This window comes from Macaca thibetana, chromosome 3 (assembly GCF_024542745.1).
Source record: "Macaca thibetana thibetana isolate TM-01 chromosome 3, ASM2454274v1, whole genome shotgun sequence".
Lineage (NCBI taxonomy): Eukaryota > Metazoa > Chordata > Mammalia > Primates > Cercopithecidae > Macaca > Macaca thibetana.
Genome location: NC_065580.1, coordinates 166,779,770 through 166,851,858, shown reverse-complemented (window position 1 = coordinate 166,851,858; position 72,089 = coordinate 166,779,770). Strand labels below are relative to the sequence as shown.

General features: G+C 37.7%; 2 protein-coding genes and 1 pseudogene across 3 annotated transcripts in view; all 3 read right to left on the bottom strand.

Annotated features, from left to right (window-relative positions):
• Positions 1-2,463, bottom strand: part of CLDN8 (claudin 8) — a 5,984-nt gene extending 3,521 nt beyond the window's left edge. Inside the window, exon 1 of one of the 2 annotated variants that reach the window (XM_050786134.1) lies at positions 1,576-2,463. In XM_050786134.1, coding sequence (XP_050642091.1) covers positions 1,576-2,243 — 668 coding nt within the window. In that variant the 5' untranslated portion in view covers positions 2,244-2,463. Of the gene's footprint in view, positions 1-314 lie in introns of those variants that run through there. The other variant, XM_050786135.1, reaches the window with a different exon arrangement.
• Positions 2,464-49,609: 47,146 nt separating this feature from the next.
• On the bottom strand, positions 49,610-50,091 carry LOC126951008 (60S ribosomal protein L8-like; annotated as a pseudogene).
• A 17,723-nt stretch (positions 50,092-67,814) lies between these two features.
• Positions 67,815-69,452, bottom strand: LOC126951246 (keratin-associated protein 24-1). Its single transcript, XM_050785238.1, has one exon. It carries the CDS (start codon positions 69,432-69,434, stop codon positions 68,676-68,678), a length of 759 nt encoding a protein of 252 aa, XP_050641195.1. The 5' UTR covers positions 69,435-69,452; the 3' UTR covers positions 67,815-68,675.
• Between the last annotated feature and the right edge of the window lie 2,637 nt (positions 69,453-72,089).

Here is a 72,089-nt window from a genome sequence, read left to right as displayed (position 1 = left end):
AATTTTTCAAATGTGGCTGTTATATACATAATATTTATAACATATAGATTTGTTTGAATTTATAGTACTATCTTAAATTATAAATATGTTATCTGCATTGAATATTGGTATAGGAATCCAATGATTATAAGGTATATTGTTGTTAAATAACATAGAGTAATTTATATTTTCAAAAATTAGTGCTCTGTTTAATCTTTACAAGGCAACCTTGACATTCTTTCTCAATTTGGAGAATAAAAAATATCAGGTTTTTCAAAACTCTTCTACAAGTTAACAAAACAGAAATAAAAGGAGACTAGTGAAAGAATGTCAAATAATTAGAAAAAAGTACAATTTATTAATATAAAAGTATAAAGCAAATAGAACACATTCATTTAAGCTAGACAGACATTGACACAAACTTTCAAACTGGATTGTCAGTTTCATCAAATTTGGAATAAACAGAAAAATACAGTATTTACAGATTTTAGTAAAACTAAACAGAAATGGTACAAGAAGGAAATTTATTTTTCACAGAACAAAAATGTCAATTTTGACTTAGGTACCCGCATAGGAGCAGGTGAAGTTCTCAAAGGACAACTTTATTTTTTGCTGTTGTTGTTTTTTTGGTAAGTAAATGAAAACCAAGACATATTTTTCTGCTCTTTTATTTATATTGATGAAACCTCAAAGTCTGTACTCAAATACTTATTAAAATACACCCATACATAAATGATTTCTTGTCAAAATGCATCATTCTTCTTCAAATACAAAAACATAATAAGAAAAAATATTTTCACTTTTCTAAAACCATCACTTTTTCTTAGATCACACTTTTATCTTTCCTCTGAGTGTAGCCCTGGAAAAGCAGTTTGAATGCAAAGCCTCTTGACAAAATATCTGCTTTTTAAAAATGTTAATTTAATATACAAGAAAAAAAAAAGCCTCTGGGAGAAGAGGATAAAGAAGTTAGGATTTCCAACTCCTAGGCTAAAAAACAGCATATCAGAAAGCCATTCAATTTCCTTTACAATGCTGATTAAAGCCTTCATTTTAACCTTCATTATAAACGGAGGACATTAATCCCTAAGCTGTTTTTAAACAATTAATAGAAACCTTCTTCAATCCTATCCATGATTTCCCTGAAAAGCAATAGTTGAGTTCTATTTATTCAGTGTAATGGATCGGCATTTCATTTCAAATAAAACCATATAAGCATGTCTCTATGTAAGATATAAATGTTACACTCATCTATGTACATAATGCTATGTCATGGAGAAATTACAGTGGTAAAATAATGCAGTCTTTAGCAATGTCATTTTGAAGTAAATGATAAAAATAGTGGGCGCTTGAATCATCTTAGAAAACAAATTACTGTACTTTAGAACAATAAAAGCATTGGGTTTAATATCTCATTCTGCTGAAATAGCTTATAGAATCATAAATAGCTGATGCACAGTTCCTGTAATTAAGATTAAGCAGTTAAGAACAGTAAATCAAAGTTTCTTTGGGGTCCATTTTGAGAAAATAATAGAGATTTTAATCATTTGCATGGCTTTATAGTAAAGTTATAAAAACATACACAACTACACATACTGAGATCTGGAGTAGACGCTCGGTGACTTCTTTTCCATGTGATAACTTCTTTGGGTTGTGCGATGGGAGGGTATCGAGTATCTGTAGCTACTGCTCTTTTCGTTGCAACAAAAAATACAACAGAACAGGGCTCCTCCAACAATGAGCACGAGTGCAGTGGTCCATCCTAAGTAGAGGGCTTCTCCAAGCTCACGTTTTTGGGCAACATTCACTATCGGGTTATAGAAATCTCTGATGATGGCATTGGCAACCCAGCTCACAGGGATGAGCACCACCATGCCCGTGATGATGAAGATGATTCCAGCTGTCAGCAGAATGTGAGCCTTCACCTTCTCATTGTCCCCCGTGCACCTGGTGCATTTCATGCCAAGGATGGCCATCATGAAAGCCAAGAAGGACATTACGGAAGCAGCACACATCAGTCCTCTGGCTGCCTGTAGGTCCGGAGAAAGAGCCAACAGGGAATCATAGATTTTGCACTGCATCCTGATGTTAGCCTGCCTCACGCAATTCATCCACAGTCCTTCCCAGAAGTTTTCAAACACCACGATGTTGTTTTCAATGAAGGCCGACACTCTCCACTGAGGCATGACGGTGACAGCCACTGTGCCCACCATTCCAACACCACCAAGAAACAGCCCAGCAATTTCTAAGGCATGGGTTGCCATTATCCCCTGGGATGGGTTTTAGTCAGCTGGACTCCCGAGCTGCTAGTTCTGCTTTGAAGCAAGGTTCTCTGTGCCACAGAAGAGAACAGTTTTTGCTGTAGTAATGAACTCAGAACCCAGTGGCTTTTCAAATAAGAGCTGCTTTGCTACTTCTGGCCAGATAGTATCCAGTGCTGGCTGGCTGAGATGGCCCTGTTATTGGCTGCAACAGGTAAACTTACAAATCAGGTGTGGCAACTTTCTCAGCCAATAAAAGGTGGATGGTAACCCAGGTGTGTCTAAACCAACACTTGGGTACTTGTAACGGCTAGACCTGCACATAAACATTCTTTATACTTCTCGGTCTTCCGAGAAGACAGCAGTATGTTAACCTGTAGGCATAGTTATAAATGGTTGCATAAGCATCAAGAAATGAGCCAATCCCTTGTAATGTGAAAGGTGCACCTTGTACAGGCAATTCTGAAACTCTTAGTAAAAGCTGCTGGGACCAAGGGATAAAATAAAATATCTGCCGAAGAATTTTGCAATGCTGTTGAAATGCCAAAGTGAAACGAGAGCAGGGGATTGAAAGATTGCTTTTACCTGAGAAACCACATTCTTTGGGACACATGTGATCCAAGTGATTGATTTAATTTTTCTACAACTTCAAAGCAAGCTCTACTTTGGTGAAATCAGGGAACAGATCACGCCAGAGGACAAAACAAACTAAAGTAATTAAATACACAAGGCTGTCCTTCTCCTTGGCACTTAAAACATATCGGGGTTCTTTAAGGCAGAAAAATTACTCATTGGCACTTTTCTGATAATCTTCATTTATTAAAAAAAAACATTGCCAAAATAAAAGTCACCAGATAATTATCTTATGTAGCCAGGACTATAGCATTTAAGCAAGCTTATGAGCTTATTTTGTGGTGCTATTCTTGCTGCTTTGTCTTCCTGGGCTGAAGGAACGAGAATTCTGAAGATGTCTCAAGACCCTTGGGTCTATGCAAATGGACAATATTTCAAAATAAAATATTTACAGGACAAGGGAACTATATTTACTAAACTGTATTATATTAGGTATTAACCAAATATGTTTTCCAACCTTTTAATATTATGTCTGCAGTAGGACATAGAAATCCCTAAATGCAAGACAATGTGAACTTTCTTCTCAAAATAATGATGATCTAACAGTGGTGCTATACTAAGCATAAATGTTTATCTGAGAAAATTCCACCAGCAATTTTCTTCTGGAGATCACCTTGAGCTCTCTGTCTGATCTTTCCTAACTTTAAGCTGCGCTTTATTTTCTTTTCTTCTTAACATCATAAAAAATGATCTTTTCTTTACAGTTTTACTTTCTCTCTGCTTCATCGGACTACCTTAAATCCAAATATGGGAGAAAATCTTTTCTGCTCACTAATTAAACTTTGTGAGTTTCATGTTTCAAAAAATCTGAGTCATTTATGGATATTATTAAAACAAAAACTATATGGTAGAAAGGGCAAAAGGAGGATAAAGTAGACCGTCTTCTAAAAAAGAAGTAGGATGCATAGTAGTCTGAGTTGTTATAATTTTGTTAAACAGACATAATAAATGTAATAAAAAGTTAAAACTTAATATTTACAGAAATTTTCTCACTTCTTGACCTGCTAGGTGCTAAATTTCAGGGTGTCCCTTAGGCTGACGTAGAACATATGCGGCATTTTCTTCATCAAGTTTTTATCCATTACAGATTTGTGGTGGAGGGGGACTTAGATTAATCTTGGGAAAATAAGATTTAAGAAGTGAGCAGAAAACATTTTCTCCCATATTTGGATTTAAGGTAGTCCGATGAAGCAGAGAGAAAGTAAAACTTCAAAGAAAAGATCATTTTTATGATGTGAAGAAGAAAAGAAAATGAAGTAAAGCTTGAAGATTTTTCCTTTTGTGCAATCCACAAAAGGAAAAATGACATCTAAACAGAAGATATTTTTAATCTTTAATTGTCAGACTGGGAAAAAGGAGTCATTGACAGAACTGAAAAATGAAAAAGAAATAATACAACTGGTTGAGATAATGACTAAATGAAGCCACATTTTAAGGGATGTCAAGGCATATATTGATTCATTGAAATTTCTTTTCGAATTTCTGTGTGGCGTGTTTCTTAGGAGCTCTGTTTAAATATTGCTGACTATCCACATCAACACAGGAACGCATGAGACAGAAGCAGAAAGCTCTGCCTCTGAGGGCCTCAGCCGTTGTGAGAGCTGCGTCCCAGGTATGCATTCATATTTCTTGGCTTTGTGTATTACCAAACCTCTCTTCCCTTAAGGCTTGAACTTTACCAGGAACTTGTTTTACATAAAAATATTTTCCTTATTTTGAAATTATTAGATACTTTACTATTGAAATTTTTCTAGCCAAAAGATGAGGATCTGAGTGGGAAATTAACACTAGGTTCACATTAGAATTATTGTAGAGGTAATTCCCTACTAGGAAGTGGCCCAGGGCATCCAAATAGGTTCCTTATCAGACAATGATACAGTTAACTCCATAATATTTATACATAACCATGTCCTAAAAGACGCTGGAATAAAAAGACAGAAAAAAATGGTAATATTGAGTTTGCTAAAGACAGAAGGGGCCTAAATTCAAAGATGAAAGGCAACTGTTTATCTACTTTTCTGTCCTGCTGCAATGATTAACTTGGCTACAAAATTCAGATAATGGTAATAGAGATATAACAGATTAATAACATTTTCACTCTAATTTAGAACTACAGAGCAAAATACATCGATTATTCAGTAGTTTGTACTTCCATTTCCATGAAGAACCACAATACCACCAAGAACCCAAGAGAGAAATGAGAGCTCATGTCAACCCCCTCTCCACCCTCCCTCAGGCTTTTCTTTCTGTCAGCACCATCATAAGGCATGATTTAAGTTTAGCAATTAAATTTGCTAAGCTGCATTCAGCCCTGATAATAGCATAACACAGACAAATGCTTTTTCTTCCTAAATGATACATACAAATCACCATCAGATTGTCTTATGCCCATTAATCCTTAACCTAACTCAACTCCACAGTCTTGGATTATCTATTAATACTTATCACTGTTTGAAATAATTTTTGCTTCTGCCTATCAAGCAAAGGTCAATTTCTTTTGTTTTCTGGATTTGCTTTGTAGTTTTCTGTTGTGATGACAGTTTTTCAGGTGTGTTTATTTTTAACTACGTTTCACTGTTAATTAACCATACTTGGCCAACCATCTTGTCCTGAGAGAGTAAGTGAACATATCAATAGATCTCCGTGTTGTTTTGAAAATACTGTTGTGCATTGCTGTATGTTCTCTTGAACCACCATCTTGTTTGTCTTCCATGATGACTAGCTATGCTTCCAGTTCTCTATCCTCTAAGTGTTCTGTATTCATTAGCAGCCCTCTCTTTTTGCCAGTTCTCTCTCTCTTTTTTTTTTTTCAGACGGAGTCTCACTCTGTCACCCAGGCTGGAGTCCAGTGGCTTGATCTCAGCTCACTGAAACCTCTGCCTTCCAGGTTCAAGCGACTGCCCTGCCTCAGCCTCCCGAGTAGCTGGGATTACAGGTGCACGCCACCACACTTGGCTAATTTTTGTATTTTTAGTAGAGGCGTGGTTTCACCATGTCAGCCAGGCTGGTCTCGGACTCCTGACCTCAAGTGATCCACCCACCTCAGCCTCCCAAAATGCTGGGATTACAGGCGTGAACCATCGTGCCTGACCGCTCTTTTCACCACCTCTGTGTGATCTATTTTCAATTGCTCTGCTTAAAAACGAACTCCTTCCTGTATGGAAATTGTCTAGTATCTTAGCCAATTCAAGCTGCTTTAACAGAATACCACAGACTGAGTGGCTTGAACAACAGAAATTTATTTCTCATTCTTCTGAAGTCCCAGATCAGGGTGCCAGTGTCACTGGGTTCTGGTAAGGACCCGTTTCCCATTTTACAGAAGGCTGTCTTTATGAGGTGACTTCACATAGCAGGGAGAAAGTGTGAGCGCTAGTCCCATTCTCTTCTTACAAAGACACTAATACCATCATGAAGATTTCACTTTCATGACCTCATCTACCACTCCCAAAGGTTCGCTCTCAAACACCTCACTTCCAAATCCCATCACACTGGGGCTTAACATTTCAACATATGAATTTAGTGGGGACACAAATATATAGTCCGTAACATCTAGCTACTAACAAATTCAAGCAATCAAATTTGCATAATTCTGAAGATCTATTTGTGCTTAAGAACTTCACCCATATTATATCACCCATAACAATATTTCATTTTTCCAAGATGAAAAAAGACTGAACATGAATAGAAAAAATCAATGATAGAAATAGTGTTATGGACATGTTTTTACCTTTCTTCTGCTTTACATTGCATTTTAAAAAATTAAAACCTGAGTGTAGGATGAATTCTGATATATTTTGAAAGACAGATCTGTGTACTTCATGTGATATATTTGATGTCTCTACTAAAGTACTGGAAATCCAGGGAGAAAACTGCAAAAAAAAAACAAAAGTGTATACTGTGGAAATTTTCCTATAAATTAATGAGTAATTTATATGTGGAGAATTGATGTTAAATACCCTAATTCTAATGATTTCAAGAAAAATTTTAAAAAAGGAAGAAATTGCTAGTAATAGCAGCTACTGAGTATTAAATGTTCTCTACACAATAGGTTCTTTATATCACTCTACCTTATATTTAAAACATTTTTAGAAAGCAGGGGTCATTACTCTCTTTTTATAATCGAATAAATTAAAATTCAAGAGAGACTGCCTTTTTTAAGGCCACACAGACTTTGCTGGTTGAACCTACGGAAATATAATTCAGAGGCAGACCCAAAGCCCACGTTCTTTTCTGTATTGCCTACCGTCTCCTTAAAGAGAACTAGAGAAACAGAATTTCTTATTTTGGCATATATGGTGAGAGTTAATTAAGATATAAAATATGTTCAAAACATTTTTCTTCTTTGCTTAGCACATTGTTGAAAACATTTTGCATGGCCAACCTTTGCAGTTTTTAAAACATACCTGCTTCACTGAAATGTGAAACCTACTTCTTTAGAGACTCTATTCAAAGGAGTTTCTACTGGGGAAATACTGGCAATTTCAATAAAATTATTCCTTATTTAGAATTTAAGAGAGTTCCCGTGCTGAAGTTACCACTGGCACCCCTTTCTCCTCCACCTCCTATGATTGTCCACATCTTCATGGTTCCTTAATTACAGACTAGGTCGTGATACTGAATGACCTAACTAACCAACACTGAACAAGTATTTGGCTAAAGTAAGCATTAAACAATTTCAGTGCAATGACGTGAACAGTTTCATATGCCTATGCCCTCAGCTAATTATAATACAGAGAAATTTTCCTTTGTATTTTATAGAGACTTCTTAGTGACCAACAGAGGGATGATTCTATGGTTACCTTTATTAGTCCATTAAAATTGCTTTTTCAGGTGACTCACTAACAACTTTTCTTTTTAGCTTTTCCAAAGGCAAAAAAAAAAAAAAATCAAAAGTTGTATAATACTGTTTACCACATGGTTATTTTTGGAATTGCTTGAAAAACAAATTTTTAAAAAAGCTCTCAATCTCCCGTAATAATCCTTTCTACTGAAATGTAAAACGTAATATGCAGCCTTGAATGAGGAGAACAAAGGGTCCATGACAAAAGTTTCTGGCCAGGCAGAGACTGTAATTAGTACTAAAAATGATAACATCAGATAATGAATAGGACCAAAACAGAGCACTTTTCATAATTTTATTTTGAATCCACAGCAATTCATAACAAGTTTAAGTCATGTTAATGATAAAAAGGAAGAAAAGAGGCACATAGGATAATAGATAATATATTTAATATGACTATGCTTATAATAATCTATTTTAATAAACAATACTTAATACTAGTCATAAGAACTACTTAATAATTACCAAGTTATATGAACAATTAAGATTATTAAGTGATATCATGATTAATTAGCTGTATAATTTGAACCTCCCAAACACCTTATTAGAAAGGTCCTATTATTATGTCAGTTTTACTAGGAAACTGGAATTTACAAAGTTTAAATAACTGACCCAAATCCTCACAACAAACTAGTAAAAAGGCCAATATGGGAACTCTATTCTGTCCGACACTTTAGGCTACACTCTTGACCCATTATGTGCTACACGTCATTATAGACCTACCTAGACCTACCTGTAAACCTAACTGAAAGCTTGCATTACTGTGTAGTTTTATCTCGTATAAAGCATGTAAGTTTTGGTAGAGCAGAAGTGGTTCTCTGAAACAACGTCCTTCACATTGTGAGTTTTCTTTTTTTTTTTTTTGAGACGGAGTCTCGCTCTGTCGCCCAGGCTGGAGTGCAGTGGCCGGATCTCAGCTCACTGCAAGCTCCGCCTCCCGGGTTTACGCCATTCTCCTGCCTCAGCCTCCGGAGTAGCTGGGACTACAGGCGCCGCCACCTCGCCCGGCTAGTTTTTTTTTTTTTTGTATTTTTAGTAGAGATGGGGTTTCGCCGTGTTAGCCAGGATGGTCTCGATCTCCTGACCTCGTGATCCGCCCGTCTCGGCCTCCCAAAGTGCTGGGATTACAGGCGTGAGCCACCGCGCCCCGCCACATTGTGAGTTTTCAACAGGATTTTGAGCAGTATAAAGAGAAAGGAAGAGTGTCCATTTTCTGCAGCAAAATGCATTAATATGAGAAATCATAAGATACGAGGGAAATCATAAGATATGAGGGAAAAGTCTACACAAATGGAAAACACATACCAGTGCACACACACAGACACACACACACACACACACACACACGCGTGCATACGCAATGTCCTTATAAGCAAACAATGAATATAGGAGCACAAGAAATGTTTTCCCTCGTAAAGTCGAAGTTAACAGGACAGGGAAAAGTAATTAACCAGACAAATAGAGCTAAGCCACATTACTGATTAATTTACAAAACAATTAACTTTCCACTTAAAATTCAAATTAAGATTCTGTCTGCCTTAGGCAACCAGTGTTTGCAAATTTTAATAGGGCTGGACATTAAGTGCCTTACTTAAAACCAACTTTACATGGCACTGGGTGAGAATGTTATTGCAACAAGCAGTGCATGGCATTCTTGGGTTTCAGTTATTTTTTTAAGAGAAAATATCACAATATATAATAATATGCCGGATGCACTAATATTTTTTTCAATGATAATATAAGTAAAACTAAAAGTTGTTCAAATCCTCATCTCAAATATTTATAGAGATTTTGTACTTTCTGTAAAATTTTCAAGATGATGTCTCAAAAACATCTTCTGAACACTTCTTTTCCAACCGTTCAACAAGTATAGTATGTACCAGGCCCTGTGATAGACTCTAGAAACCAAGAAATATGAGACATAGTTTCTTTTCTTTGTAATTTTACATCCACAAAACTGAGGGGCTAGTGGAAGAAAGAACTGCTGAGTCAATTAACTTTGCCATTGGTTAAACTTGTTAACCAACTATTCTTTTCACCTTGAAAAAGCATACAAGTAACCACACAGAAAGGTGAGAACAGCCACCCTTCATTCCATTGAAAAAAAGCAGCTTCCAGGGTTTTGATGCTTTTTAAACAAGATCAAACAATCGATGAAAAGCACTGCCAGGAGTCTAGAAACATTCAGCAGAGGTAAGGTGGCTGTCTCACGTTTTCACACAACCTCCTGGTTCATGCAGCTGCTATTTCTTGTTCTTATCTTCCTTTTTCTCTGACTTTTGCTCCAGATATCTTTAGAATTGCTGCTATGGCGAGCTGTATGTGATTATCTGACTGGCTTCTGGGCATCTCTCTCATAGTTTCAACCGGACTTTTGTTGTCTCACACTGGACAACATTCTATCTCATTCCTATGTCACTAAACTGGTTGATTCCACCCCACAAGGCCTCCTTCCAGGTCACGGGCTTGGAACAGGGAAGCACATGTTACTTTTGTACATGGCAACAGGAGGGAATATTAGACCCAGAACAGATCTAAAAGAACATCTGATGTACCCTTCATTCTGTACACGAGGAGCTCAAAAGCTCCAGGAAAGCAGGAACCATCTCTGTTCTATTCATCTTCTTGTCAAAGTACTTGTGTAGTGCCTGGCACATAGAGAGCACTCAGCATTTATCTAATACCACGCAAATCACGCTGAAATCTCTGTGCCCAGTTCTTGATACTTCCTTGGTAACTCTGGGAATTGCTTATTTATGTATTTGTCTTTTTAAAACTCTCCTAAAATAGAATATAAATGTCATGGGCCGCATGATTTTGTCTTGTTCATAAATGTATCTCCAACTACTAAAACATCACCTGGTTCACAGTAAGAGCTCAGGAAATATTTGATAAATAAAATAAGAATGTAATTTAAGAAAAATAACCTATGCACCCAGTATTGTTAAAAAAAAACTCTCCTATATATAAGTTATATAATATTTTCAGTTTATGTTTTCATGTCGATACCTAAGCAGAGAAGAACCTAAAATAATACTCACCCCTTTGGCTATATCAGCCCATCACTAAGCCTTTGAATATGACTTCTTAAAAAAGGATGAGTTCATGTCCTTTGTAGGGACATAGATGAAGCTGGAAACCATCACTCTCAGCAAACTATCGCAAGGACAAAAAACCAAACATCACATGTTTTCACTCGTAGGTGGGAAGTGAACAACGGGAACACTTAGACACAGGAAGGGGAACATCACACACCGGGGCCTGTTGTGGGGTGGAGGGACGAGGGAGGGATAGCATTAGGAGATATACCTAATGTAAATGACAAGTTAATGGGTGCAGCACATGTATACATGTATACATATGTAACAAACCTGCACGTTGTGCACATGTACCCTAGAACTTAAAATATAATAATAAAAAGAGAGGTAAACTTATGTCCCAGTGGGTTCATAAATTTTACTTCAGCTTTCTATAAGTTTCCTAAGTATACCCTGTAAACTAACCTTCATTTTCTCATTTATTCTATTTCATTTCTCTCTTCTCAGTATGCAAATCCCATTTTTCCACTGCTTACTATTATTAATCCAATATCCTTCCAATTACCATGGCAGATATTGATGGCCTAAGAGCCTAGGCTACCATTTTTGTTTAATAGATAATTTTACTATACCAAGGGATCATTAATTATAATTATTTTTCTCTAAGTATATTAACACAAATACAGAAAAATACAATTTAGAATAATACATAATAAAAATTAATACACATATATAAATTTTAGAAAGAACTTATAGGTATATTTTATGCAAATAACTTATATGTATGTTTTATGTACTTTCTCACTAAAGTAAGATTTATTTTGCTGTTACTTTTTAGGAGATGTTTGATGTCTTAGGGAATTTTAGTGTTTTTTTGACCATCGCTAAATTAGAATTCTTATTAGTTAATGATGTTGCTAGGAATGGGATTTCATTTGGAAGAAGCATTAAGCTACTTAAATAGCAATCTCAACTGTATCAGCCTACCTTTCTCAATTTGCCTTGTGATTTAACGTAAACTCGGAAAAGGAGAGAACTTCGACTGCACATAAGTGAACGGTAAGTTCATCAGCTAGCCACTATTGGTGGCTTCTTTGGCTTCCAAAGAAGCAGCTAACTTAAGTATAAAACTTGAATCTGTGACTTTATGTGGAAATACTTAGAAATTTGAATGGATTACCATTTGTTCTTGTGTTTCCCTTACTTTTCAATCAAATATTGTTTCAAATTTCATGCTAGCTTGAACAACTATTATTATAATAAGCAAAACAGAAAAAGCTTACTTAAATACATGATTATTATATCAAATTTTTGATAATAGCTATTCCCTGGATAGTAACCCAAATGTGTCTATGTGTATGTGAAAAGAGGCCTACTGGGTATGATGTCATGAAAAATTGCTTTCGGATTTTGCTGCGTATTCTGCTATGTTGGTAGAATTCAGTACATGAGACTATGTTCACATAGTACAAAAATAAATAACATATAGTACAATTTTGCATATAACATCTATCTAAATTCAAATATAGTTCTTATCATTCGAGATCCAGATTCCATTTAAATAATATTTATTAATTTTCTATCACATGCAAGAACTGTTACATTATATTACTGTAATTAAATTAGGTTACTCCTCAACTTGGGGATGGAAAAGTCCCCTTTGGCATAGACTCTGCCATTAAAAAAGAAGTTGATGCAAGTTTTACAAAAGAAGGGAAATTTTCCTTGGGGCCATTCATAGTTGACACTCAGAAATTATAGTGGAGGAACACCTAGAATAGAACAGATTAGAAGAACAAGCAGCTGTATTTCCATACCTCCAAGCTCTGTTCTCACAGTCTATAATCTAACTACATTGAACTTCACTCATCTACATGTTTGTTATTTTCTATGGCCACACTTTACCATCTTGACTCTAGGGTTGAAATCCCAATTACTATGAGCCTTTTCTGCCAGACACTGGTCATTTTAGAAAATGTAAAATCAATTAACCAAGTTCAATTCTGAAAACCTCTTGAGTCCATTTTCCATGCAGAGAGAGAGTTCACTGGTATAAATAGTTTCAGTAATTAACAGCTTGACTCAAATGTCATTTTGAAGGATTCATTAATTCATCTCTTCTTTAATTCATCAGATGTTGATTACTTAGTAACTATAGGACAGACACTGTTCAAAGTACTGGAGACCAGGGCCGGGCACTGGCTCATACCTGTAGTCCAGCACTTTAGGAGGCTGAGGTGGGCGGATCACTGAGGTCAGGAATTTGAGTTGAGACCAACCTGACCAACATGGTGAAACCCCCGTCTTTACTAAAAATACAAAAATTAGCCGGGTGTGGTGGTGTGTGCCTGTAGTCCCAGCTACTCAGGATGCTGAGGCAGGATAATCACTTGAACCTGGGAGATGGAGGTTGCAGTGAGTCCAGATCGCACCATTGCACTCCAGCCTGGGCTACAGAGTGAAACTCTGCCCCCCTCCCCCGCCAAAAAAAAAACACACACTGGAGACCAAACCATGAAGAAGGCACAGTACCTCCCTTGAGGAGCTTGCAGGCTAATCAGGGGAGAACTGTGGCTGCAGGCCTGACTGCCATTTAGAACCAGCCTTTCAGTTGATTATTAAATCACAAGATTTGTGACAAGCTGTCGCAAACACAAATGCCTGCAGGGACTAGGGAGGAAAGAAAAAAGCGTAAAGCAGGACAGGTAAAAATTGTGTTTGTTCCTCTAATGAAGCAAAAGCTAAAGAAATGCAGTTGATTTTGGTCTCATGGGAGGGGACTCTAGTGTTACTGGATCTTTCCATTCTTAACAAGTCAGAAATCTGGATTAAAAAAAAAAAAAAAACTTTCACGTTTAATGTTGTTGCCACTAGTATGGGGTTTGAACAAAACATGTGTGACAAATTTGGCTCAAGATTGGCCAGTTTCCACTTGTCAAAAACCAGTGACCTCTAGATATCAATTGCCATTAGGAAAGCTCCTTATTTGAATGGGCACTGAACCCACCCATGTTTCAGATCCTCAGTCTTAACAGCAGGAGAGCAGAACCTGCTGCTTCCATGGAATGTTATAAGAATTAATGGCCCTGTGAAGGACTTAGATCTCCTTGGATAAGGGAACTGTGCAAGTAAACATTGTAATCAGTAATATTATGTTGCACTAGTTGACCCAAACCATGGCAGGTCAGTTCTCCATGTTACACACACTGGTGGAGAAATCAGAGCTATTCACTATCAACTTCTAGAACTTTCCTAACACACCGGTAATTTATCTGTAAATTACCTAGAAGAGTTTGTAAGTCTCTTAAAAAATGCAAATCTGATTTCTAAAACAGTCTTAATTTTAAAAAGGTAATCTTAATTATTTACCAACTGCTCATAAAATTTTTGTGGGGACTTGAAGTGCAGTTAAGTATGAGAAAAGGAGATTAGCTGATACATGCACAAGTTCTCTAACAGAACACAGCATGTCTGGTGGAGAGATGACAGTGAATGAGTCCCCCATCCTGATTTTCCCACTGCTTAATAACCCCCCAAAACAAGGAAGTGGACATAGCAAAACTGGTCTCCATAGATTCACTTTTCCCATAACAGAGATTCTATTTTAATAAGGCTGTTTGCCAGACAAAACCCCTATTGACCTGTGGCAGCACATTGCATGCTTTCTCTTGTTTCCCCGGTTTTACCAGTGCTTAGGAAGCAAGCCAGTATCAAGTGTGGGTCAGGCTAGTAGCTGGAGCTATGCCCTGTTACTCATCTTTAGCTTCAGTGTGCTTCTCTGAATATTGCACAACTGCCCGTGACAGAGACATATTTTAAAGAGATGAAGACTACTCAGGCTTGAACAGAAAAGAAAACCTAGCATATGTTGAACGAATAATACAATCCAAACCAGTGATTTTTTAAAAGTGTTCGCTCAAATATTATGTATAAGGGATGTAAATTAATCAAAACTGCTTTTCCCCCAGTAAAGGCCTCTGAACAAGTTGGGGATAAATGTGAATAACTACATACGTAGTTATGATGGATTTCTGGGAACTATGCCCTGATTGGAAACAGTTTTGTCTGTGTCCCAAGTTATAATATAAATGTAAATAGAAGGTGTTGGCCCTTGAATCAAACACAGGATTCTAGAGCATTTCAATTACGAGCACTTTGCAGCATTGCTCCTTTGTATATAACAACCTGAGAAACAATGGCTCTGCCCTAAGTTTAAAAAATATCAAGCCCTGGGAAGAAACTGGTCCTATAAGAACATATATATGGCTACTTTCACCTTATGATAACAGGATGGTGTCAGTCACCTATTAAAAATAAGCAAGTAGGGTGGACGCAATGGCTCCCACCCATAATCCCAGCCCTTTGGGAGACCAACGCAGGAGAACTGCTTGGGCCCAGGAGTCTGAGACCAGCCTGGGCAACATGGTACAACCCTATCTCTGCAAAAGAGAGCAAACTTAGCAGGGTATGGGGTTGTGCACCTATGGTCCCAGCTACTCAGGAGGCTGAAGTGGGAGGATCACTTGAGCCCAGGGAAGTTGATGCTGCAGTAAGCTGTGGTTGCACCACTGCACTCCAGCCTGGATGACAAAGAAAGACCCTGTCTCTAAAAAAATAAAAAAGTAAATAAACTCGGCTAGATACCAAACAAGCAAACAAACAAAAACGCCCAAACCTCATAAGCTCTTTTGCCAGAATTTGTCCTGTAGCTCGAGATAAAAAGTACCCAGTCTTGGAAAAGATTTAAGAACTATGCTTAAGCTTGCCATCAGTGTACGAACATTAAAGTAATTCAAAATTCACATGGCAAATCTGAAACAAAACTAATAAAAAGAAATCTCTGCTATTTTCTCCTACAATTACATTTTAAAATATGATAAGATTGCTATGCATAATACTCTGGCTTAGTATCTGGTCTATTCCAAATAGAATTATTCTAACAATAGCAATGTATTTTATAGTGGTCAACCAGTCATGATGATCATCAAAGGGACAATAAGAATACATGGATAAAAACAGGACAATGGGATTAAACAGGTTGTGTTTCATAGATTCATTTCCGACTTTCTTACTAGTAATGGAAAAGTAATGCAGACTCATTTCATTTCCAAAACAGAGGCTTAGCATGTTTGAGTTCCTTGGTTACAAGTTCATTAAAATACCAGATTTACTATCATGATTTTTATATATATATATTTTTATATATATAGTATATATGTATATATAATTATATATAATATGTATAAATATGTAATTATATATACATATGTATACACAGGATGATTATTAAAGTGATTGACAATTAATATTTGAATTATGTCTCTATGTAAAACTGAAGTTTGAATAACACCTTGATTTGTATCCAGTAATTTGACTTGTAGAATTTATTCATCTAAGCTCTAGAGAAAAGGCTGCTACCTACTGAAAAATTAGGGTGTCTCGTTGGACTCCAAGGATAGTCCTGAGAAAACTCTACTACCATTGTGGCCATTACTGTTTCTAAAAGCTACAAAATGAAAAGCGAGGTGCCATGATTATTCCCTTGGCATTTAAACAAATAAGGAGAGGGATGTATGTGAGATGGAGGGGCAAAATGTGTTTTGTATATGGAGAGTTCACTGTAAAGTGGAGTGGGGGTTGGGGGAATCAGTCAATAACAGTACTTAGAATGACTGAGACCTACAATCTGGGAAAAAATTGGTTGGTGGACTAAAATATAAACAAGATAGAAACATTGAGATAAATGGGGGGGGGAAATTAAAAGCTCTGATAATAGAAACCACAGAAATATAGATGGGAGAGAGAAAGTGAGATAGAGATAGAGGCTAAAAATAGGGAGGCATTAGTAGTTCTGAAGAATGAAGGTATAGAGTTTATCTGACACCTTCCAGCCCTGTCTAGCATGTCTTTCTGTACTGCAGAGGCTCGTGAGTGACATATTTCACACGCTGCCTTTCAGGTTATTCTGGATACTATTTTGAATTCAAATATTAGTTAAACTTGCAAGAAATGTGTTTTGGCCCTGAGTTACATAGAAAGAAGATGGTTTCAGCACATTCATTTTGTTGGCCTGGATGGTGACAGAGGAGCCATGTTCCTGGAGCCAGCAGCTTTGTTAATGGTTCTCTGACATGGAAAGAAGCTTCCAGATACTTCAATATTTACATGATGGCAGAAGCAATATCTTCTGGGTTGACCAGTTTTGCTTGTGGTTTTGGGGATTATTCCTGAAGGCTGAAGCTAGTCTGTTCACTTTCCCCAATAATTCTATGAACTGTATACTTGTTTGGAAATACTTTTCTGCAGACACTAACTAGAATGGATTCATAGATCTCAGTAAAAAAAGTACAGAATGAAATACACTATGAACTGTACATTTGTTTTGAAATACTTTTCTGTGAACACTACAGTGGATTCATAGGTCTCAGTAAAAACATTGACTAGTACAGAAGGAAATTATTGAGTTGGTTGTGATAAAAAGAGGAGAGATCTTTCCATTTTTAATATAGTATTATTGAATAGGGCTGTGAGCTTGTTTCTCACTTAGTTGTGGAATGTTAACTGATTAATCTCACAGGGATTCTTTAACCTTAAATTCTTATTAGTGGGTTTACTTTGAACATAAAAATACTCATATACTATTAGCAGACACATTCGTTAGGATTCATCAAGATCCAAAACCTAGTCACATAGGAAACCTGATGAAGTCAAGCCAGCATGACAAAACAAAACTTCCTGATTCCTGGTGGACTCTCAACATTGATAACAGCTTTTGCTTTGTTTATTTTGTTTCTAAAGATAATTTCAAAAGCAATTTATGGTTTTTACTGGGACTAGAGTTTCATAAAAGAACATGGCTGATAATGGGTCACCAATTGAATGCACAATCAGCTAAAGTAGTAGGGAAAAGCTAAGTGCAGTCAGAAGCAGAAACAATGATTTAGAGCTATACTGGTCACATGAGGTGGAGGAGGTAAGAAGAATGACTTTTCACAAAATGACAAGGAATGCAAATATGCAAAAGGAAACATTCACTAATAGACGATTAAATAAAATGAATGCAGCATGTGCTATAAAATTTAAGATAAACAATAATTATAGGCCTATTGAAAGAAAAATAAACAGAATGCTGAGAAATGCATTGAGCTGGAGGACTGAGCACAGCCAGTCCCAGCAGAGCCAGTAAGTCCAGCAGAGCCAGTAAGATACAAAAGGCCAGGCATGATGGCTCATGCCTGTCATTCCAGCACTTTGGAAGGCAGAGGGTGGGTGGATCACCAGAGGTCAGGACTTCGAGATCCACCTGACCAATGTGGTGAAACCTTGTCACTACTGAAAATACAAAAATTAGCTGGGCACAGTGGTACATGCCTGTAGTCCCAGCTACTCAAGAGCCTGAGGCAGGAAAATTGCTTGAACTCAGAAGGCAGAGGTTACAGTGAGCCAAGAGTGCACCACTGCACTCCAGCCTGGGTGACAGAGTGAGACTCCGTCTCCAAAAAAAAAAAAAGTACAAAAGGATTCTAAGCAAATGTCCATAAAACACACAAGTGCTTTAAGTTGAAATCAGTATATTGTTTTCTAAGGCACTGTGCTTTTAGGAAAAAGAAATGAAAAAAAGATATATCCTTGTTAAAATCCACAAGTTTCTTAGAAGTGGCAATTTCATAGAGGCATCACAGGACTCCACTTCAAACTATACTGTAAAGCTACAGTAACCAAAACAGCATGGTACTGGTACAAAACCAGACACACAGACCAATAAAACAGAATGGAGAACCCAGAAATAAAGTCACACACCTACCACAATTTGATCTTTGACAATGTTGACACAAATAAGCAACACAGAAAGAACTTCCTATTCAATAAATGGTGCTGAGATAACTGGCTTCGCCATATGCCGAAGAATGAAACTAGACCCCTACCTTTTACCATATACAATCATGAACTCAAGATGGATTAAAGATTTAAAGGTAAGACCTCAAACTGTAAGAATCCTAGAAGCAAACCTAGGAAACACCAGTCTAGACATCAGCCTTGAGAAAGAATTTATGACTAAGTACCTAAAAGCAATTGCAATAAAACAAAAATCAACAAGTAGGACTTAACCAAAATAGAGAGATTCTGCACAGCAAAAGAAACTGTCAACAGAGTAAACAAACATTCTACAGAATAGGAGAAAAATATTCACAAACTATGCATCTGATAAAAGTTTAATATTCAGAATCTATAAGAAACTTAATTCATCAAGCAAAAAACAAATAACTCCATTAAAAAGTAGGCAAAAGACATGAACGGACACGTCTTAAAAGAAGACACGCAAGCAGACAATAAACATGAAAAAGTGCTCAACATCTCTAATCATCAGATGAATGCAAATTAAAACCACAATGCGATACTATCTCACAAAAATTAGAATGGCTATTATTAAAAAGTCAGAAGACAACAGATGCTGGTGAGGCTGTGTACAAAAGGGAACGGTTATACACTGTTGGTGGGAATGTGTATTAGTTCAGTCACTGTGGAGAGCAGTTCACTGAAGCACTGTCAACAATAACAAAGACATGGAATCAACCTAGGTGCCCATTAATGGTGGACTAGATAAATAAAATGTGGTATATATACACCATGGAATATGGTGCAGCCATTAAAAAAAATGCAACCATGTTCTTTGCAGCAACATGGATGCAGCTAGAGACCATTATCCTCAGTAGGAACAGAAAACTAAATGCTGCATGTTCTCACTTATAAAAGGGGGCTAAACACTGTGTACTCATGGACATAAAGATGGCAATAATAGACACTGAGGACTAGTAGAGGAGAGAGAGAGGGGTGCAAGGATTGAAAAACCATTGGGTACTATGCTCACTACCTAGATGGCAGGATCAATCGTACCCTAAACCTCAGTATCAAACAATATACTCATGTAACAAATCTGCACAGGTACCCCCTGAATCTAAAATATAAGTTATAATTACAAAGAAAAAAGAAGTAGTATCAGGTCCTCAGTCACTGCCTGGAAGATAAAATAGATCACACATGGGGAAATCCAGATCTTGCTGAAGCCACCCAAGTCCCTTTATGTTCTATAATTTCAATAACAGCTTCTGATGTGGGAGCTCTTTTACCTCTGGGAACATTAACCCTTAAAAAAGTAGAGCAAAATTGAGACTACAATCCTTGACCTGACACAGAAACTTCTTGTAAAAGTCAGTAGGCCTTGAAAGAAGGTTAATATGCCACAGAATTTGGTTTTATGGCTTTGATGGTGTGTGAATACATTTGAATGAAAAGACAGACTGTCAGTGGTGAAGAAGCTGAGGAATAGGAAAAGGGTACCATGTTGCCATGTTAGTACGTGAGATAGTTTTTTCCACCACTATTTTCTTAGACACAATATTAAATTGTAATGTTACTTTTATTTAAGCCAATCAATATTACAAATGTTATGATTTAATGCTGTAATTCAACTCACCTTTCCCAAGAATATAGTTATTAATGTAATGTTTAAATTGTTATCACTCTGTGTATAAATAAAAAGATGATGTTATTCTTACTTTCTAACAGGAGGAAGACTTTTTCCAGCCAAGGTACTTTAGTCATTTCAACCCCTTTCTCCTTAATGGGAAGCAGATGGATATTGATTGATTCCTGCATAGAATGTTGAAACATTAGATCCAGTAGAGAATGCCAAAGAGTTGCAGCAATTCATGGGTAAAAGGAGAGTTTTTCAGAGATAATACAGGGAGGTGTTATTTTTTATCTTCTATCTCTCAATTAATAAAGATTTGAGCAAATACATAAGCCACGACCACAATTTAGCAAGGAGGAGCCTGAAGATAGCAGCAGAAACCCCAAAGTGATTAAGTGAAATGAGAACAGCATGAGATTCAGCATGGAGAAAGTTTGCTTAATTCTACCAGGTTTAAATTCCTGCCAGTTCCTCAAGGAGGAGGAAATGAAGAAGGATTCAGTGTTCCTCTAGGTATCCTTTACAGGGCTGTATTCGATATAAACATGTTTTATTGCAGGCAATAGAGGAAATCACCATTTGATTAGGGTGGAGAGCAGATTCTATGCCATCAGTGCCTTGAACTTTGTTCAGTGCCTTGAACATTGTTACAAGTACAGTCTTCATGTGTTGAGTTACCTCTACTTGCTTTATAGAAACAAAATTTCCTCTAACATACCATAGATGTAGGTTGAAAATGTACAGTTATATAGCCCCATCACTCTGAACTCTACATTTCTGTATCTCATTCAATACGATGGCTCCATTATCTCCCTGGGTCCCTGCTCTTGTTATGAGATTATGAGAATAGTATGTAATTACCTTTAGGAGAAGCATAATGTTTTAATTCACTCTACAAAAAGGATTCTTTGTTAATAAAAACATACATGCATTTTACTATTACTACTATTACCACGAGTTAATGTCAATGGCTACTGTTTATTAAGAACTTACTTTGTGACAGTCATTATAATCCATTAGTGTACATTGTCATAATTGGTTAACACACCTCCACGTGGTAAGTAAGTTTATTATTAGCTCCACTTACATATGAGGAAACTGAAGCTTAGTGAATTTAAGAAACTTGCTCGAGGCTACACAGCTTGTAAGTGGTGCACATGATTTGAACCCAGTGAATCATTCCTTTCATTGACTACTTTGTTCTTCCAGAGGAAGCAGTAATGTAGAAGTAATTCAAAGTATTATTGCTTAATCAATGACTAATCTCCTGAACCAACTTTCACGTATTAAACACAGATAGATATATAGATGTCATTTCATATAGCTATGTTTTAATCTTGGAAAGAAATATAAATATCCCATTTCATCCTCATAATAGCTATTGAGGAGGATATGATAGGTTTTATCATCTAAAATTTATAATGGGATAATTGAAGCTAAAAGATATATGATCTGTCTGAAATCACACAGCTAATATTTGGCAAAGCTTGAGTCTTCTAAATTTAGACTTTTTTTCCCCCAATCCATAAGGTTTACCCAAGATAGTCTTCATTTTACCCAAGATAGTTTTCACAGTAAAACTATGCTCACCTCTCTCAATCCCTGATTGCTGACCTCCTGAGATATTTTTAAATCATGAAACACTTTCAAACTGATTAGCTAGTATTTATAAACTAGTTAGCACTATCCACCTCAGAAAGGAATTTGAGACTTGTCTTAAACAAGGAAATGATCAGGTCATTGCCATCAGTGTGGCCCCTATGACAACAGCAGTATTTAGAAAAATATATTTCAAATGTTTATTAAAGTCATAGAGAAGAATGATGTACTTTACATTCCATCTCATTTGTCAAGACTGATTATGATCTGAGCTTTGCAAATCAAGGTCATTGATGAAATGGAGGAAGTAATCGATGTGAAAAATATTCTGCATGTTTATGTGATCAAACACCAAAAGTTCATGGTTTTACTTTTCAAAATGAGCTTCTGCATATGGTCAGAAGTGTACAGTACAGTGGTGTGCCGACGGTAAGGATGAGGGGAGGTGCCAGGGCCATATCAGGGACATACATGCCTGGGGAGTGAAAGGAAATACCTTTCTGAATTACCAACTTTCTCAAAAATTGAGGAGAAATAAAACTAAATGACTGAACTGGTGCTATAAGATACTCATTAGAGTATTGAAACAAACACATGACGTTAGAATGAAAAAATATTGCATCAATTACAGCAAAATAAGACATGGGATTTCTAGGAGATTCCATGACTGAACTGAAGGTCTGGCTAAGGATTCACCTGCCATCTTTCAGGGACATGCCTTTCTTTGCTTTTGGGAGCTATCACTCTAGAAGCTGAGAACTAATTTAGGGAAAATATGGAAAAGATTTTAGTAGAGGATGAAGCTTTAGTTTTCTTTCAATAAAGTCAGTGAACCAGGACATGAAAATTGCTGCGAAGATTTAATGTGTCAATCTAAAGGAAAAACTGAGGCCAAATTAATATAAGTAGAGAGTTTATTTGGGCCACATTTGAGGACTGCAACCTGAGAGGACAGATGCAAATTGCCTGGAATATAGACTCTGATTAGAAGCAGTCAGAAGTGAGTTTTTAAAATTTTCATATTTATGTGTTTTTTTGAGACAGAGTCTTGCTCTGTCACTCAGGCTGAGGCGCAGTGGTGCAATCTTGGCTCACTGCAACCTCCCAGGTTCAAGCGATTCTCATGCCTCAACCACGCGAGTAGCTGGGATTATAGGCAGGCACCACCTCACCTGGCTAATTTTTGTATTTTAGTAGAGATGGACTTTCACCATGCTGGCCAGGCATATCTTAAACTCCTGGCCTCAACTGATCCACCAACCTTGGTCACCCAAAGTGTAGGGATTACAGGCGTGAGTCACCGCACGTGGCCCAAGTACATTTTTAAAAGAAAAGAAGAAGCAATTCCTACATTCCTATATGTATATATATATTTTTTTGACAGAGTCTTGCTCTGTCACCAGGCTGAAGTGCAGTGGTGGGATCTCGGCTCACTGCAACCTCTGCCTCACAGGGTCAAGCAATTCTCCTGCCTCAGCCTCCCAAGTAGCTGGGACTACAGGTGCGTGCCACCACACCCGGTTAAATTTTGTATTTTTAGTAGAGACGGGGTTTTACCATGTTGGCCAGGCTGGTCTCAATCTCCTGACCTTGTGATATGCCCCACTTGGCCTCCCAAAGTGCTGGGATTACAGGCATGAGCCACCATGCTCATCCCCTAAATTGTTTACCAAGAATTTACATTAAAATGACAGAAGCGATTGATTGACTACATATTGTTCTTTGTCTCACAAATTCCAGGAACATGACAATAACAGACAGGACAGCCAGTCAGGAACAAAAACGACTTTAAATAATTGTCCCTGAGCATGGGCGATGAGGGAGAAAAACCTGACTGAGGTCCCATCCTCATGTCTCTCTGGGTCTAATAAATTTCACATACCTCACATAAGCCAGACTACTCTCAGCGGTTTTGCTTTTCTTGTAAGCATCTCTCTCAGATCAGGGACTTTTTGATGTTATGGTGTTCTCTGAGACTCCCAATGACTCCAAAGTCTTTAACATTTCCAGCTAATATTAGAAGAATCTGAAGACACAGCGTTAAAAACTCAAAGGAAAAAAAAAAAAGAACACTTACCATTGGTTTATTCATTAAGTTCAGATTTTCAGGACCCAACTGGATAGAGCAGATGGTAAATGGAGGTTTCACTCATTTACCACTGCTGAACTACCAGAAGCTGAATGGAGTTATGGCTTATGAAAAACTGCTTAACTATTTTGTGAACCCAAACCCTCAACTTTAGAAAAATTCAGTCTTTAATGCATACATACCTAAGAGCATGTCTAAATTGTGAAGCATCTGTGCGACTATATTTCTTTTTCTTTTTTCTTTCTTTCTTTTTTTTTTTTTTTTTGGATACAGAGTCTCACTCTGTCACCCAGACTGAAGAGCAGTGGCATGATCTCGGCTCACTGCAAGCTCTGTTCCACCTCTCAGGTTCATGCCATTCTCCTGCCTCAGCCTCCTGAGTAGCTGGGACTACAGGCGCCCACCACCACACCCAGCTATTTTTTTTTTTTTTTTTTTTTTGTATTTTTAGTAGAGATGGGGTTTCACCATGTTAGCCAGGATGGTCTCGATCTCCTGACCTCGTGATCTGCCCACCTCGGCCTCCCAAAGTGCTGGGATTACAGGCATGAGTCACCGCACCTGGCCCTGTGTGACTATATTTCTAAATAAACTGAGCAGAGATAAATTTTGACCAAGTAAAAAACATCCACACAATGTTAGAGATATGTAAATTGAATACAAACTTATCTTGAAACTTCAGTAAATGCTTTCACTCTAGTTTGCTGCATGAGAATACATTGACTTTTCTGAAACGACTGGTATGAAACACGACAATCTCTGCCAGCGCTGTCCCTCTTGATTGAACTGATAGGCCTAAGCTGAATGCACTCAAGGTTCTCTAGAAAGACTCCAGGAAATAAAAGTTACAGCTCTGACTTGATTAGTAATAAACAGTGACTAGAAGACTCCCTGTTTTTATATACGTGATGGTGACAATGGCCATATTTGTTTTGGAGCTGATCATATTTTAATTTTTTAAAGAAAGCACTATTCAACCAAATAATAAAGTAGTCACAGGACCTACACAAATAGTTTTCTGATCATGTGAGCATTGCTGATCTTAGATACATTTTGTTCTTAGATACAGTTTGTTCATGACCTTGTCTCTGCCAAGAATGGAATTAAATTATGAAGTTCCTACTGTAGAATAACAACTTTTCCAAACACTTGTTCAACTAATTATCACACCTACACCAAGATCTAAAGAGTATAATAATCATCAAAAAGGTAAGAAAAATTAACTAAGGTTAAGTAGCCTATGCAAGTTAAAACATCTAGAAAGACGTGATTTAAAATGGGGTCTTTTAACTCCTAATACAGAGAGTCATCTTTTGGGGGGGCATCTTCAACTGAAATAAACATCAAATCTATGATATGAGTTCCGGACAAACCTCTATTTATCACTTGTAGTCACTTAGCATCACTTTGTTTAATCAAAACTGCATCTAATAGTTGTATTTAACATATTATTTTCTATTACACTCAGTATATGAGTGCTTAGTAAGTGTACCTGGCTATGCAAGTTTATTATAAGAAAGTATGGAATACATAGTTTATGCATATCTTTATGTAAATTGTAGAGGTTAAATATCCTGTTATGCAAATATTTAGCAGCCTCTTGGTGCTTAAATTCTCTCTCAAATGGGAAAATTCTCTCTCAAATGATTCTATGAAGGAATTCTGATAGATGATTATGCACTCTTTGAGAACACTATTTTTTAAATTTGCTGCGCTCCTAATTAAGCTCAATTTATCAAAACTCCCTTAACTAGGAAGATAAATAGTGAAACTAACTGCCATAATAATAGCTAGTTCCTTCTAAATTTCTTGAGACTTCATGCATATTTCCACATCTTTATTTAATATATATAAAATTTGTGTGGAGGAGAAAACCTTTATTATCTTGTTCTACTTAATATAATATTACTAATAATATTTATAGACAGAAAGGAGATGCCTTAGTTTTGAAAGAGCATTTTTCAAGAGCACATACTAAACATGTGTTCAGAAAATAGCTTCAGAGAAATTATGATGATGGTTAAATATTTAGATTATTCTCTTCCTGTTTACTATAATACCTTCTGCTTTTCCTGTAATTAAGTAGTGATGCTTGCCCTGCATAATTATTAAAAAGTTTTTTCTTGATGAAGGCATTTAATTTTAAGCCACATTAAGAATTATCTTCATACAGGCTTTACTATGTGTTATGTGATAAATCTTCAAAAATATATTCTATTCCTCACCCTGTTTTTTTTCAGAACAGCAATTCATTTTTCAAACCAAAACACATAAAGATGACTTACAGAAAAAATACCCTAAAAAAACAGAATTGAAGATTGTTAGAAAAATGAGTATGTGTATTTGGTTTAACTAAGTAGGATCATCAAGTTTGTTACAGAAATAATGTCAATAGGAGACACTCTCAAAGTTCTAATGCCTGATAGGTACCCTACTAAGTGTCTATTCATTTGCTTATTCTCTTACCTGCTACATGCACAGAAGACAAATTGGTATTTTCACTTAAGTGATTCCGGATGAGTAAACCCAATAAAAAGAAAAAAAGTCAATGATTGGCATATATCTGCAAATTTACAAATGTTCACACATGCACCTGTAACATACACTGCACTTCCCACGTTCTCCCGAATTGGAAACAATAATATGTGTTATTTTATGCAAATAATTTTCAACTGGAACAAGTAGGCCACAATAATTAATTACTTAACTATTTTCACTTTGCTAAAGCTGTCCTTAACAAGTGGTCTATTGCATTCAATAAAATTGTAGTGAACTTTTTTCTCTCTTTGACCTTTTAGTGGAAATGAAAAATAACATATAAATAAGTAAATATTGAAATTATGCTAGGGATATGTCATATTCAAAAAGTTGCCGTTTGCTGGTCTATTTAACAATCCTGTACTTCTTTGAGTGACTGCACATATGTGTTTGTGAATAACCCTATATATCTGGAATGGAGAATATTGTCAGCCATGGTGTCACCTTCCTGTTTACACTGGTACAATTTATTGTCAGTTGATTTTTGTTTACTACCCCTAGATTTGACCTTACTAGGGATCAATTACTTTGTGTTTTAAAATCTATTTGCCCTGTAAATGCTAAGAGAGCTGAGAACTATCATTCATGGTGAAATAGTCCAGTCATAGGGAAGAGGTAGAGCAAGTACCTTATAGCCACAGTCCTTGCTGGCGAACTCTTATGGGTTGTTGAGAAGGCTAAAGCTACTTCATCTTGGATGCTAATCAACCATGTTGACTTCTCTTTAACCCCAGTTCTGGGAATGCCTCTAAGATTTCTACTTTCACGTATTTAGCAAATCCTGACCTGAAGTCAAAACAAGCTTTTCTTTTTTTTTTTTTTTTTTTTTTTCCTCTTGAGATAGGGTCTTGCTCTTTTGCCCAGGCTGGAGGGCAGTGGTGTGATCATGGCTCACTGCAGCCTCAAGCAGTTCTCTCGCCTCAGCTTCCCAAAGTGGTGGGATTATGGACCTGAGCCACCGCATCCAGCAAGAACTTTGATGTTATCATAAACACGTACTCACCATAAATCTTGACCTTAGGCAAATTCCGTAAGGTATAGAAGCCCTGAAGGTACAGAGTAACAATGCAGGGATCTCCTATCTGGTCTCTCAGCCGCCTGAAACATGGCTTCTGTTCCTAAGTGTCTATTAATTGTTCTTTCTGAGATACTGGATTTGTCAGCCTCTTTTTTCTGCCTCTCAGCTTCCTTGGCCTTTAGAGGTAGTTTTGCCTAGACCTGCTCACCAACGAACGGCTATGATTTGGGAGTAGGTAGATATCAAATAGGGAATTTACTGAGGTGTGCACAATAGTTCCAGAGCTTAGCTCTGAAAAGAAGATTGAGTTGTATTTAATGAATAAACCAATCTGGTTTTTTGTTTGTTTGTTTGTTTTTGTAGAGTCGGCGTCTTGCTCTGTTCTCCAGGCTGGAGTGCAGTGGCGTGATCTCTGCTCACTGCAACCTCTGCCTCCCGGGTTCAAGCAATTCTTCTGCCTCAGCCTGCCGAGTAGCTGGGACTGCAGGCGCGCACCACCATGCCTGGCTAATTTTTTAGTAGAGACGGGGTTTCACTGCGTTGCCCAGGCTGGTATGGTGAGCTCAGGCAATCCGCCCACCTCGGCCTCCCAAGTGCTAGGATTACAGGTGTGAGTCACCGCGTCCGGCCCCAATCTGTTTTTTAATTTTTTTTTTTTTTGAGATGGAGTCTCGCTCTGTCACCCAGGCTGGAGTGCAGGGTCGTGATCTCAGCTCACTGCAAGCTCCATCTCCCAGGTTCACGCCATTCCTCTGCCTCAGCCTCCTGAGTACCTGGGACTACAGGCGCCCGCCACCACGCCCAGCTAATTTTTTGTATTTTTAGTAAAGACGGGATTTCACCGTGTTAGCAAGGATGGTCTCAATCTCCTGACCTCGTGATCCGCCCGCCTCAGCCTCCCAAAGTGCTGAGATTACAGGCGCGAGCCAAGGCGCCCAACCTGTTTTCTAATCTTAACGCTGTCCTCAAGATTCTGAACATTACCATGCCTCAAAGCATTGGCATAAGCATTTTCTTGTCATAACTGTTGGTATTTATTCAGTTCCCACTGTGTAGCAGGTACTGTGGCCACACAATTGTTATCTCTAACACTTGCAACAATGCCTCTAGACAGCATATGTATTATCCTACTTTTATGAATGATGAAAGGTAGTTGGGATTCTATTCTTTTTTTACTATACCCATCATTTTGCATTGGTGAATAATAAAAAATATTGAAAGGAAAACACATATCAGGGACCACTAGTTATTTGGATGATTGTCATCTTTAACCTATGTCTAGATTGATCCATTTTGTCAAATTTACATTTTAGAAAATATTGAGCTTAATGGACAGAGAGTTACAATTCTCACCTCTTAGGGTAAAAGGAGCCATCTGTTTATAGGTCCTCATGTCCTCAACCACAGGGCAGGGACTGACCCACCAAGGCAAAACTGATCATTTTAAGGAACAGAGAGCTCATAAGGTTAGCACACCTTACCCTGCTTAATGTGGAACATTTAAGCATATTAAAACCAAATAAAGAAGTCATGAGCATTAACCCATTTTTAATTAATAGTTGCTAAAACTTAAGTTAGCCAAGTTACGCTTCTATCAGCTTGTTTCCAGAGCATAGTATGTTAAATCCTATTTTTAAAATGATAAATTACATTCTGAAGTTGTATAAGAAATAGAGGAAAGTAGGGCAGATGAATTCTAAGTATAGTCCTAATTTATAATCTATGATTATTTTACTTCGTTTCTCATATTCTTACCCACTTGAAAAAAATTGGTTTTGCCCACAGCGAAAACATTTCACACTAAAGGAACAAGGACTGAATCTACATAAGTTTATAAGCAGGAATATGTTGTTTTTCTACTTGTCAACACCAGAGTCCCCCATAGGAGTCTCTCCTTTTTCCTTTTTAAGCCAAGTACTTAATTATGGCCTTGTAATTACTTATTCTTGTCAATTCACATCAAAACAACATAGCTACAAGGGATTTGTTTCTTGATTTGAGAACTCGGTTAAACAGAGTCCATTCATGAGCTCCCAATCCTGCTGAGTGTTCTTTTACATCCTGACACATAATTAATATCAAACAATTTTTTCTAACCTGGAATGTGATTTTGGTGCATCGAATCCATCAACATTGCTCATGAAAATAGGTGTTCACCTATTATTAAGGCCACTAAAAAATGACTCAGGCTTTAGGGTCTTTAAATGGTTGTATTTTTCTGAATACATTCATTTCACAGGTAAGTGGCCAAGGTTAATAACTGAGTGACGTGGAAAGAGCATAGATCTACAGAATTAGTCTGAGATCTCGCATTGATTATTTTTAGCAATAGGAAGCCATTATGTACTCAGATCTGTCTGAATTGAGTGCTGATGGTACAAGGTAACCTCAAAAACAAAACAAAACAAACAAACCCACCTGAGCAGCCACTTAGTGTGTTGTGTGAGATTTGTTTTGTTTCCTTCATCCTTTTAGTAAACCTGTGATATACAGGGATGCCATGGTTTAGGTCGGATCCTGGTATTTATAGACGTTTCGATGGCCAACAGTGGGAAAATTGCCTTATAAATTTCCTAGGACAAAAAATATGCCTTAAATATTTAAAGTGCTTTCCTAAAATTGGAGACTTGAGTCAGCTGTTGAGAGTAAATAGGTCCTTTCTTTGTAGAGATTGTGGTGGGGTGAGGATGCAGTAAAGCTTGAATGGGAATTTAGTTAGATAAAAGTAAAACTCACGATCTGCCCAACTGGGCCTCCTAAAGTGCTGGGATTATAGGCATGAGCCAACGAGTTTGAGACCAGCCCGGCCAATATGGGGAAACCCTGTCTCTACTAAAAACACAAAAATTAGTCAGGCATGGTGACGGGCGCCTGTAATCCCAGCTACTCGGAAGGCTGAAGCAAGAGAATTGCTTGAACCCGGGAGGCGGAGGTTGCAGTGAGCCAAGATCGCGCCACTGCACTCCAGTCTGGGCGACAGAGCAAGATTCCATGAAAAAGAAAAAAAAAAAAAAAAAAAAAAGGAAAGATTGTATTGTGAAATTGAGATTCCTTAAACAGGAGCAAAATGCTTCTAAAAATAATGTAAAAAATTATCAATTTTGAAATGAATGAGGTTGTGTTCCAATATTGTGTTTGTTTCCTCTAGAAAACTGTTAGTGACAAGCTGCCCCAGGAACCCCCCCACCCCCTCAATGCAGCTGACACTTACCCTGAATACTTTGCAGCTGCATTCCTGAACCTTTATCTAGGCGCCACAGCAAGGTCACTAGACTTGCTACGCTGACGCCCTCCGCGCCGCACGGGGGAGGTCATGAGAAACCTGGATAAACCTACATTACACCCTCTTGTAAATTCCTGTTTTCACAATATATTGTAAGCCGGTCAGGAGATGATATGTGGTGAAGTTAACCGACAAACAACTCCAGGGTCTCTCTCCCCTATATAAACCCCTCATTTTGTAAGCTCCGGGCGGTCTCTGTGGTGGAGCAACCCGGCAGGTTAATACACTACTGACCTGACCTTGGGTCTCTCATCTTTTCTCTCGGCTAACCTTGCAAAAAGCTGTTTTGTTCATGTCTAAGGTTTAAGGGAAGTTGAGACTTTACATTGTACAGAAAAGACATGCTCAGGGTCAGCTCATTATGGGAAAGAGCTGGCTGTGACAACAGAACTGTAGATTGGAGCGGAAAGAAGAAGGCTGAGGGGACTTCCTGAGGCTGAGCATATTAACTCTAGGACTTGCTGTTTTGTTTATTGGTTTTACTGTTTTGCAATTTCTATCTGATATCCCAATACACACAAACACGTTCTGTTCTTAGTTGTGTAGAGGTGGCATTAAAATACTGCTTGTGCTTATAAGGAGGGTGTGTCAAGTTCTGTGGGCTTGCTTCTGTTTGAAGGAAGTTGATCCAAGATGATGAAGCTGTATTTAAGAAAATCTGATTTCTCTTCTGAAGCTAGACAGTGGGTAGTGGGAATTGGTATAGACTGGAACTTCTAGAGTTGAGCAGGACTTCAAGACCATTGAAATTTAGGTTTGAAAGAAGTGTCTAATTATTCAAAACTTAATGTAGCCTTATAAATACAAAAACTAAGGTTTAGAGGCAAGAAAGCTAGTAAGTGACACAAAGTAATATTCTTATTTCAAATCTTAATTGTTAAGTTTGATTCAGATCATGATAAACTAGCTTACAGCAGAACAATCCTCCCATTAAGAAAAATTTTATCATCTCTAGTAGGGAAAACAAAAACCCATTTGAAGGCACAGGAGAGAAACCAAGACAGCTAGCACTTGAGTGACTAATATCCTACAGAGAAGAGACACTCACTAGAGTGAGCTTAATCTTCTGCAACACATTTCTGCTCAAGTCATTTGATAGTTTGTAAGAGGGGTGGATGGAAAGGCAGAGAAGTCAAGCTAAAGCCGAAGCTAAGGGGCAAAAATACTGAGAAGAGATTTTGGAAGTCATTGAGGTTGGAAACTTCATTCATTTTCAGCATTACCAAAGTGGCTAGCAATTGAGAATCCAAGATCCTGAAAAGAAAAGTAACATAGAGAACTGAGCTCCATGACTGAGCCACTTTCCCCTCAAGGCATTAATTCATTCAGATGTGGTTCAAACCAAGAGCTGGAGAAGCTTTAGTACAACAGCTGCTCCTAAGAGACTGGAAAGCTACACAGAACTGTGGGCAGTTCTCAGTGCTGGATAAACACTGGTTTTCAGTGTGGAGGGTCTCCAGTAAACAAGCCAGGCTTTCAGCTGGTGCTCCTGAAAAACTACATTCTAAAAGTTGAGACAGAACATATGAGATCTTACAAAGGCTGCAAGTCACCCTTAGATCAGCTCAAATACAGAAAGTATTAATGTAATATTCATCTACCTGCCTACCAAAAACTAAAAGGAATCATCTAGAGAAAATAACATCAATGAAAACTCTCTACAAAATTTTGTATTAAATCACAAATGTCGGTAGATTAAAAAGGTGACAAAGAAAAAAGAAAAGAAAAGATAATAGAAACTCTCACAGGTGGTCCATTCAGTAATATGGAAACCGGACAATGATATTGCAAAAATGTCATTCTCTTATATGAATTTAGATGTACATTTGTTGTTGTTGTTATTTAGAGACAAGGTCTTTAGAGACCAAGACTGGTCCCAAAACTCTTGAGCTCAAGTGATCCTTCTGCTTCAGCCTCCTGAGTAGCTGAGACTGCAGGAATACACTATTGTGCTGGCTTAGATGTAAATTTTTTACTTTTATTTTTTTGAGACAGAGTCTCGCTCTATTGCCCAGGCTGGAGTGAAGTGTTGTAATCATGGCTCACTGCACCCTCAACCTCTCAAGCATAAGCAAGATGTAAATTTTTAAACCAAATGTTAGAAAATTAAAACTTGCAATGTTAAAAACTTAATGTATCACAAATTGTGTTTATTAGAGGAATGCAAATTTTGTTTAAATATTTTTTTAAATAATTACATTTTCTACATGAAGGAAAATAGGAAGTAGCCTAAGATATTCTCAGTAGGTACAGTAAGCACGTTTTGCAAAATTTAACCCTCATTTTCAAAAAAAAAAAAAAAAAAGCAAACCAAAAAAAGCAAACGGAAAATAATAGAGAATTATCTTAATCTGATAGAAGATATTTACAAAATGCATAAAGCAAACCTTTTTCTCAATGGTGATATACAGAAATCCTTTACTTTTTAGTCTGAGAAAGAATTAAGAAGTTTAAAATTAGTTCTGCTATTTAATTTTGTACTAGCAGCTCTATCCAGTGTAATAACTCAAGGAGGAAAAAGAGCATAAGAACTTATCAGGAGTAAATAACACAAACATTATTCAAAGCAGTCTGGCTGCATATGAAAGTAATGCAAAAAAACCATACTGATAAACTATTAGAACTAATAAATGAACTCAAAGAAGTTACTGAATACAGGGCAAGCATGGTTGTTCATGCCTGTAGTCAGTAAATCTCAGCACTTTGGGAGGCTGAGATGGGAGGATCACTTGAGACCAGGAGTTGACCAGCCTGAGTAATATAGCAAGACCCTGTCTCTACAAAAAAATTAAAACATTAGTTGGGCATGGTGGTGTGTACCTGTATAGTCCCAGCTACTTGAGAGGCTGAGGTGGGAGGATCACTTGAGCCCAAGGGTTTGGGACTGCACTGAGCTCTGATTATGTCTTTGCATTCTTGCCTGGGCAACAGAGAGAGACTCTCTGTTGGGGAAAAAAAAAAAAAAAAAAAAAAAAAAAAGAAGAAGAAGAAGGAAAAGAAAGGTTACTGAATACAATTAATACAAAATTAATGTATTCCTTTATATTAGCAATAAAATTTAAGAAAATGAAATAAAAACATCTTTACAATTATATTTAAGCAAATATATAACCATGAATTTAATTTAAAAAAAACTAAATAAATGCAGCATGCATTTATGTTGTATGTTGATTGGAAGATGCAATACTGTTAAAATGCCATTTCTTCTCAGCTGATCTATAGATCCAGTATCATCTCAATCAAAATCTCATAAAAATATTTTTTAGAAACTGTCAGGTTGATTCTAAAATTTGTATGCAAATTCAATGGACAAAAAATAGCTAAGATAACATGAAGAAGAATCAAGCCAGAATACTTAAAATATAGGATATCAATACTTTTTATAGAACTAGAGTAATTAGAGTAATGAAGGTATTGCTAAAATGGTAGATAAATTGACCAATACAAAGTGAGTCCAGAAGGAACTAACATGTATGAATATTTGAAATATAACAAACGTTTCACTGCAGAGTAGTGGAGAATGAATGGTTTTTCAGTAAATGATGTTGGTACAAAGTGCATACTCATAGGGAAAAAATTGGAACTTGTCTCCCTATATTACACTGTGCAAAAAAGTAACTCCAATTTTAAGGACACTAAAACTTCTAGAATACAAAGGAGATTAATTTCAGGGCTTTAGAGGTAAGCAGCAATTTTTAAAAGACCAAAATAAGAATTAATATAAAGTAAGAAAATAAAAATGGACCGTCTTATAATTAAGACCTTAAAAATACTAATAAATTAGTGAAAAAGCAAACCTCAGATCACAAAAGATATTTGCAATGTGTAAAAAAAATACATATATATCTATAACATATATATATATTATGATAGAGTAAAAAAATCACACAAAAAATCAGCAGGAACTTGAACAAACACTTCACAAAAGAGACTATCTAAAATAGTCAAAATACTAAAGAAAAAGGCAGTCAACCTCATTGGTAATCATAGAAATGCAAAGTAAAACCATGTAGACCTACAACAGATGCACCAGAATGACTGAAATTAAAGCAAGAAGAAGCCACATCTAGTGTCACACACCTGTAGTCCCAAGTACTCTGGAGGTTGAGGCAGTTCCTCATCTCAAAAAAGACAAAAAAATTTTAAAAAAAATTTTAAATAGTGAGAAGAGCAAGTATTGCTGAGCATGTGATATGCACAACTAGATCTCTCCTATACTTCCAGGAGAGTATAAATTGACCACACTCTGCAAAAGTATAGGTCAGTATTTACTAAAGCTGAATGTTAGCATGCCCAGTATTTCAGAGATTCTCCCAAGTATATACTCAATAGAAATGTGAACATATATGTCCCTAAAGACATATACAATAATATTCATAACAGCACCATTTGCCATAGTTATAAAGAAATGGAAACCGCCTAAATGCCCATCAAACCCGAATACATAAATAAAATGGTTATATTAGGTTGGTGCATAAGTAATTGTGGTTTTCACAATTAAGAGTAATGGTGAAAACGCAAATACTTTTGTACCAACCTAACACATACAATAATATGTATAATTCAGCAATGAAAATGATCAAACTACATGCATGAATCTTACTAACATAATTTTGAACAAAACATAGGCATCAATGAGTACGTACACTATATAAAGTACAAACATAGGTAAAATTGATGGTAAAAGGCATGGCCCTGGTTAGTTTTGAAAAGGAGAGACCTATAGTTACTGAGAGGGTGTTTCTGGAGGGTTGACAATGTCCTGTTGCTGACAAGATCTGATTACACAAGTGTGTCTACTTTGTGATGATTCTCCAATCTGTAGTGTGCATATTTTCACCTTTCTCTTATTCTATAATACTTGCATGAAGAAATTTGCTTAAAATAATTAAAACCACAATGTAGCGAGTGCTATAATTCCTTCCACAAAGAGCAATCAGTATGTTCTCGTCCAGTAAAAACCTGCGCAAGGAACATAGGGACACTGAATTGCGGGTTTAACTCTGCATGGAGATGTCTGGGAGTGATATGGTTTTGATCTGTGTCCCCAGCAAATCTTCTGTCGAATTCTAACCCCCAGTGTTGGAGGTGATGCCTGGTGGGAGGTGATTGAATCATGGGGCGGAATGCTCATGAATGGGTTAGCGCCATGCACTGGCGCTACTGAATGGGTTAGTTGGTGCTCGTGAATGGGTTAGCGCCATCCACTGGCGCTACTGAATGGGTTAGCTGGTGCTCAGGAATGGGTTAGCGCCATCCACTGGCGCCACCGAACGGGTTAGCTGGTGCTCAGGAATGGGTTAGCGCCATCCACTGGCGCTACCGAACGGGTTAGCTGTTGCTCAGGAATGGGTTAGCGCCATCCACTGGCGCTACTGAATGGGTTAGCTGGTGCTCATGAATGGGTTAGCGCCATCCACTGGCGCTACCGAATGGGTTAGCTGGTGCTCAGGAATGGGTTAGCGCCATCCACTGGCGCCAACCCACTGTTCTCCTGAAAGTGAGTGAGTTATCATGAGATGTGGTTGTTTAAAAGTGCATAGCACCCGCCCCTTCTCCTGCACCTGTCATGTAAGATGCCGGCTCCCACTTTTTCCTCCATCATGAGTAAAACCTTCCTGAGCCCTCCTCAGAAGCAACTGCTGCCATGCCTCCTGTACAGCCTGCAAAACCATGAGCCAATTAAACCTCGTTTTCTTTATAAATCTCCCTGTCTTGGGTATTTCTTCATAGCAGTGTGAGAACGAATTAATACCGAGAGACACTTAGATAATGCTTTAGGTAGGATTCTGGAAATAAATAGATATTTTCTCAGCACAAAGAGAGGACTGTGTAGACTAAAGAAACAGCATGCATTAAGAAACTTTCCAAGACTAAAAATTCTGGGAATGTAGCGTCTTTCTGCAATTGCTGAATTAATTGTTAAAGTTCTTGCCTTTTGAAGGTCTTTCCTCCATTTTATCAATCTATGGAAGCGAAATGCAGTAAAAGATAATCTACTCCTCACGGGGCTGATTATCCATGGCCTCCCTCCTGCTGACCATCGACTAGACATGTGGCTACTCATTATCCCCAGAAGGAGGGCTCAGGGAAGGAAGGGGAAAAAGTCAAATTAGTTAATTAAGCAGCTCTGGCCAAAGGTTTGGTAGTAGGAAGAGGTTGAAACTAATGACTAAAATAAGTCTGTTAGATTTAATGAAACTCTTAGTTTTGGCTTCCCCTGACTATATGGAGAAATGAGAATTAGGCTTTAATTTGCTTTTTAATGGTGTCCCATCTGACACAAGCTCTTATGCACTTAATTCAACAATTAAAAGTTTTAATGTATAGAAGATGCTAAGGAAAAGAGTGCCCATTTAAACTTGTCATTGATGCCCTGGACCAATGCAAACTACAATAACAAAAACTACACTTAGAAGTCATCTTTTGAACAGCAAACTTTGTTATTTTACTGAAAGGCAGTGAAATAATGACATTTGCTTTCTGTAGTCAATGACGTTACATTTTTTCAAACTAAATGTCACTAATTTTTCTTTTCAAATTATGAAACATTTACCAGTTTACAAAATAATAAACAATGTCTTTTTTCATTAGAATTGTCCCTCGAGTCATTGAACTTTAACGGATGCCTTTTACAATGGAGAGCGTTTCATTAGATGGGTATGTGGTTCAAAGCTACCCAAGAAAGACATCTTCTGCATTTGAAAACCAGTCCATTGATATGTGACTTACTGGGGATTGAAAAGTTTTATTGTAACACAAGTTTGATTGTAACAACCACATAATTAAGATCACACATTACCTATATCAACTGGTCCACCAATTCATCATCAGTGAATAGATTTTTCATTGATTGCTGGGGACTTAGGCATGTTGGGATCTACATATGAGTAAGCAAAACATGGAGAAATGGTCAAACAGCAGTGGTCCATGAAGCACAAATTGGAAATATTCACAATAGCAATTCACAATGAAGAGATGACAGAGGAAGGATGATAGGGTTTATATTGAGCTAAGAGAAAGTAACCATGGGGAAAATAGCACTATTAAATAGAAGCAATCTATTTCTGAAATCCAAGAATATCCATTAAAAACCCATAGAAAACAAGCCACAGTCTTACAGACCATGAACAAAAATAGATAGTGTCTGTGTGGATCTATGAAGTAGTAAATTATCACAGTAATAGGATGTTAATATATGCTTGATGGAGACTTTATACTTGAAGTCAGAAGTTTGAGCAAATAATGACTCAGACTTGAATCTGAAATAGCTTTCTAATATGATTTGGCTATGTCCCCATCCAAATCTCATCTTGAATTGTTATTCCCACAATTCCTGTGTGCTGTGGGAGGAACCCAGTGGGAGGAAACTGAATTATGGGGGCAGGTCTTTCACATGCTATTCTTGTGATTGTGAATAAGTCTCACCAGATCTGATGATTTTATAAAGGGGAGTTTCACTGCACAAACTCTCTTCTCCTGTCTGCCACCATGTGAGAAGTGCCTTTCACCTTCCTCTATGATTGTGAGGCCCCTTCAGTCATGTGGAACTATGAGTCCATTAAAACTGTTTTTCCTTGTAAATTACCCAGTCTCAGGTATGTCTTTATTGGCATTGTGAAAATCGATTAGTACACCTTCTATCTCTGAGCTGAGGAAGTTACTGGTTTGCATCAGTTTGGTACCATCAAGTTTCTGAGTGGCTTATATAGCTAATTAAGGGAAGACCTTAAAAAAAATGAGATAATAACTCACCTAATTATTATTTTTTAAGTGAATTTCCAGGTATGGGATATATGGCTAATGAGCACTGCCATGATCTTGTCACAATTTTCAGGTTTGATATTACCTGATAATGAGAAAAATCATTACATGGATTTCTACCTTAGTAATAAGAATAGATTGGAATTGGGAGCACAAATTATTTACATCTCTCCCATCGACCACTCCAGTGACCCTATGCTTTCAAGATTGTTCTATTATATAGAATCACAGACAAGAAGGATACAGCAATAATTAACCTGGTCTCAGGTGATCCATCCTAGATGAATCAATCAAGATTTCTTTTAAGGAATATTAAAGAATTGGCGGCCGGGCGCGGTGGCTCACACCTGTAATCCCAGCACTTTGGGACGCTGAGGCAGGTGGATCACGAGGTCAGCAGATCGAGACCATCCTGGCTAACACAGTGAAACCCCATCTCTACTAAAAATACAAAAAATTAGCCGGGCATGGTGGCGGGCACCTGTAGTCCCAGCTACTCGGGAGGCTGAGGCAGGAGAATGGCGTGAACCCAGGAGGTGGAGCTTGCAGTGAGCCGAGATCGTGCCACTGACCTGGGTAACAGAGCAAGACTCCATCTAAAAAAAGAAAACAAAAAGAAAGAGAATTGGCTTCCATGATTGTGAGGACTGGCAAGTCCAAAATCCACACAGAACAGGTTGGCAGGCTGGAGACCCAGGGAAAAGTTGATGTTGCAGCGCTAGTGTCTGGAGGAAAAATTCCCTCTTTCTTCAGGGGACTCCAGTGTTTTTCTCTCAAGGCTTTCAACGAATTGGATGAGACCCACTCACATTATGGAGAATAATCAGAATAATCTGCTCTGCTCCAAGTCTACTGATATAATTATGAATGTCATCTAAAAAAGTACTTCCACAGAAACATTTAGACTGACATTTGACTGAATAACTGGTACTATGGCTTAGGCAAGTTGGCACATAAAATTAACCATCACATTAGCATTCATACTTCCTAATAAAAATCATCTGATTTGGTCAGTTTGCTACTCTCTAATATGAAATACGAAAGTGGGAAATGTTTTTCACTGATGTGTTAGAGGCTTTTGGCTCCTTTCAAGTCCACTGTGTAATACTCTTTATGCTTTCACTGATCCCTGGGATCTTTGATTGTGAGCCAGGAATCAGGGAAGGGTTTAAAAGATGCCTATGAACCATGGCAAACATTGCAAAGAGAACTGTTAGGAATCGTTTCCTTGGAAATGGGCAAAGAATAAGGCAGGCACTTAGAATTTCAGTATTTTCTCTCAAACCTACATCCAAAATGTGTATGTCAGTTTGCAATTCTATCAGCAATAAATGTGCACCGAATAGAAATTTAGAATGATATTAATCCCTTTAAAATTTTCTCATTTCTCTAACAGGCATAAAATGAAATGCCAAATTGTTGTCATTTTCATTTATTTGAATACCAGTGAGGACAAATATCCTCAAGTGTTTTTTTCTTTTTCCCCTTGAGCAAATGTTTATTCATATTATTTATTCATTCATCTGTTAAAATGTTGCAGTATTCTTTATACATTTGAGTGAGCTTTTTATGTACTGAAGATATTAACCTCTTTATACCTTTATCATATCAAATATAAGCATTTCACATTTAGGTATCTTTCTCTTATTTTAGTTGTATTTATTTTAATTCCAGAAGTAAAAAATCATATATTTTCAAATCTTTCAATTTGTTCTTTATTACTTTTTTCTTTTGTTTCAAAATGTATCATTCCTTTACACATCTAAAAAATATTCTCTTTTATTCTTGGCTTATATACATATATATGTACGTATGTATACATACATACATATATATAAAAATTAAGTTTCAAGACTACCTACAGTCTGTTTGAGAGAATGGTATCTATGCCATTTAACACTCAGTTTTCTTTATTCCTATATACTTGTGAGATTATATAATTGATTAAAAAGTAAGATATATATGTACAAATATGTGCATAAACATGTATATGCAATTGTATGCATATTTATCTACTAATACACACATATGTATATATAGAAATGTCCATGTCTACCTATCATCTATTTAAAAAGAAACCTCTTTTCCTTGACAAGGAATTAGCCATCTGACAAGGGATTAATAACCAGAATATATAAGGATCTCAAACTGAACAGGATCTGTTCAGTGGAACAGAAAAATAATTTAACAATTCAATTAACAAATGGGCAAAATACCTGAATAGACATTTCTCAAAAAAAAAAGACATACAAATAGCAAACAAGTATATAGAAAGTTTCTCAAAATTATTGATAATCAGTGAAATGCACATCAAAACTACAAGAGATATCATCTCACCCCAGTTAAAATGACTTTCATACAAAAGACAGACAATAACAAATACCGGTGAGAGTGAGGAGAAAAGAGAACTCTCGTACACCGTTGGTGTGAATGTAAATTAGTACAGCCAAGATCCAGAACAGTATGGAGGTCCCCCAAAAAACAAAAATATAATTACCATGTGATCCAGCAATCCCATTGTTAGGTATATACCCAAAAGAAAGGAAATCAGTATATCAAAGAGATATTGCTTTCAAAGGCAAAAATTCTAATTACTTTTATACCAACCTAATGTATGAACTCCCATTTTTATTGCAGTAGTATTCATAATAGCCAAGATTTGAAAGCAACCTGCGGGTTCATCATCAGATGAATGGATAAAGAAAATGTGGTACATATAAACAGTAGAATACTATTTAGCCATACAAAAGAATGAGATTTTGTCATTTGCAACAACATGGATGGAATTGGAGGTGATTAGGTTAAGTGAAATATGCCAGGTGTAGAAAGTCAAACTTTGAATGCTCTTGCTAATTTATGGGAACTAAAATTTAAAACAGTTGAACTCAGGGAGATAGACAGTAGAATGATGGTTACCAGAAGGTGGGAAGAGTAGGGTACAGGGGAAGTGAGAATAGTTAATGGATACAAAAAGTGAGTTAGATAGAATGAATAAGATCTGGTATTTAATAACTCAACAATGATTACCGTCAACAACAATTTATTATACATGTAAATATAACTAAAAAAGTATAATTGGCCGGGCATGGTGACTCACGCCTGTAATCTCACCACTTTGGGAGGCCGAGGCAGGTGGATCTCCTGAGGTCAGGAGTTCAAAACCAGCCTCGCCAATGTAGTGACATCCTGTCTCTACTAAAAATACAGAAAATTAGCTGGGCGTGATGGTGGGCACCTGTAATCCCAGCTACTTGGGAGACTGAGGCAGGAGAATCCCTTGAACTCAGGAGGCAGAGGTTGCAGTGAGCAGAGATAGCGCCACTGCACTCCAGCCTGAGCAACAAAAGTGAAACTCCGTCAAAAAAAAAAAAAACATAATTGAACTGTTTGCAACAGAATAGGTGATAAATGCTTGAAGGGATGAATATCCCATTTACCCTGATGTGATTATTATTCATTGTATCAAAATATCTTGTACCCCATAAAAATTTCAAAAAAGAAAAAAAAGAGAAAGAAATTTCTAGTTGTCTAGTCAATATCCATTTCAAGGTGCATCATAGGGTTAGAAGTATGCCATTTTCTAAACTTACACAATTCCTATTTTGTTCGGGAAAACATATGCTTAGTTATAAATAGTCATCCCTCCTTACTTTCCTGCAATAGGAATAGAGATGTAACCACACCCTGGTCAATTAGATGTAAATAGAAATCAATGAATGGGGCACCTGAACAGTAATTTAAAGGGAGTCATATTTAGTTGGCATATTTCTTTAGCTGTTTATCTTTATCCTTTTCTCCTTTGTCCTATCTAGAATAAGGATCTGATACCTGAAGGTAAAACAGCTCTCTGGGGGAAGTGAGAATAAAAGCCACACATTGGGGTTGGTGTAACAGAAAGCTGGAATCTTCTGGGTTTGTAATGGCATCATGGAGAAGCCTTACCAGCCTTGACTTGCCTACGTCTCCCCCAGTTTTGGTATGCAAGAAGAAAGACCTTTGTGTTGTTAAGCCAGGGTAGGCAGGTTTCTGTTTCCTGCAGCTCAATGCAGCCCTAACAAATGCGTTTACTTCTATCTAGGACTTGTAAGGCTTTTTATTTATCTATACCACAGAAAATAGCAAATAAATCATGCTTTTGCTTCTAAGACAATGACCAGTTTTGTTTTTAAACATTACATAAGATAATATAATGTTTATAGAGACACTTTAATTTTAAAGATAAAGGGAAGTTAAATAAAACAATGCATATTTCATCTCTGATATAGAAAGCACATTGATCTAAACCATGGGCCCACATCCATAATTAAGCCATAGCCTGTGACACAAAGAACTCAAATCCTAGTGGGTAAGAAAAATGTATATGGATAGTTGTGATGCTATCTGATAAGTGCAATAAATATAATATTTCCAAAGCTCAATCCAAACCCTTCTCAAAATCACTTTTTTCTTTATTTTTTCTTTATTTCTCAAAATCATTTTCCTTTTATCACAGGGCAGCATTCATTAACTCAAGTCCCATCACTCAACCAAGACTCAAATTTCAGAATCTTGTTTCTCCTCTATGCTTATAATCAATCCAATTTCCCTTAAGTGTGCACCACATCTATCTCCACTTACAGTACCACTGTTTATATTCAGCAATCATCTAAGAATTATTGCACTAGCCAGTTGACTGGCTTCTGTATCCTTCATCTTTTTTAACTCCTTTACGTTTTTATACCTGTTACCATACTCATAAAAGTTTTTTTCTTTAAAATCTGTTTTTGTTTCCCAACATCTACCACATAAAACCTAACTCCTTAAGGTGACTGATGTGTTAGTGAGAGTTCTTCAGGGAAACAGAATGAATGGAGTAGTTACAGATAAAGAGATTTATTATGAGAGGTTAGCTTATGCCCGTATGGAGGCTGAGAAGCTCCATGATCTGTTATCTGCTAGCTAGAGGGCCAGGAAAACCAGTGGTATAGCTCCAGCCCAAGTCCAAAGGCCTGACGCCTGGGGGAAAAAAAAGGCGTAAGTCCGTGTCCAAGTCAAAAGGCCAGAGAACCAGGAGCTCCAATGTTAGAGGATAAAAGAATAGAGATGGTCCAGCTCAGCAAAGAGAGTGAATTGCCTTTCCTCTGCCTGTTTGTTCTATTCAGGCCTTCAACAGATTGGATCATGCCCACCCATGCTGGGGCAGGCGATCTTCTTTACTCAGTCTGTGGATTCAAATACTGACGTGCTTCCAGGGATACCTTCATCGACACACCCAGAAGTGATGTTTTGCCATCTATATGGGCATCTCTTAAACCTGTTAAGTTGACACATAAAATTAGTCATCACATCTGATAAGGCCTGTCACCCAAACTAGGTACCCACAGCATAAGTGCCAGCCCCGTGGGCAACTGGGAGTTCCCGGAATGTGTCATGTTCTTTCAGGGCCCCTCCCTATGCTATGGGAACCCTTCTACTCTCTTCTCTGTCTGACTTGTAAGAGTCTTTGTGGAAGCTTTTCTTTTCTTCCCTGGTAACTTTAGTTCTCTACCTTCTCCTGGCTTATGGGATTTTCTTCATTTTTTCTTTCCTTGTCCCTCTCTCTGCCTTCCCTTCTTCTGCCTCTTTCTCCTATTCCTTCTTTCTTTTTCCCATTGTTCCCTTCCTTGCTTTCTTTTTTACTTTCTTCCTTTTCTTTCTTTCTTCCTCTTCTCCCTAATCTTTATACTAGAATTATTTGTTGATATATTTGTGCTTCATAAAAATCCATGAGGTCCTTGCAATAGGTCACTTTGTGTTACAAAGAACCTGGTTTTTATTTTTCTGATCAAGATGCTAAGATATAATTTCAAAACATATGGAAATAATTGCATATATTTAACATTGCTCTTAAAAAATCTCTTAAATCCTTCAGGAAATAATAATATTATTTTTGAGACAGAGTCTCACTCTGTCACTCAGGCTGGAGTGCAGTGGCGTGATCACGGCTCACTACAGCCTTGACCTCCTAGGTTCAAGCAATTCTCTCACGTCAGCTTTCTTAGAAGCTAGGACTACAGGTGCGCTCCACCATGCCTGGCTTAGTTTTATTTTTGTATTTTTGTAGAGATAGGGCCTCACTATGTTGCCCAGATGGGTCTTGAACTCCTGGTCTCAAGCGATCCTCCTGCCTTGACCTCCCAAAGTGCTGAGATTGCAGGCATGAGCCACTGCACCTGGCCAGTATTATTATTAACAGGAATAATAACTAATACATCAATTATATTACTATGTGAGAAGTTTTGTGTTTGAGCAAATATTCAATATGCATTTGTTTGTGTCTGTACAACCTGGACAGTTATATATATTGATAACTATCTAATGTACATGATTATATACATTAAATGAAAAACATGAGAAAATATATAATTCATTTGTTAAATTTGTGTAATTTTTTGCTGAATTCAGTGTTAAATTTGTGTAAGTTAAATACATTTATATTGTGACTCACTTATATTCTGGTTTTTCATTACCCCAAATTTGATTAAAATTTACTCTTTAATCTTTCTGAAGTGGGTTTAGTTTATAGAATGAGGAGTAAATCTAATAAAGCTATTCAAGACCTCATCAAATTTTTCCCAGCCTTAAAAAAAAAAAAAAAAAAATCCAGAGAATAAGATCTCATTTCATAACATATGGAAATAATTGCATACCTTTAACATTACTGTTAAAAATCTCTTAAATCCTTTAGAAAATAATAATATTGTTTTTGACACAGGGTCTCACTCCGTCACCCAGACTGGAGTGCAGTGGTAAGATCACGGCTCACTGCAGCCTTGATCCTCTCTTCACCAGCAAACCACCAGGCCTAGATCTCCAAATTCTGAACTCCAGAAATGCTGTCATTTCTCATCTCAGTATTCAGAAGGTGGCAAAAAGCACTCTCCTTTTCAATTTTCAACTCCCTACCCCCAATACAGAGTTTCATACCGGCCTTGACTAAACAGCAGCTCTTCTCTACGCTCAGCATCCAGAGCTGCCCAACTTACACTCAAGAGGGCTCATTAATACCTGCCCCCTGGTGGTAAAATGTGTTGTCCTTAGGAAAGTGAAAGCTTGGCTGCCCTCCTAAGAGAGGTGAGAGATAACCTTTTATTCCATCCTGAAGAGATAATAGCCACAAAACAAGGTCTGATGTAGTTTCTCCATAGGCCACCCTGCTAGTTTAACCTCTCAGTTACTCTCTCTGTTTTATGTTTCCTCTTTAAATTCTGATTCGGGTATTTTGACGATCTGCTCAAATTGCTCTTATCTCAAGTCATTCAGCTGGGCCAGGTTTGGTAGCAAATATACTTGCGGAACACCCAATGCTAAAGACGTGTCAAACAAACTGGGCATAAACGTAACATCAAATCCTACTTTTTTTTTTCGGAATCTCCAACTCCCAAGTAATGTGTAGTTAAGGAGCACATTAAGTTTCATCTTAATAAAAACCTGCAAACCAAACAACAACTTTAGGTAAACTGATTAAACACAAGAATTTATATTCTCAAAAAATGAAGAACTTTATCTCTTCACTATGAGCTCCTAATAAGATAATGGAAAATTGCTTTATATTTTTATATCTGAAGGTGTACCCTGGGTGATTTGTGTAATGTAAAATCACAGACTGCCCTGAAAACACATTGAAGTTTCTCTGCGGATAGAAATTGATTTCAATTTTTCTCTTCTTTCTCTATACTTCCCAAACACCCCCCACCCCCTGCCACCCCGCCACAATTTAAGTGTCTAATTAGCTAGAGCATTTTGTTAGGTATAGCATTCCTTCAGAATGTACTCATATAAAATTTGAACATTGTCTACACTTTTGAATAGGTTGCAGTAAATCCAACCCTACATTACTTTACAGCTCTTGCAGTAAAATCATGGGATTAGAGAATTGTGCATTGGAATGAGCCTTATAGATCAAAAAACACTGAATTGGAATGTATTTTGCAGGCTATTGGATTCTAAATTGGATATAAGCAAAGTAAAGGAAAGAAATGAGATGATATAAGTAGGCCCCACAGTGAGAGAGGACTGTGCTTCCTAAGCTGAGACGGGAGATACATGAGTTACACATGAGTCACTAAACTAAATACACATGTAATTGGCTTACTTAAGAAAGAGGTCTAAGATACAGACCCTGAGCATAGTATTACAGAGATTGTATCATAGACACATGCTATCTGGGTTATTTGTCTGAGTACCTACAACCAAAGTATTCTCTAACAGAGATAATTAGAGGAAAAGACAGGACATTCTACACTATTATTAAGGAGAATGAAGTGGAACAAAGTACTCGTGAAAGGTTCATACTTCAGAAATAGACGGTTTTCTATGGTTTCCATAGAAGAATAAAATAAATGATAAACCATCAGCTTAGACTGCTCTTAGAAAGCAAAGAAAACAGCGTGATGATTCTGCAAGAGCCTAAAACAGAACTGCTATTTGACCCAGCAATCCCATTACTGGATATATACCCAGAGGAATATAAATCATTCTACCATAAAGACACATGCGTGCACATTCTCATTGCAGCACTATTCACAATAGCAAAGACATGGAATCAACCTAAATGGCCATTAAGGACAGATCGATAAAAGAAAATGTGGTACATATACACCATGGAATACTATGCAGCCATAAAAAAATGATATCATATATTTTGGGGGATCATGGATGGAGCTGGAGGGCTTTACCCTTAGCAAACTAACACAGGAAACTAAAATCAAATACCACATGTTCTCGCTTATAAGTGGGAGCTAAATGGTGACAACTCATGGACACAAAGGGAACAACAAACACTGGGGTCTACTTGAGGGTGGAGGGTGGGAGGAGGGAGAGAAGCAGAAAAAATAACTGTTGGGTACTAGGCTTAGTAACTGGGAGATGAAATAATCTGTACAACAAACTCCCATGACATGAGTTTACCTATATAACGAACCTGTGCACACTACTGAACTTATAAAGCTTTTCTAAAAAAAGAAAGCAAACAGCAGCAAAATAACACTTGTAGTCCCTGAAGACGCGTGTGAAAAATAGATCATCAACCGATATATGCTGAATGAATTAACAAACTCAAAGAAAAGTTTTCTGTGTTGTTTTTTAAAAAAGACTCTGTGTCTCTCCGATAATATATTTGAGGGAAGATTTGCATTTTAGAGGCCTTCATATTACAGAAATTCAACCCTTACATGTATTATTTTTATGTCTATAAAAATAATGACTGAGCCAACATGAGAATCATAATAGTGTTTCCTTATTATCTTCAGTGACCAGTTTTGGTTCTTAATGAGGGACGATATGAAAATATATTATCATTTATTATGTGCCTTTGTCTTGTTTACCTTGCAAACTTCTTGCAAACTTCTGATATAATATATGTGTGCAATAAATATTTGTTCATTGAGAAAGAAAGGCTATGGAAAAAAGAGCAGGAAGAGATAAAAGTAAGGCTTTGAGTTATCAAAATGAAGTTGTCTAAAGCAAATTTTTTTGTTTCTGAGTTCTGGAAATACAGAAGAAAACACACAAATGAACAAGAAAACAATGAATAATTTCTAAAGTTTTCCAGTCTTAGGTTCCATCTGAGTATTATTTGTCCCATACAGAAAATCTCATTTTCCCTTCTTTCCCTCTAATGCCCACCTACTTCTTCCAAATCAAATTAGTCTTTATTAATCATGCTTAAGACACCACCATGAATAAGTTATGGTTGTTTTATAGAATTATTTATTGACTTTCAAGAAGATGATTCTACCTTATTAACTGCTAGGTTCTACACTGAAAAATTGAGAGTCTGTTTTCTCTTTAAAAGGCAACTAATTTAACAAGGAAAGATTCACCAATCTCTTTCCTGTCATTTTCCAGAAAAAAATTTTTGAATAATTTATTACCAGTTTCCTATTAGTAAATCAACACACGGCATAAATAAATGGTTTCTTGTAGCTGGGGTTGTCCTTGTCAGTAGAAACAGGTAACCAGGGCCTTTTACACTTGATGATAAATGTTTCTCCAAATATTTTGATTAACTTTTTTTTTTTTTTTTTTTTTTTGAGATGGAGTTTCGCTCTTGTTGCCCAGGCTGGAGTGCAATGGCATGATCTTGGCTCACTGCAACCTCTGCCTCCTGGGTTCAAGCGATTCTCCTGCCTCAGCTTCCTGAGTAGCTGGGATTACAGGCATGTGCCACTACACCCCGCTAATTTCACATTTTTAGTAGAAATGGGATTTCACCATGTTGGCCAGGCTGGTCTCAAACTCCTGACCTCATGTGATCCACCCACCTCTGCCTCCCGCAGTGCTGGAATTACAGGTGTGAGCCACCATGCCCGGCCTTGATTAACTGCTTAAATAAAATCAAGTGTTTACTCACTTTACTCTCCCATGGATTTGGAACATTGGCAGAGGATTAAAAGTATTGTCAGAAATTAATTGATCCCAGGCCAGGAGTGGTGGCTCATGCCTGTACTTCCAGCACTTTGGGAGGCCAAGGCAGGCAGGTTCACTTGAAGTCAGGAGTTCAAGACCAGCCTGGCCAACATGGTGAACCCTCATCTCTACCCAAAATACAGAAATTAGCTGGGTGTGGTGCCAGGTGCCTGCAATCCCAGCTACTCTGGAGCTTGAAGCAGGAGAATTGTTTGAACCCAGGAGGTCGAGACTGCGGTCAGCTGAGATGGCACCACTGCACTCCAGCCTGGGCGACAGTGAAACTCCATCTCAAAAAACAAAAAGAAATTAATAGATCACAGAGATCTCATCTAATATCCACAATGAAAGTTTAGGGTAGTCAAGATATAGGCCATACTTTTAGATGTCAGATATTGAATCAGATATGTCAATGTAGACATTATCCGCTCTATGGTAAGATACGTTGTATGCTGCTTGCTATGCCTACTGTAGGCACTTAGTAAAGACAAGGGGATGGAAATGTAAATACATGTACAAATTCAATCTTAGATTGCAGGTTTCTCCTCAGAAAAAAAATACAAGACAGTTTTTCATGATTTAGCGCTGATTAACATGATTCACAGCTTCTTTCTTCTCTCTCTCTCTTTTGATGGCATAAGGACAAACTTTATGGAGCCCCTCAGCACTAGTTCTCTTTCTGCTGCCTGATCTTGGTTCCCCAGACTATCCAGTCTGGTGGGCAGCAATGAGACTCACTTTGGCCAGTAGAGGCATCTCTGCGGATGGTGGAGGGCTTGCCAATGTGCTGGTGGCTGCCACCTCCAAAATGATGCTCCACAGGGTTCATGTTCACACCCCACCCCATACTTGTGGCCTCTTTGCCTTATATTTGTGGTGTGCCCGGCCAGCCTTCAAGATGGGTTTGTCAATTTGGCCACCTCCAGCCACCACACCAACCACAGCTCTGTTGGCTGAGGAGGTAACCTCCTTGGAGCCAGAGGGAAGCTTTATACGGGTCTTCTTGGTCTCAGGGTTGTGGGAGATAACCCTGGCACAGTTCCCTGATGCCTGGGTCAGCTTGCCATGGTCTCTAGGCTTCTCCTCCAAGCAGCATATGATCATACCCTCAGGCATGGTGCCCACAGAGAGAACATCGCCAATGTTGAGCTGGGCAGCATTTTACTATTTCATATTAAAATGAGGTTTAATATTTTATAATGATGGTGGTAGAATTTCAATTCATAATTTGAAAATGTAACAAGAATTTTTTTAAAGACTCTGTCTCTAAAGCCCTCCACAAAATGTGACCTCTTCCCACAATCAACTGAGACTTGCAATGACAAGTCCTTCTCTTGTTGAATTTGATTGATCCACCTTCCATTGTGATTTCCATGGAGTCCCTGGGCTGGTGCTGATGGAGCATTTTTTTTTGTCATGGGGCAGGAAATGATCCTTTCAGAACATTTAGCAATAAAAGCAATGCAAAAATAAATCAACGTCCCTGACCTTTCTCTCTCCCTATTTTTGGCACCAAACCTTTTGCTCCAAGTTGTCATTTTTCTACACATGCTGAGAATCACCTTCTTATTCTCCAAGTGTTCCTAAAACTCCTCCATAAATTTCTCAGTGGCATCTCCATTTCTTTCTGTTTCCAGTTATGTCCCCATGGCTGGGTTTGAGATCGTTAGTATCACGTATTAACTATTCATCTTCTGTTACCTTCCTACCTTACATTCCATTACTGGTAGTAATTTAGCTGATTATTTTTTGTATTTTCAGTAAAAGTTTTGTTAAATGAAAATCCTTAAACACGTATTCTGTGAATAGGTTCACACCGTTATCTATAATAATAATAATACAGATTGAGTATCCCTAATCTGAAAATCCAAAATTCAAAATGTTTCAAAATCCAAAACTTTTTAAAAATTTTTATTTTATTTTAGGTCCTGGGATACATGTGCAGAATGTGCAGGTTCGTTACATAGGTAAACGTGTGCCATGGTGGTTTGCTACACCTATCCCAAAACTTTTTCAGCACTGACATAACATTAGAAGGAAATGCTCCTTGGAACATTTTGGATTTGGGACTTTCAAATTTGGGATGCTGAACTGTTATAACGCAAATATTCCACGATCTGAACAAATCTGAAATCCAGAATGCCTTTGGTCCCAAGCACTTTGAATGAGGGATACTCAACCCGTAATAACAGCAGTTAGGGTAATAGCTACCATTCACTAAGTAGCTACATTATTCCTGGTATATTTCTAAGCTCTTTAAAACATATGTATTATCTTATTTAGCCCTTACCATCACTTGATGGCGTTTTATTGCAATCCCTGTTTTACAGACGAGGAAACTGACATGGAGACGCTAAAAGTAGCATCCCAGGCCACATGCTTGTAGGCCTACAGTTCAAACTCAGGAGCTTCTGCCTGAGACTTTATGCTTTACTACTTTATACTGCTCCTAGATGTGGGAGAGCTGACCCACAAGGTTTACATATTCTCAATTTTAGCAACGGATGTCAAATTAACCTCTAAATTGACTCTATAAATTTAACTCCCATTATTGTTAGTAATAGTTGTAGTTAGGAAGCATGAATAAGACCTACTATTTGATAGCAAAACAGGTGACAATAGTCAATAATAATTTAATCGTATATTTAAAAATAACTAAAAGAGTATAATAAGATTGTGTGTAAGGGGATGGATATCCTATTCTCCATGATGTGGTTATTATGAATTACATGACCGTATCAAAACATTTCATGTATCCCATAAATATATACACCTACTATGTAGCTACAAAAATTAAAAATTAAAATTAAAAAAAAATAAATTTAACTCCCAGAAATATTTAACAATAGTGGTGCTTTCAGTCTTTTATTTTTGTCTACCTACTAGATGAGGAAAACCAAAATCTCAGGTTTTAAAATGTGTATTCCTGGGTGTCGAAGGCTGAAGGAATGAGGGTCATGATCGACTCGGTATACCACTGGAGGCTCTATGAGTAAACAGCAAACTGTTTCTCATGAAAGCAGGATGTTGGCAAACTGACAGTGTCTGCCGCCCAGAAGGAATGCTGGGGGCAGTCACGACCCAGGCACAAGTGTTTCTTGTGATTAGGCACATCTGAAGTCTGTTAGTAATAATGTGAGTCTGTGATCAATTAAGCAGCTGACCAATTGTTACTGACTCCTCTCTGCCTTTTTTTTTTTTTTTTTTTTTTTGAGATGGAGTCTCGCTCTGTCGCCCAGGCTGGAGTGCAGGGGCGCCATCTCTGCTCACTGCAAGCTCCGCCTCCCGGGTTCACGCCATTCTCCTGCCTCAGCCTCCTGAGTAGCTGGGACTACAGGCGCCCGCCACCACGCCCGGCTAATTTTTTGCATTTTTAGTAGAGATGGGGTTTCACCGTGTTAGGCAGGATGGTCTCGATCTCCTGACTTCGTGATCCGCCCACCTCGGCCTCCTGAAGTGCTGGGATTACAGGCGTGAGCCACCGCACCCGGCCCCTCCCTGCTCTTTCTACCCAATAAATAGGAAGGGCTGTAGAAGCTCAGGACGGCTGCCTTTGCTCACTAGGAGCAGGGAGCCCTTTTCTTCTTCTCCTGGCCCCTGCCTTTAAAACAGTTTATTTTGTCTTAAGTTTTCATTTCTAGGTTAGTCCCCCTTCATTCAGTCTCGTAATGACGGTCTCAAGAAGTAACAGCAGTAACTGCCGTAGTGACAGTCTCAAGTAGTAACCGTGGCAGTCTGCCACACCTGGGGGCAAATTTTACCCATAAAAATACACTGAATTCTTCAGTGCATTAGTCTGAATTGTTGAAAGTTGGAAGTGAAAGAATACAGAGAGGTACTCTAGCCTCCTACTATATGATGGTAAAACCTGAGTATCTGAGGGTTAATATGGCTTCCTTAAGTTTCCACACAGAAATACAAGGTTTGGGGAAAGCTCAGACGTTTTCTCTCTATCTTTTAAAATGCTATTTCTGCTCATCAGAAATAGCTCATCACTGCCTCCTATAACCACTTCTTTAGCAATTACACTCACTCACAGTATTTCATGTTGATTATTTGATGGATGTACCAATATACTACACTGGACTTAATGCTCATGCTAGAGGTCAAAGAAGGCACCCAGAAGGCAGGATGCAGGATAATAAGTCCTCTTTTCTAACCTCTGGTACTATTCTCATGAAAAATAAAATACCAAGAGAATACAAAATGAAGGAAAACCCTATATGTGGAATCAGCCCGTACGTTTCTGGCTACCTACCAAACATATTTATTTTAGCATTTGGTTATGGTACAGACTTTGTGATTACAAAACCAGCCATGGATTATCCAAACCATAATGTGAAGACGAGTAACAGAACTGTGAAATTGGAATGCATCCCAGTATTAATTTTAGATAAAGGCCTATCACGCCATATGACAGACAAGTGATTGAGGTCTAGAGATGTTAAATTACTTACCCAAAGTAACACTGCTAGTTAGTATCGAAACCAGAATTTGAATTTAAGTTTTCTAAACATACATTTTCATAAAAGTAAGAATCTACTCAACCTGTTCAACAAATGACTATTAAGGGATTATTAATTGACAGACAATAATCTAAGCATTGACGATTTGATGACAAGACAGATATCTTGACTATTTCCCTGGCATTTATTACCAGTGGAGTTAGAGAATGTGGAGAATGACTCCCCCACCTCCAAGTCTCAGCTCTAGGTGTTCACATCCATGTGGTGGGAGCACCACTAGGAAAAAGTTTCTGACCTCCCTCTGTCCATTAGGAAGGTAGAGGGAGGTTTTCTGGTCTGATCAGTGGGCTTGGATGTGGAATCAGGCATTGCTTAATCAGCACCTCCTTTCCTTCCTATCAGGTAGCTTCTATTCTGCTCTACTTCTCTCCTAAGAATGATGAGGCCTCCAGTGGTCTAGCACTGTCTGTCTCTAGGTGAATGTCTTAGCCCATTTGGGCTGCTATAACAGAAGTACCATAAATTGAGTGGGTTATCAATAACAGAAGTGTATTTCTTATAGTTCTGGAGTCTGGAAAACAATCTCAAGGCACTGGCAGACCCAGTATCTGATGAGGGCCAGCTTCCTGGTTGAAGACTGCCAACTTCTCCGTATCTTCACATGGTGGAAGAGGCAAGGCAGTTCTCTCCGATTGTTTTATAAGAGCATTAATCCCATTCATAGATGGCTTCTCCCTCATGACCTAATTATCATCTCCTAAATGCTCCATCTCCTAATACCATCAAGTTAGGGGTTAGGATTTCAACATATGAATTTTGGAGAGAACATAAATATCCAGGCCATAGCAACAGATCAATCTATTTAATTCTGGAATTAATATCAGAACAACTCTTACCTTTAGATAGAGGCACCTATCTCTGTGAGAAGTAATTTCAGTAGTAAAAACAGCAGTTTACTCTTATTTGCTGACTATTTTGTTCTATTTTTCATTTGGTTCAAAAATTGCTGAGGGAAAGGAGTGTTACTTTTGGGATCGCCATCAAACTTAACACAAAAATTCAGATCAATTGTTAAGCAGCAAAAGTCTAAGGCCCTATGGAAACACGCAAGAGTGGTTTGGAAGATATGAAGGCTGTACTATCTAATTTTAGGTCATGTAATTCTGATTTGCTATTTATATTTTATTTGTGTATTGGTTTGCTTTTTTTGTTTGTTCGTTTTGTTTTGTTTTGTTTTTTGAGGTGGAGTTTTGTTCTTGTTGCCAGAGCTGGAGTGCAGTGGTGTGATCTTGGCTCACTGCAACCTTTGCCTCCTGGGTTCAAGCGATTCTCCTGTGTCAGCCTCCCGAGTAGATGAGATTACAGGCGCCTGCCACCACACCCGGCTAATTTTTTGTATTTTTAGTAGAGTCGGGGTTTCATCATATTGGCCAGGCTGGTGTCAAACTTCTGACCTTAGGTGATCCACCCGCCTCAGCCTCCCAAAATGCTGGGATTACAGGCATGAACTACTGTGCCCGACCTAGTTTACTTTTAATAATGGGCCAGTCTTGCTTTTGAAATAGGCATCTTTTATACTGAAATGATATTATAATTCACTAGAAAGAGATTCATTACCATGTGTACCTATTCTAAAACTCACCCAAGAGTTTCTTTGCTCGCGTAGGTATAGGATGGTGACTCATACCATGGACCTTTGAGGCATAATTATAGCAAAAACCTAAAATATTTTCTTCTTTAAGAAAAAAAAACAGTCTTCTGGTCAACTACATATTAAATGCACTTATGATTTTTATAGATGTAGTCTAAAATGGCAAATATATAGCATAAACTCTTAGAGTTAGCTCAGAAGAGCAAAGTTGGTCTGTGATGGTTACGAAGCTATGGTCTGTTTTAAACTTTACTTGTTATGTTCTGTCAACAGGAGGCACTAGAGAGTAACCGTCAGGCAGGAGGAAAAAGGAACTGTTCCTTCTTTGCCTTTCTGTATCTGTTAAGGTCACCCTGGCAATGGCAGTAGGTTCCAGTCTCCCCCTCCCACCTTCTGATTTGAAGAACTAGTCCCATTGAATTCCCACCAGAGAAATCAGCACACTCCAACAGCAGTGCCTCCTTCATAGAGGTCTGGCTCACAGTTCCACAGCATCCCCCTGTTCCGCTATCTGAATTGCGTCTCTCTTCAGAGGTCAGAGTCTCACTCATCTAGAGCTTACTGGATTCTAGCAACCCCGACTTCTTGCCTTTGTCCTGGATCCCACGGGTGAGGCTGCTTCCTGCAATCACTATCCCCATCATCTTGGCATTTCTAATACTTGTCTAACCAATTCTCTATATTAAATTGCCCTGGTTTCTGTTTTCCTGCATGGACTCTGAGCAGTTGCCCAATGCTAGGCATACTATATACATTTAGGAAAAGTTAAAATCCCAAATGGTCTTTCTCCAACCATTCTGGGTCCACAGCTAATACATAACATTCAATATCCAAGTCAGTTCTAGAACACATCAGCATCATCCACTCATCAAATCAGTAGTCATGTGAACAGACTGGTGCTCAGCAGCACTTCTAGAAGTAAAATGTTAAAGAAGAAAGTTCCCAAACAAAAACCCTTGACCATCATACTTATTGCATAGTATCTTTGCAATTAGGGCAAGGGTCAAAAGCCAGCAATATGAACTGGTTTCTGAGAAATAAGCTTAAATTATGTATGCATTCTTTAAAATTGTTTCTCAGATACATTATTTTACAACTAAAGTTGCCTCCAGACAGGAATAATGAGAGAGAAAGAGACAAAGAAAACGGGTGTTTGGGGGTACGGGGCAAAGGAAACAGAACTACGTGTTCTTGCCTTATGTTGAAATTCCATTCTTCAGACTGATTTAGCAACTATAATAAAACTCACTCAGCAGTTTGAAAAACTAAGTAAACATTCTCCTCATTGCTTTTTCTTAGCCTGTAAAAGACTGTAGTTTCTAATGATAATCAATTCATGGAGTCTTCCTCTGCCCGCCATCTCTCCCTGATCAGGTTATATTCTGGTGCCCGGCTATAATCTACTTTTGATCTTCAGCACTCCTTGAGTTTCTAAATATGATGATCTCACCTATCAGCGTGCCTCTCCTTTCTTTGTTTGCATTTGCCTTTTATTTTACGGCTGTAGAAATAAACACATGTTGTTGCTGGATCTTCATATCAGGAAGGGGTATATGACTTGATAAGCTTTCTCACCAGCTGTTGAAAGTAGTCAGATTCCAGCCCAACCAAACTGGAGTTAACATGTTGTTTGCAAAAATGTGTCAGACTTTTTACTATGTTACTCTTTTAAAAGGTTAATAATTGTAGAGTTTAAATGGTTAAGGTTAAGGTGAACCTTATTATTACCTGATTATGATATTTAGTGTCTTTAGTTGTGAAATCAGTTCCATCAGACATGGGCCCAGTGTCTACTGAAAGCTTTAATGATCTGGCCCGAGGCCCAGGCAGATTTTACTAGTACACTTAGGTACATGTGTTTTACAAGAAGGGTGGAGTCTCTGAGTTAAAATGACTGCACTTTGCAGCGTCTCTTCCGAAAATTAACTCATGGAGGAAATTCCGGTCTCCTATGGCGCTTCTGTTTTTTCTTCTTTTGAAACGTAAATTAGCACTAGCCCAAACACAGTGTCTTAAGGAAACATGTAAGTTAGGTATAAAGCTTCCATTGGTAGCTCTTGGCAATTCAGTAATTAAGGTGTAACAAAACTAAATGCATCTCTATTGAGTTAATGGCTTATTTGTGACGTGTAATGAAAATACGCCTGTATCTTTAAAAGACATTCCTGGGCTTGGATGGATTCTGATACACACTCTGGGAAAGGAACATGAGGAAGGAAGGCATAGTTAAACACCATAAAAAAATTTAACAGAGGTTGGGGCCAGGTGTGGTGACTCATGCCTGTAATCCCAACACTTTGGGAGACTGAGGTGGGTGGATAACCTGAGGTCAGGAGTTCGAGACCAGCCTGACCAACATGGAGAAACCCCGTCTCTACTAAAAATACAAAATTAGCTGGGCATGGTGGCACACGCCTGTAATCCCAGCTACTCGGGAGGCGGAGGCAGGAGAATCACTTGAACCCAGGAGGCGGAGGTTGCGGTGACCCAAGATTGTATCATTGCACTCCAGCCTAGACGACAAGAGCAAAACTCTGTGTAAAAACAAAACAACAACAACAATAAAAATAACAGTTTATATCTAGAATGACAGAATCATCATATTTTAGAGGTGTAAGTGTTCATTAAATTCAACCTCCTCTTTTTTTCTGGTAGGGAATCTGAGGTCCAGAGACAAAATATGGCAATATCAGAACTAGAGAATAACCTCCTATTCCCAAGCCCAGTCTCCTTGTGCGACTCTGTGCCCTGTCTCTTGTCTCCAGTCATCTGCCTGACTCAGCTGCAGTGATAGGCATCATCTCCACTTCCCACAAATATGTGTGTGATCCCACAGACCACCAGGCAACTATCCAAATGGCCTTCAGATTTGATGTAGAAAAGTTGAAGGACTGTTCATTTGCAAAAATTCATTGGTTTTATATTTTAAAGACTTAAATGATCCCTGAAATTGCTTTCTTGGTCCCATGTTCTGTCTCAGCATAGCAAAATATATAGGCATCCCTGTGATAGGACACAGACTTCTAAAATCAACACGATGTTTCTAACAACCTTGTTCAATGATATCCTCAACCCTACTTGGTAGTGATCATGAAAACCCTTTGCCTTTAACAGTTTATTTTAGAATATGTTGCATAGTCATTTCTAAAGGTATTTACATGGAGATAAATATGCACCAAGTTTCATGTATGGAGTAAAGTTTCGTAACTGGGTCAACAGATGTTGACAGCATGGAATGATGTTTTGCAATCACTGAAAACAACAGAACTTCAGGGCTTGGGACTCTGGAGTTGAGGTCTCCTTATGCTCTTGATCAGCATAGAACGTGAGCCTACACTGGAATCAGAAGAATAACATTGTGCTCTAATTTAGATTAGAGAAGGATTTGGGGCTGGTTTTGTGTTTGGTTAAACCATCATCACCGAAAATTATTGTTTCTGTGTGTGCTTCCTAGAAATATGTCTCCCAGAATATTTTAAAAGTTTTTATTTTTAGAGACAGGGTCTTGCTCTGTTGCCCAGGCTGGAGTGCAGAGGGGTGCAATTGTAGCTCACTGCAGCCTCGAACTCCTGGACTCAAGTGATCCTCCCATCTCAGCTTTCCCAATAGCTGGGACTGTAGACATATTCATGCCCAGCTAATTTTTATATTCTTTTCTTTTCTTTTTTTTTTTAGAGGTGAAGTCTTACTACTTTGCCCAGGCTGGTCTTCAACTCCTGGCCTGAAGCCATCCTCCCATCTCAGCCTCCCTAGTAGCTGAGATTACAGGCTAAAGCCAACATGACCAGCTCTTCCAAGAGCTGTGTATAATAGTTTCTCTGCCATGGAATAGCTGTGGTTGAGAACACCTTCACTGTGCCTTCACATTCAGGTTGGTTAGATACTTTCTAGACTAATGAGTTCATGCATTCTCTGGAATGAGCAGAGAAATGTTCCCTGAAAACCACTGCAACTATTTTGATCAGATAGAGCTGTCATACCAGGTCCCTGGAATACTTGTGTTTTTATATTATGTTTCTATTAATATTTTATAACACTACTATGGTTTTTTAAATCTAAAAGCAAAGAGAACTGTAGATGTTCTATGCCTCAGGCTGGATTGCACTGTTATGCGTACAATCTCTATTACCTATCTTTCAAGAGAGACAAGAAAAAAAGGAAAATATATGCTGGCTAAGTTCTCTCTTCTTTATCAACAGTCTTCTAAGTTATGGAGATAATATTCTTTATTATGATAATTATGCCCATGTCTTAAACAGATAATTAAAACAGAAAAAGAGCGGTAAATACGTATTTTCAAAAATAGTAGAACTATGACTTCTGGATATATACACAACAAGTTTAAGAATCATGATGAAAAGACATATATGTGTATTCACACACATATATAAGCTCACATACCTATTCACAATTATTCATCAAGTTAGCATAGTTATTGCCTTTATCTGGTTCCAAGAAAATCTTCAAAGAACCCATTAGCTTTAGTAGAAATTCAAACTTTAGTCATCATCCACATTAATGAGTTTATAAGAGATGGAATTCAGAGTCAGATGTGACCTGCCATGGTGAGGAGGCCTGGGGCAGTATGAGATTAATTCATCTCCAGTTTGAGGGTCTTTCTAGTTTACTGGGATGCCAAGGTTATGTGTTTTCAAGTCAATGATTCTCATATGGGGCCAGGAAGGGGAGTTGCTGGAAAATGCTTAACAAACCTCCTCCCTGCCCCTTCCTTTCCTTTTACAGGCTTTCCCTTCTCTTCCTTTTCCCATTCCTCTTTATCTCCACCCCATCTCCTTCTCTCTTCTTGTTGATGGTGGTGGTCCATGCTGTGTGTTCCAAGCCGGAAATTAAGAGCACTCTTGACTAAAGTCATACCTTTTTCTTTGAAAATTTACCTATTTGTTTATTCCTATTCTAGACTATTTCTCTCAAATTCAGGCAAGATCAGGAGTACAAATTCTAAATTTTATAAGGTTCCTCCCCCAAATTTTAGTTCTGTTTGGAACCAGTTCTTAAATATTTTAATTTGTAGATATTGCCTCCATGTGAGACATTCTCACATGCCATCTTGCTCTATGTATTGTGGAATGAAAATTTATGTAATTCAGTACTTCAGGCAAATGTTCTTTCCCAGAGGGATAGGCTACCTATGGCCAGGCACAGTGGCTCACACCTGTAATACCTGCTTTAGGGGGTCAATGTGGTGGGATTAATTGAGGCCGAAGTTGCAGATCAGCTCTTCAAAGTAGACCCCTTCTCTGCATAATAATAATAACAAAAATAAGCCAATTGTGGTGGTGCACACCTGTGGTCACAGCTACCCAGGGGGCTGAGGCTGCAGGATTGTTGAACCCGAAGAGTTTTAAGCTACAGTGAGCTATGATTGTGACACTGCACTCCAGCCTGGGAGACAGAGCAAGATCCTGCTCTAAAAAAATAAAAAATAAAGATTACATATGCTGGGCACAAATTGTTCCTGGCATCTTTCCTTTAGTTTCCTAACTTAAGGCATCAAATGGAGTGTAGATGGCACAATCTGATGTTGGAGTACCAATGCTGAGATGTAGGAAGATTGTAATACTTTCATTGGGCCCAAAATATTTTTACTCTCCTTATATACTTTTCGTTTCATCATCTATTGCTTCTCCTCATAACATTACACTAAAAAAATAAGTAAAATAAGGGTATGTCTGCATTCTATGAAATAAATGTCTTCCATTTCAAGTTCAATTTGCTTCCTAAGTGTGGTAACAATAGAAGAAAGCCCTAATGGGAGGGAGTGATGTCATCTGATTTACTTTACACCATGAACTCCTTTTCAAATAAATGCAGACTGGTTGTACCCTCACAATACAAATCTTCATTAATTTAGTTATTTACTAGTTACTTACTGCTAGACAATCTTCCCTTAAATGATAGGTAGTGTGACCTATTTTAGGAAGCACTGTTTTGGGTCCGGAGAAACCACTCTTTGTTACTAACTGGGTTCTGAACACTCTGAAATGGCAAAAAGTTGCAGGCAGAGAACACATATGTCACCTTTCTTTTTGACAGTAGAATTAGATGTGTTAAAACAAATGGCTTTGCCAACACTAAACCCTAGAATCAGACAGAGTTACCCATATCAGGGTAGCATGGGTCCAGGAGAAGTTCCCTAAGATGGGAAAAGTATTGGGACTGGACAGCCTGTGGGCAATCTGCACATGAAAAAAAAAAAAAGGATTCCCAAGATGGGGAGGGTCAGGGATAAAAGGCACATGGCCAGTTATTCTTCCTGTATATATCAATCATAAAGGTGTCTTCACCTCTCCAGAGGCTGAGTGAATAAAGGGTTAGAGAGAGGTCAGAAGAATATTTAGGGGAAAGTCATTCCTCATAGGAAACAGTAGTGAGAAAAAAGCCCTTTTAGTACCCTACACTACTACAACAAAAATAATTTAGATTCAGGCTCTAGCTTCCTAACAACTAGCTCTAAAACCTTGGATTGTGGTTCTCAATCACATCCTCTATAGAAAAAAAGGCTGTAGAGTTGGTGAATTTTAGGGCCTCTTCACTTTTATAATATAACAAAAAATACTGTCATTTGTCATTTGTTGAGCACTAGTCCCAGGCACTGTCAGAGCATCTTACACTCTCCTTTATTTAATTCTCAGAAAGTCCATCACTCTATAAAAATCCAGAGCATTAAATGGTGGTTTATGCTATACAACTTAAGTAGAATAGTCAGGATTGCAACTCAAGGTCAATGAGTCACTCTGCTCTGCTCATGAAATGTGAATTAAGGTGCCACACACAATAGATGAAGAAAGAAGCACTTGGTATCCTGGTATTTTTCTTTGAGTCTGTCAGCCACCAAATATTTCTCAAAATTACTCGAGATTTATATTACAACCAGCTATTGTAGTACAAAGTAGAAATCCGATGTCTTCCCCAATCTGAGAGGAAAGAGCTCAGAAACGACTCCTACCTATTAGAGATTACTGAGTAAAGCTGCAAATTGATGAAAAAGACTAGCCTCTGCAGTAATACGTCCCCAGTGCCTTCATTCTAGGTGAAAAATGATTCACCTTAAAAAGTCATAACTGTGACAATAATAATCGTCATTATCATAGTTGTTTCCTGAAAGACAGAATTCTGGACTTAAAATCTTTATTTTTTCTATTTTGAATGAAACCATTCTGGATTGAGAATATTTATTCTTTAGATAAAGAAACTTTAACATAATTCTTTGCATTAAATAGCAGAATCTGAATTTAAATTTGGGAATAGTATATTTTTGATTTAAAAAAATAAGAAAATTACTTTCTACTTTTGAATAATTTTTCCTTTAAATATGTGAGACCCTAGAGTTTGAGGCAGTGAACAGCTGCATCATCTAGAGTTTCCTGGATTCCAAACTGTAAGACACAGAAAACAAAGGTGAGAGCTGAGCTTTAAATGCTCTTCTGATTTGTCAGTGACCTGACTGTAGATACACAGCTTGGGGACTCGCTGAGTCCTGTCAATCAGATTAAACTCACAGACCAAAAAAAAACAAGCACCATGGGCATAATGAGTAGTTGAAGACAGGAAACATTTTGTTAGATCAGCTCTGAGACAACACCTATGCACATCTGATCAAGAATTCAGTTTGCTTCTGATTCCAATTCTGCAGTCATCTAGAAACCATGAGTCCAGCTAGCACTGATATAAGTGGAAATTTTAACATGGACAGTACAGTACTGGGAGTTATAGATAGAGTTCCATGATCTTGGAATATTGTCTCATAATGCTGGGAGTGGCCGTATGGTTAATTGAACTGTCATGTGAGACCTCTGCTCATTAAGGGCCTCCTGGTAGGTGGAAACTATTTTCCTTTAGTGAATCACATGTAGCACACTAACTGTATGATGAGAAATTTGTTAGGCACCTTGTGATGAACTCAAAGAAAAAGAAAAAAATTAAGAAACTCAATGGAAGCAGGGTGCGGTGGCTCAGGCCTGTAATCCCAGCAGCTTGGGAGGCCGAGGCAGGCGATCACTTGAGGTCAGTAGTTTGAGACCAGCCTGGTCAAAATGGCAAAACCCCGTCTCTACTAAAGCTATAAAAATTAGCCAGGCCTGGTTGTGTGTGCCTGTGCTCCCAGCTACTTGAGAGGCTGAGGCAGGAGAATCACTTGAACCTGGGAGGTGGAGGTTGCAGTGAGCCAAGATCATGCCACCGCACTCCAGCCTGGGCAACAGAGCAAGAGTCTGTCTAAAAAAAAAAAAAAACTAAATGGAACAAAGAAGTTTCCTTGGCTTAGAAAATATGTAGACTCAATATATCAATCAGAAAATATATTCTATGAAAGAAGGGTTCAGAAAGATAGTGGTCAGTAATACAGTTTCAACATAGCAGGCAGAAATAAACATGAAAATTATGCTCTACATTAATGCTTTTCATAGCATGCCAAATATAGTAGCTTTATCAACTCTTTAAACTATGTTATAGAGTAAATTGTTAGTCATCTAAACATAAACTGTCTTGCATATACATTAAAACAGATTTTCATGGTTAAGTAGATTGTGCATTAAATAAATTCTAGGGTAGGGTTTTGTTTGATTCATACATTTGGGACAGAAGGTACCCATTTATTTCGTTTTCTTGCACTTCTTTCTCTGTTGTCTATAAAAGTGAGGGGGGTATGCCTAAGAAACACCTGGATGCTTACAGCTCCTTATAGCTCATATTTGGACTTGTAAAATTTTTACAGCTGTGAAAAGTGATACTTCAGTTTATAATCAGGGTTTGTTTCTTACAAAACAAATGAAAATTAGGTGGTTATCTTTTATTTAGGAGGCGGAAAATTTAGGTCAACTATGCAGTGAAATTTACAGGAAAAGAAGTTTAAGTTGTGTATTTTTAAACATATGTAAAACAGCGTGGCTGATTTCTTGTCACTGGAGCTATGGACTCAGTGTGTTGTTTACTAAGGATATTCTTTGTCTAAATAAAATTTAACTAAAATTGAATCAGACAGACACATACGAAACCTCACATTCTATGGCTTTCTAGAAGTCTATGTGCTGTACAGGACTGATGCCTATTTCATTTTGTTATTCAACATTTTTATTAAAGTAGTTTGGAGAATGTTTTTGACTCTAGCAATTCCTAGAATGGGACCAACTTTATTTCTCAGGACTTCTATTTTTCTAAATTTTAAAAATTAATTGCTCATCAAAACATAATTGTTAAATCTAAAAATCACTTTAAGATTCTAGAACTAGAAATACCATTTGACCCAGTAATCCAATTACCGGGTATACACCCCAAGGGTTATAAATCATTCTACTATAAAGACACATGCACACCTATGTTTATTGTGGCACTATTCACAATAGCAAAGACTTGGAACCAACCCAAATGTCTAGCAATGATAGACTGGATAAAGAAAATGTAGCACATATACACCATGGAATACTATGCAGCCATAAGAAAGGATGAGTTTGTGTCTTTTGCAGAGACATGGATGAAGCTGGAAACCATCATTCTCAGCAAACTAACACAAGAACAGAAAATCAAACACCTCATGTTCTCATTCATAAGTGGGAGTTGAACAATGAGAACACAAGGACACAGAGAGGGGAATACCACACACTGGGGCCTGTTGGGGAGTTGGGGGGTAGGGGAGGGATAGCATTAGGAGAAATACCTAATGTAGGTGATGGGTTGATGGGTGCAGCAAACCACCATGGCATGTATATGGTTATGTAACAAACCTGCATGTTCTGCACATGTACCCCAGAACTTAAAGTATATTAAAAAAAAAAAATCTCCAATCCTCATTTCCAAAACTTCTCCAAAGCTAACAATTTTTACGTAGATGTGTTTTTGTAAAGCTATTTATTCTCTCTATATATGTACACACACATATATACTATAATATACAAATGTATATTACATAAAGAAATGTTTGTTTATTTGCAAGTGGTTAAACATAAAATATGCCACTCTACATAGTTTTATAGATCTAATTTGTTAATTTTGTAATTTTTGTCATATTAATTTATATGGATCTATACCACCTTTTTATCTGTTGTAAAATATTTATTCATATGACTATATTATAATTTATAGTCTCCAATTGATGGACTTTTTCATTGTTCTCAATATTTCAGTGTCCAGGTGGTGCTGATGTGAATATTGTAGAACTTGAAAGAATGTTTAGGTAGAAGGGACTTTAAGAAGTGAATTTACCTTGTCATAAAGTGTGGGTATTTTAAATATTCACATATATAGTGGCTCTGTCAAATTCCATTTCCATCTGCAGTATGTGAATATATTTTTAAGTTGCCATATGACTAACTTTAAAAAAGTTTGCCAAATGGATGATGAAAAATAATATTCTGGTGTATTGTTCAACCTATTACTGAGGTTGAACACTTTTTAATATTTTTATTAAATCATTTTTTGTTAGTAATTGCTTATATACTTTGCTTATTTTCTATTGACTCATTTGTTCTCTTTTTTTCTTTCTTTTTTTTTTTTGAGATTCACTCTGTCACCAGGCTGGAGTGCAGTGGCGCGATCTCAGCTCACTGCACCCTCCGCCTCCCGGGTTCAAGCGATTCTCTTGCCTCAGTCTCCTGAGTAGCTGGGACTACAGGCATGCGCCGCCACGCCCAGCTAAGTTTTATATTTTTAGTAGAGATGGGATTTCACCATGTTGGTCAGGATAGTCTTTTAATTTGTAGGAGTTCTTGAATATTTTGGATAGTAATTTTATGGTACATATTGTATACATTATCTCTAAATCTGGCTTTTTTCCCCTATGCTTTGTTGCTAGCTTGATTTTCTCATTAATAGACTATTTTTGTAGGCTTAATATTTACAGAAACATTGAGTGGAAAGTATATGGTGTTCCGGTGGGCATTATCATCCCCCCATCCCTATACATGCTCTTGCTTTATTTTTAATTTCTTCGTGATATATCTCATATGAGCTTTTCATTTTGATGTAGCCATATTTGCTAATCTTTTATTTTACAATTATTGTTTGTTTGTTTGTACTTACTTGAAAAAAATCTTTCTTATCCAAGCTCTTTAAGGTAATGTCTTATATTTTCTCTTTTTTATTTTAGACCTTTTTTCTCTACTTAAATTTAACTACACCTCTTTTCAAATTTGCCTGTCACCTCACACCCTTTTTTCCATTGAGTACTCATACCCTAGTTACCTTACCATTCAGATGTCACTTCCATGCCATTTCTTCTCCTGAGTGTTCTCTTGTTCTTCAGGTTAGGAGCAATCTTCTTGCCTGCCAGAGAGTCTTGCAAAAAAAAAAAAAAAAAGTAACTTTCTTTTCTTCCCTTGAAGTTTTTACATTGTACTTAAAATAGTCAAGACAGTATTATGTTTGTTTCAGTATATTACTCTTCTGAATAGCTCTTGAGAACAGGATCTATAGATCTTGATATCTCCAAAGAGTCCTACTCAGTGTCTCAAAGAATAGGTTTACCATTAACTTTTGTAAAGAGAAAAAAAAAATGTATGTTTAGTTTGGACAACTGAATGCTCATCTGGGATACATGGTAATTATTTCCAAATACTTGAACACCTATTCTAGGTTAAAGGAATTGAAGTGGTCCTATATGGTCAATAGATCATTGCTAAAGGCAACTATACAGTATTTTTCTCAACATGAAGAAGAAATTTTCAGCAAATAGAATTCTCTGAAAATTGAACGAACTCACAAAGGAGTGACTTGATTATTCTCAGACATGTTCAAGCAGAAACAGTGCATTAATATTTCTTCTAAAGCCCTTTGTACACACATATTCCTACTGAAGGAATGAGTGATATATTAGCTCTATTTATATGCTTCATGAGTTTTAATTTTGGACATTGACTCTTGATATTGGAGATTCTTCCCCATCTTTCCAGACTTCGGTTACACCCATCTCTGGGGATCATTTTATTTTTCTTTAAACATGATTTGTTTTTTATTTACAAAAATGCTTGGGATGTTTATCATGTTGTTTTCACCACTCAGATGATTTTATTTTTATTTTTTGGATAATAACTTATAGAGGTTAAATCACTTCTAGGAGGTTCAATATTAATTTAACTGCTGAAACCTTATCTACAAAACCAATGAATACACATACTGTGCTGAGAAACAAACATGTATTTAATACTCTATGTACTCTTTATTAAATTGATTTGTTTTATAAATGTTTCCAAATTTCTGTATATCAATATTATTGTAGACATTCTAGTTGAGATAACCATAATATGTTTAAAACAGAACAAAACAAGTCAGAAGCTTATGATTCCATATTGTACTTTTTTTTTTTTTTTTTTTGAGACTGAGTTTCACTCTTGTAACTCAGGCTGTAGTGCAGTGGCACAATCTCGACTCATTGCAACCTCCGCCTCCTGGGTTCAAGAGATTCTACCACCTCAACTTCCCAAGTAGCTGGGATTACAGGCATATACCACCACGCCCGGCCAATTTTTGTGTGTGTGTGTGTGCGTTTAGTAGAGACGGGGTTTCACCATGTTGGTAAGGTTGGTCTCGAACTCCTGATCTTAGGTGATACACCCCCGCCCTTGGCCTCCCGAAGTGCTTGGATTACAGGCACGAGCCACCACGTCCGGCCCCTTCTTTGTATTTTAAATTTAGACTCTAAACTAAATGGCAGGAAAGCAGCATTTTGACAACGCTATGTATATTGCCCAGAACATGGATGAAATTTTAGTAAATGTGAAATAAAGCATAAGGAAAGCCATTACTTCCAGTCAGAAATTTGTTTATTAACTAAGAACGAGGACATATTCCAGAGTCATAATGCAATAAATCAGCAAGGCAGGATAATAGGAGAATCCTGAACATAGATTAAACGTAATTGTAAAGAGTCTCTAACAGTATTTGTTCTGCTTTCAACAAACAATCTTCATGCTTTAGCTAATTCTGAGGCTTTTTCTTAGGCATGGAGAACAAAAGCTGAGTACCAGTGAATCTTGTTTTATGGCTTCTCTGGAAGAGAAGATTTGCTGAAGGCTTCTCTTTTTGAGCTCTAGTCACCACTGCTAGTTGCCTGTTCTTACAATCAGTCAATAAGAAAAGGATGAAATAGTTCAACTTATTATGCTCAAGATACTGTTATCTCTCAGCTTATTAGCAACGTGCTAGTTAGGTAGTTGACAAAAATATTAATGAAAAGCAAAGCCATCCGAACGAACTTGCATGCTGGAATCTGCAGTCAAACCATGGAGGTCCCATTTCATCAGGAAAGGTAGGTGATAATCACACTGTCAGACAAGGAACAGTGACAGCCAAAGTAAGAAAGCTGGTGATGGCTGTACTTCAAATGCAGTCTCTTTGGTAAGTCCATTGTGATAAATCTCCGAAATAACGATGTTACCTTCAGGGTCAGCTTTTAGTACAAAGAGCAATAACAGAACAACAGAAAAAAAGAAAAGCTAGCAGGTGATACTGGCTGTGGTTAATAAGCCTGGGAGCTATATTTGAACTTAATGTAACGAGATTCTTAGGCCGAATAAAGAGATTCAGCAGAAAATTAGACATTCTACTACTTAGTAGAATCTTCCCCACTGGGCAATTTCCAGTTGCTTATAAATTCTGTAAGTTGGTCAAAAGCATTTCAGAGGTCTGCTACCACTGCATAAATACCTCAGAGGTGGAAAGGTACTGGGTATACAGCTCAGAGACCTGAAGCTTCTAGATAAATAGCTCAGTGGTCGGCAGCTCGTAGGCCTGTAGCTCGTATAGTGATAATTGCTCATTAAATAGTTTTGGGGTTGCCAGCTGTTGGAAGTATAACATAATGGTGAGACGTAGCTGGGTATGAAGCAAGGATTTTGGTAGCTTTTATACCCCAAAGTACTCAATCTGCAGTGGTTTGGAGTTTGGAAACTCTTGGATGAGCAGTTAAGCTGTCCAAAGCAGTTGGAACCATTGTAGAGGGTTTGGCAGGCTTTGGATGCACTTTGAGTGGGTGTGTGGCAATTGCATACATACCCGTTGGTCTGAGTGCATGGGCTGCAGCTGGGGCTGGGTTTGATGTTGGTAGTTTCACAGACACTGAAGACTTGGCCTGCTGATGGGGAGTTGCAGGGCACAGAGGAGTTTGATGGGTCACAACCAGTGGTGCTGCAGGTCTTGGGCTCACAGCTGGGAGATTCGCAGGTTGGTGCTTCACCGTAGGATTCTTGGCAGTAATCCAGGAGCCAGAGATTTCCTTGGTAGCTACTGGGTAAGTAGTGTCCACAGGCAGGGCTTAAATCATTGGAGCTAAGAGTAACAGAAGAAGTCACTGGGATATAACAGTGAGTTCGATATGATGTACAGACCCCAGGATAGCCTGGAGTAGACATGGAGCCTGTATACATGCTCAGTGGTTGCTGTGCAGTGTGGCTGTGACCTAAAGACGTTTTATACCTTCCCTGGTGATTGTCAGAAGCCTCTCCAGACTCTTCCTTCTCTCTGCTTGGGGCGAAAACACAGCAACATCTCATTAGTGTGTTGGTTAGCCACAGAGGCTAATGTTTTCACACGTGTAAAAATAAGTTTCTTTTAATTCTTCAAAGTATCCATAATCACCACTTTGACAATCACCCATCACTCATCATCTGTAGACCATACCTTCAACAAATAGTGATTTTCACGTTAATAGGCAAACTCTCATCTGTCAATCAGAGGTTAACAAGAGTTCATGTGTCTATGGGCTTCTGCAACATGGTTATTTAAAGGTTCACAAGGACTCAACTAAAGCAAGGAACCTGTATTTTTCCACTCTGTTAACTATTGGAAAACACTGAAGGACTTAATCATATGCTCTGAAATAAGCCAAGTAGTTTGTCTGTCTCCACGTGGTTCTTCAAAAGCAGGCATTGACCTTTCAAGAATCAGTCTCTCCAAATATGTACTAGACTCTTACCTGTGCAGGGCCATATACTGGTAACAGCTTCTCATGTAATGTATTAGGAGAAGTCCACGGGTAAGACTCACAGCAATACTTGGGACACTTGGTGACCTACACCAGGCTAAAAATGAACTTGTTCCCAGGAGGCATTTGTTGCTAAGCAACCAAGACTTCTGTTAAATCCCTTCTTAAAGAGTGTCTGCAATGTGTGCTATCAAATAAACCCAGTTTTGCAAGATTATACCTTCCTAATTGACTAAGGTTACAAATCACGTGTTCCATTGCCTGCTGTAAACCCCAATTGTCGTCAGATGTAAACATTTTTCCCATTTTTCCCCAAATAAGTTATCTTATTCTTCATTTGCTTTCTTTTGCATCTACACTTTATTTTACTCCTGTGTTGAAAAATGCAGTTATTTTTAGTTTATGTCAACAAAAGGAAATAACTGTTTAAAAGTTTTATCTGAATAAACTGTGTAGTTCTTATGAGCACTGTATATATTAAATAGCACTTTTTACTACTCAGGGTGAAGGCTAAATAATTTTTTTAAAGATTTTAATTTAAACTGAAGAATTGAAATTTTGTTCTTCAAAATATAAAATTATAATTTATATTTCCAGCCGCCATTGAATTGGAAACAGCAATGCATTTATTAACAGTGAAGAATTCAGACAGAGAATAGAACAGACTTCTGGTAGGATCAGCTATAGGGATAGTTTTAAAAATTAACTCTCATTGTAGCAAACTATGAGATTTCTCTCACTGTTTTTGGTTACTTTTCAGTTAGATTTTTCAAATGCACACCCATTTAAACCTACAGATACTCTCTTTTTAAAAAAAATCTCCATTTTCTCAGTGCTTTTCTCAGTATATTTATTCTGTAAGTTGACAAGCAATTCTGTATTAAACATGTTTTGCTGCCTTCTGCAGTTTCTCTCAGGTGACAAAGGCCACAATCATGAAACCATATTTCCAGCAAATTGTTTGGCTCCAGGGAGCCTTGGGATTTTGTGCAGAAAATGTTAGTCCTGAGGCAGGCAAAATAGGAAAGAAGATACATAGACAGTTAGTTGATGGCCAACTGTCTGCTACATTACTGAGCTCCAGCGATACACAGAAAAGCCAGAGGTTGATGAAGCTTTATTTCTACGCTTCTCTATTGTATCATTGTTGCCTCTAGTCTTTTTTTTTCTTAGGCATCCTTGAAGCAGGTTTGAGGGCTAACACCATTAACAAACACAGAATGAGTTAAGTCAATTACCTGTAAATCTCACATTCTTCCCTTCCATCTTAAAATTAAATAGTGAGGTATTTTGAATTAATTTTATTCACACAGGTGGAAGTCAAAAAAATAATGTGGAACATCATATGGCATGACCAATATTCAAAGCATGAGCCATTACAACATATTTAAATTGATTTCGGTATGATAATATTCTAAACATATAAACAATGAGATTTCAGAAAGCAACCCTAGCTCGCCTCCTCTCATTTGCTTTTAGGTTTCATCTCCTTCCTTACTCAGAATATCACACACCTATGGAATCATCACCCCATCCCATTCACGCCATCATTTTCTGTACGTGATACTTCTGCAGAATTGTCTCCTAATCTCAACTTTTGAAAGAGATGGAGCACACTGCATCAGAAATACAGCAAAATATAGCAAATACCAGCTTCATAGCGATGGCAGGCTTGAATAGAAAATAAACACCACTGTCGCTTGAGTGGCATTGTGGTCTGAAGGCTTTGGAGAGGCATATGCAGTTCTCTGTTTTCACTTAACTCCTAAAATAATGTTTTCTTCCATTAATTTCCCTGTTATTAGTATTTGTTGTGTGCGGAAGGCTAAATAATGTACCCACCCAAGAGGCCCGCTTTCTCGTACTGGGAAATCTGTGAATGCTACGTGACATGGCAAAAAGGGACTATGCAGGTGTGACTAAATTAAGGATCTTGAAGTGGATTATCTGGGTGGGCCTGATGTAATTTCCAGACAATATGAGGATGGAAACAGAGTTTGGAATGACGTGGCCACAAGCTAAGGAATGTCAGCAATCGTTATAATCCAAAAAAGTAGGGAACGGATTTCTTCCTGGGGATTGCAGGAGGAATCAGCAC

Excerpts from the sequence above, each read along its gene's own strand:
- LOC126951246 (XM_050785238.1), bottom strand. The coding sequence starts at position 69,434 with ATGTATACAGGCTCCATGTCTACTCCAGGCTATCCTGGGGTCTGTACA.